Source organism: Coffea arabica, chromosome 2c, assembly GCF_036785885.1.
Source record: "Coffea arabica cultivar ET-39 chromosome 2c, Coffea Arabica ET-39 HiFi, whole genome shotgun sequence".
Taxonomy (NCBI): domain Eukaryota; kingdom Viridiplantae; phylum Streptophyta; class Magnoliopsida; order Gentianales; family Rubiaceae; genus Coffea; species Coffea arabica.
In genome coordinates this window covers 69,062,190-69,134,278 of record NC_092312.1, presented here as the reverse complement: position 1 = coordinate 69,134,278, position 72,089 = coordinate 69,062,190, and the positions used below count along the sequence as shown (strand labels likewise).

Here is a 72,089-nt window from a genome sequence, read left to right as displayed (position 1 = left end):
GTATTATGGAGTAAAAAATTATAAAAGGTCTATTTTGTCCTCAATTTATTTGAAAGGGAACTTGTGAGACCCATGATCTTAAGCCTTTAATAGTAACCAACCAGTGACTTAAGGCCCAAGCATCAAAGGCATCGGAAAGCCAGCCCATTCACAACCCAATTACACTGAAACTATTTCTTGAATCTTGAGTGCATATTTTGATTTTGGAGGTCCGACCAATGTAAACTCTTTCGAAATATTGGACAAGAATCCAATACAATTGTATTTTGTACAGTTTCATCTAGCCATTGTACATGTTCAAAGTTTTGGCGTACAAATACATCATAATAATATATAATAAATATTATATATATATATATCAATTTTATTTCAAATGTAATACTATAATGTAATTGTACATCAAGTAATATAAAAAGTACAACAATCAAACTAAACCGTACGAAACTCTAAGTGCAATGAGTCCTCTCTCCGAAATGCTATACAAAATCTTTATTGAACAACACAAGGAAAGTGGAGTCCGAGAGAAATACAATTTGTTGTATGTTTTTTCGGATTAGGATGACCAAAGAAATCTTGTCATCGATTAGCATCTCGATTTCTTATAACTTGCAAATTTCCTTAATTAATGCAAAACTTTAGCCTAGTCATTACATCCAAATCCTGATTAGACCAGCAGAAAGCAATGTATGAATGTGACCTTAAGACTCGTACCTGCGTTTAACAACTGCAGTATTCGTTCATATCAACATAAATCAGGGGGTTTATCTCAGGTTGCACCTCCTTAATTTTTAAAAAATTGTAAAATAGGCTATAAATTTTAGATTTTTAGTATTTTTCCTCTCTTGCCCCTCTGAATTTTGATAATATTCCTTTTAATCCTGCAACTCCCCCTCGAAGGTGTTAAAACTTTTTACAATTGCTCTTACCATTTCTAATGACAACGTAAAACAAAATATATTACAAAATGCTACTTTTTTTTCATTTTAATGTTTTCTAAATGTCCAATAACACAAATTACAAGCAAAACGAACATTCTTTTGACAGTGCAATTCTATGTATATTATTAGTCTAGTTTATATACTAGATCTTTACATCTTGTAGTCTTATGCACATTTTAAAATTCTATGCAATTTTATAAAATAACATGACATGATAACTGTTGTAAATGGTTAATCACAAGCAGTAAATAACTTTTTTTAAAAAAAATTGTAGTATTAAGTAAATTGATTGGTATACTTATATCAAATTTTTAGTTATACTAAAAATTTCTAAACTAACACATTTTAAGCTAATATTAATGTTGCATCCCCTAAACAAAGGTCCTGACTCCTCTATTGCATAGAGGAAATTACCATTGATCACTTAAAGGTATTGACACCATTTTATGAAACCGTTGTCTTTGAATTCTAATTCAAAGAGAAAAGTAGAAGGCAAAGTGGTATTAGAGCCAAAGTTATGGATTCTTACTAGTTAGTGCAATTAATCATTAGATCAAGAGCCTCACAAGTTTCAATTCAAATAAGTAGAGGCACGGTGTAATAGAATTCGGTAGAGTGTAAATTGATAATACTGTAGTGTAACAAAAAATTAGTAAAAGGACTATTTTATCCTTAACTGCTTTAAAATGGAACTCATGGGGTCGGTGACCCTTAATCCTCTAACGGCACCGAACCCACGACTTGAGGCCCAGTTGTAAATAGCATCGGACCGATCCATTTACACCGCAGGAGGGGCTAATGGGGCTGGCAGGTCCCCCAGGGCAGAGGTATACTCCCCGCCTCATCCCCCCTCCGCCACCCGTTTAAGAAAAATAAAGATATATATATGTACATAATTATATATATAATATTTAATTTAATTAGTTATAAATTTATAATAATGATATTACTAATTATATGTATCATTTAATGTATATTAGTATATGTTAGATAATTGATGTTATCAATTATACTACTAATTATACATGTGTATTAATAAAAATTATTAATTATTTATACTAAATTTATTAACACATTTATATTAAATTCCTAACTACACTTAACACAATAATCCTTTTTTTCTAAAAAAAACACAATAATAATTTAGTGATTGTATTTGTATCAAAAGTGAAAACTTAATTATTTTAGTTATATTTGTTTTATCATATTGAATTGTATTCAAATAGCTTTTGTTTAATTATTTTTATGAGTTTCAATTGTGAAATTACAATGAATAATAACTTGGTGATGTGTTGATATTTTAGTACTTGATTATTTGTTAAAATTTAATTAATAAAATTATATAACAAAATTTTTTTAACCCCACGATGCCCATGCGAGGGAAGCCAGAGGCAAGAGAACGGGCGGGGGTAGGGGGAATTAATAAGCAACGGGGCGGCGGCCCGCCCCATTGCCACCTTAAAGTACACTAAGGGTCTGTTTGATAACATACAGAAGTGCTGAAACTAAATCTTTTCAGACATTCAGATGTTCTGAGTGTTTGATAAATGAAAATCTATCTGCTGAATTTATTAAGCAGTGCTAAACTTGTGTGTATTTTTTTCAGCACAAATCTGATAAGAATCAATAAAATTACTTCAACTACTTTATCTTATCTACCAAATCTATCCTTACTTGTTAATTATGTTCAAAATTCTTATCTAATTAAACAACTTGATATTCTCTATCTAACGGTTTTCTGTTTCTCTTTTCTTCCTTTTTAATGACTTTCACATCTTTTCCCTACTTCTCATATAATATATTTCACCTTTTATATTAATTTGATTTAAAAATAAATATTGTCATTTTCATACCTAATAATTTTAAGTTAATTAAATCATAGGTTCTATTTCTTTTTTGAATGAAAAGATATAAGGGCTAAATTGTCAAATTAAACTTATTAAGCATTCAGTTATAAATATTTATGAAACAGGATAAATAACTTAGTATTAAAATTCAGACATTTATATATTTCTTTTCACTACTTAAAATCCAGCAAATTAATTGTTTCAGTATTCAGATTCAGTTTTATCAAATGGAACCTAAAATTGTTTCCTAATTATCAATTTTACATTTGGAGGTCCAAAAAACGTAAACTCTATCGAATTACTATACAGAATCTTTGTTGAACTACAAGAGGAAGATGGAGTCCTAGAAAAACTGTGTTTGTTGTACACTAAAACTGTTTCCCAAATGATTTGGAGGTCCACCAAACGTAAAGTCCATCGAATTAGTGTACAGAATCTTTCTTTAACTACAAGAGGAAGATGGAGTCCTACAAAAACTGAGTTTGTTGTATGGTTTTTGGATAAGCAAGACGAAAGAATCTTGCGATGGATAGGCATCTGAAATATCCTACTACTTACAACTTTCCTTAATTAATGCAAGATTTAGCCTTGTAATTATATTCCAATCCTAATCAGACGAGAAGAAAGCAAAATATATAAATGTGACCTTAAGACTCATTCTGCCTTTACAATTGCAGCATTCGTTCATATCGACAGAAATCAGAGGGTTTCTTGAAGAGGTATTCTATTCCAATACAGAATTCGCCGCAGTGGAGACAAAAGATTCAACCTTTACGCACTTGTCATCAATGAAGATCGAGGTAGAAAACATCAAGAGCAAAAGGACTTCTCCTGCCTTAACCAAATTTTTTGGGCACGTTAGATCAAGAAAGATGGCATCTTCCGAAACAGTGGAGGATGATGATCGCTGGCACGAGCAGGTAGACCTTTCCAAGTTGCTTCTTGGGCCGAAGCTTGGTGAAGGGACGCATGGAAAAATTTACCGTGGCAATTACAATGATGAGTCTGTTGCTGTAAAAGTAAGCAAAGTTCCAGATGATCCTGATTGCGATGGAAAAAGGGATTTACATGGTACAGTAGAGAAGAAGTTCAATCAAGAATCTGCTCTCTTGCTTCGTCTCCACCACCCGAATGTTTTGAAGTTCGTAGGGGTTTGGAGACAGCCACCTGTTTTTGGGATCATCACTGAATATCTATCAGGGGGTTCCTTGAGGTCGTACCTGAACAAGATTGAGCACCAACATAAATCTGTTCCCTTGCCTACAGTAGTCAGTATGGCCTTGGATATTGCTCGTGGGATGGCGTACATTCACTCGCAAGGCATTGTTCACAGGGATCTCAAGCCAGATAACGTACTAATCAGCGAAGATTTCCATCTGAAAATTGCTGATTTTGGTGATGCTTGTGAGGAAGCTCACTGCCATCTTCTTGCTGATCGCACGGGAACTCTTCGGTGGATGGCCCCTGAGATGATGAAGCAGAAGAAATCCTACAACAGGAAGATTGATGTGTATAGTTTTGGACTAATGTTATGCGAGATGATTGCTGGAACAATTCCATTCGAAGGCATGGCACCAGAAGCAGTCGTTTTTGGCGTGCTAAACAAAGATCTGCGACCTACAGTACCTCAGCGTTGTCCTCCTGCAATGAGAGAACTAATTGTGCAGTGCTGGTCCTCCAATCCTGGGAAGAGGCCAGAATTTTGGCAGATTGTCAAAGTTTTGGAGAAGTTTGAAACTTCACTGGCTTCTGAAGGATCCTTGAATAATTTGGTCCTAAATCTCACTTCTCAGCATGATAAGAAGAGGCTGCTTCTCCATTGGATCCAAAAGCTTGATCCCATTCGTCACTCGGATAAATTGATCAACACTGCCTATAATAGGAGGCCGATAATGGTTTCTTGATAATTGCATATTGTAAATTCAGTTAGATTCTATTGTAAATTAGATTCTTTTTTAAATTGTAGCTTGCTGTCTCTATGTTTTAGGCCGCAGGCAGTGAGATGAATTGTTATGTAACCTTGCTTTTGTCATCAATAATATACGACAGGACTTTTTCAACTGTAAGTCTGTAACTACAAATTTCTCTGCAATTCGGTAATCAAACAATTATCCTACTAATTGGTCATTTTTTGCAAGTGTGTATGTCCAACGTAGATATTTCAAAAGAAAATTTATCAATTAGTGTGTCTAAACTCTGAAGTGTTACGTTATCAAACAAATTGCAGAACCTCCTTGACTCAAAGCAAATCCAATCAATTGTAGTATGTATTTATATCAGACATGAAAAGGTGAGTGGATTTCTCAAAAGATCTTAACGTGTATTCTATACACATATTGCACATGTTAGTTAGACTTGTTCGGTCTTACCGACTACGAAAGTTGAGTTCTGGACTCTAGATGGATGTTGATCAGCAAAGCTGAAAATAGTGCTTCCTCCTGTGAATAAGACTAAGCTCTCAAAGTCATAAATTTGTGCAGCAGTAGTGGGGAACGAATCATCTGTATTTGAAATAACTGTCCTCCCGTCAGTTTCCAACATGTTCACAATTTGATTCATGGTTGGCCTGGCATGTAAGAGAGGATGAACAAAAAGAATCGCTGCCAGAACACGTTTCTCCATTACTTCTGGGGGGTCTATATCAAGCAACTTTTCATCATTAATTCCCAGAGCTCGACCTTCCCTCACAAGTGACTATGCCAATCTGTCAAAAGCAAAGCCTGATGATCTTTGTTAATCGAAATAACTGCTTCCTTGCCACTCAAGAACTGAAGAAGAACAGACCCAACAGTGTGAACGTGACTTTTCTCTGTTAATTGGCCATATGAAGCGTATTCTAGAGATACATAGCTTAATGTACCAGCTACTCTTGTACTAAAATGTGAGAATCCATCTTGGTTGAACTGTGCCACAAATGGAGCCTCTCCAGCTCTAGCTATGCCAGTTATGTAATGGGTCTAATATTCGGCGTAAACATGTACAATTTTGGTGGAATGACTGTACAATTTTGGTCTAATGACTATATATTATATGTCTTTAATTCTTTCTTTATTATTTTTTTTTGTGTTAGTTTAAGTGAGAGGTCTTGAATCCGAGATCTCTCACTTATATTCTTTTTTCCCGTATAATCCAATCCATCCATCCCTTGACTATATGTTATATGTTAATCAAATTAACCATCTTTCGTTTTTATTTAAAAAAATCCAATAGAGCACTAGTTAAGTTTGAAATGAAGTAGGTGGTTTGGAGAATTGTTTGTATTATTTAATACCATTATCAGTGCACACAAACATTAAAATTAAGTACTTTCAAATTATTTAATATCACTATCAATGTACACGAATATTATAATAAGTACTTTGAAACTTTACTATTGGAATGTTAGATTTCAATAGGAAGGGGGAAAACAAGAAAACAAAAAAACAAAAAAAAAGGTGAGTTATTTTGAAATATTTCTAAAAATACTTCATGTTAGTATTTATCTTCACTAGTTTTTACGATCACTATTCATAATTACAGCCATTTAACACATGGGTCTGTTTGATAACATAAAAAAGTGTTGAATTTGAACTTTTTCAAACATTCAGATGTTTTAAGTGTTTGATAAATAAAAATTGAACTTGTTAAGCAGTGCTAAACTTGTGTGTATTTTTTTCAGTACAAAAATCCTAACTGAATGCTTAATTCTGATAAGAATCAATAGAATTACTTCAACTATCTTATTTTGTCTACCAAATCTACCCTTGTTTGATAATTATATTCAAAATTCTTATATAATTAAACAATCTAATATTTTCTATCTAACGGTTTTCGGTTTACCTTTTCTCCCTTTCAACGACTTTCACTTCTTCTCCATACTCATCATAAAATATATTTTACTTTTTATATTAATTTGATTTAAAAATAAATATTGTCATTTTCATATTTAACAATTTTAAGCTAATTAAATCATAGGTTCTATTTCTTTTTTGAATGAAAAAATATATGGGCAAAATTGTCAACTTAAATTTATTAAGCATTCAGTTATAAAATATTTATGAAACAGTATAACTAGACTTAGTATAAAAATTCAGACATTCATATATATCTTTTCAGTGTTTAAAATTCAATAAATTAATTGTTTCAGTATTCAGATTTCAGAATTTAGACTTCAGAATTCAAATTCAGTTTTCAGAATTCAAATTCAGTTTTATCAAACGGAACCTTAGGTTCATAAGTCATGTAAAAATTTGTGTAGAAATATTTAGAATAAAGTTATGCATTAGAATTGGTAGGAATTATCCTTTTCTTCCACTAAGCTTTATCTTATTCATTAGCTGTATATTGTTATCTAGTTGTAATTAATTTAACAAAAAGATGCTTTTTAGGTTAATTGATTATTGATCCTCATATGACGTCATTTTGAGGATTTTTTACCAAGGATTTATAAACATATATATATATATATATATACACACACGCTATATGTTCAAATCAATTCATATTTTGTGTTATTTAAAAACGATTGTTGTCTATTTGAAATCGAAGAGACTGCATTAATATCAACTTTAAATGTTAGGGACCAGAAATGCAAAATCAACCAACACAAATTAACTCAATTAATAGGGACGAGCCATTTTCTTAGAAAAGGTCGTATATTTGAATCTCGCTGCCAATGTGAGAATAAAAGGTCATGTGTTTGAATCCCGATACTGATATAAAAACTGTGTTAGTAGGTAATATGTAAGAACCCCTGCAAGTGACCTGTGGTTCTGGGGGCATGCCCTAACTCATTGTGACGATCAGAGCCGAATCCACCCCAATCTTTTTTTACCAAACAATATAAAATCAAAACTCACTAATTTAATTTTGATCTTTAGTTATTATATTCTGTATCAAATTAGAAACTTTAGGATCACATTCATTTTAATTGAAATATTAGAAACTGGTTTTATATACAATCCGAATATTGTGACCAAAATTACATTTTTCCCTATTTTCTAATATATCCCATCCAAACCTGAATTAACAACACTAGATAACAAGAATTATGAGTCCAATGATGACCTAACCCTGAGCTAATTGATATTCCAAGAATTAGTCATTCCACCTCCATTAGTTCATGATCAAAAGACAAGGAATTATGGCATGTCTAAACTATTTTAAGTTTTTTTGGTAAGAAAATTATTTTATGATGATAACGAATACCACAAATAAATACTATTTTAAGTCTTGAAGATTTTCAATGTTCAAATATTGAGTCAGGCATGGAGCCACATAGGGATGGCTACAAAAGTTCCCCCTATCCCTGCCCCGTTCCCCACCCCCGCCCTACTGCTGCCCCTATAGGTTTACCAGTCCCATCTCACTATCATTATTATTTTTTATTTGATTTAATTTTTTGTATATGTATATATTCTCCATTTGGATTAGCTATTTTTTGGAGTGTTTTTGAAAAATTTTACTGTAACAGTGTATATGAAAAATTTTTACTACAAAATTTTTTTGAAATATTTGATATATTGTATGGATTTGATGTTTTTTGAGTTATTGTGTATTACTGTAACATTGTATTTGAAAAACTTATTTTTGAAAAAATGGCCGATCCAAACGGAGTCGCTTTATTAATCATTCTTTTGAAGTTTCAGCAAAATATTATATCATTTTATCATAACAACATAATATGTTACTTAATTCGTACAAATATATTTATATCATAATAACATAGCATTTATTTCATATCATATATATATATATATAATAAAGCTGTATTCTCATACTTATCTCTTCATATTTTCTCTTTCCTATGTGGCTTATAGTTTCCTACGTGGCTTGCTCCTTTTTTGTTTGGATATATATCAATTCTTATTTCCTATAAAAATTCTTAATATTATATGATTTTTATTTCCTACCCAAAAAAGGAATTGGAAAGTAATGCGATATAAATAAAAGAGATATAAATCTCCTCTATTAGATATATAGGAATAAATGATAATATATTGTTTTATAGTGTCCTATTCTTTTTTTTTTTTAACAGTTTCATCATAGATCCTTTTTATTTTAAAATAATCTACCCATATATAGAACAACATACAAACAATCTAGACATGAAAATTAAAAAAAGTTAGCTCAAGAAAGTTTTTACAAGACTCACAGTCCCTATGCATAATTGATGTACAAAGAGAAATGACACTTCATCTGATTGAAAATTTCTGAAAAAATCCATAAAGAAAATGGAGTGTCATCAACCAAAGAAATAAAATCTCATCATCATAGCTAAAGAAAGATGAGATAAAACATTAGATATTTGTTGAAGTTTTGCACCCCAAAGGCCCCTACCTGACCCTCCGTCCGTAGTGTCCTCCAATCCAAGAGAAAGGCCTCCGTCCGTAGTATCCGTAGTGTCCTCCGCCCGTCTTTTTTTTTAATATATTTCTGCTAATAATTCCTTAATCACAATACATCTCTACCTAGATGGTGGAGAGTATTTCGTGTGTGGACTCACATTATAGGAGTCGATGCACTTAAAGGACTCGATATGGTGGAGGTGGTCTTTTAAAATCGGTAAATCTATCTTGATAACGCATTTGTAAATTTATTACGTACAGATTTATATACGTGCATAGTACAAGTCACATAAGGTCTTATTTGCTATCCAAAGTTATTTGGACGATTATGGTTTTATTTCCTATAAGAATCATATATATATATATATATATAATATTTTCATACTTATTCTTTCATATTTTCTCTTTCCTACGTGGTTTAACAAAACGGCAAGTAGTTTCGTATGTGGCTTGCTCCTTTTTTGTTTGGATATATATCAATTCTTATTTCCTATAAAAATTCTTAATATTATATTATTCTTATTTCCTATCCAAAAAAGGAACTGGAAAGTAATGCGATATAAATAAAAGAGACATAAATCTCCTCTATTAGATATGTAGGAATAAATGATAATATATTTTTTTGTAGTGTCCTATTCTTTTTTTTTAACAGTTTCATCATAGATTTTTTTTTATTTTAAGATAATCTACCCATATATAGAACAACATACAAACAATCTAGACATGGAAATTAAAAAAAGTTAGTTCGAGAAAGTTTTTACAAGATTCACAGTCCCCATGCATAATTGATGTACAAAGAGAAATGGCACTTCATCTGATTGAAAATTTCTGGAAAAGTCCATAAAGAAAATGGAGTGTCATCAATCAAAGAAATAAAATCCCATTATCATAGCTAAAAAAAGATGAGATAAAACATTAGATATTTGTTGAAGTTTTGCACCCCGAAGGTCCCTACTCGACCCTCCGTCCGTAGTGTCCTCTAGTCCAAGAGAAAGGCCTCCACCCGTAGTATCCGTAGTGTCCTCCGCTCGTCTTTTTTTTTAATATATTTATGTTAATAATTCCTTAATCACAATACATCTCTGCCTAGATGGTGGGGAGTATTTCGTGTGTGGACTCACATCATAGGAGTCCATGCACTTAAAGGACTCGATATGGTGGAGGTGGTCTTTTAAGGTCGGTAAAATCTATTTTGATAATGTATTTGTAAATTTATTATGTACAAGTTTATATACGTGCATAGTACGGGTCACATAAGGTCTTATTTGCTACCCAAAGTTATTTGGACAATTATGGTTTTATTTTCTATAAGAATTCTTAATATTATAGGATTCTTATTTCCTACCCAAAGTTACGTACTTTAAGCAACTTAAATTAAGATAAACATACTTTTAATGTTCTTATCAATATCTCTTTGTATCCTTATCAATTCTTATTTCCAATGCCTACACTACATATAGCCTCTAATATATTGATTTCAAGTATCAAATTCATGGTTAGGTATTTCCAGTGCAAGTGATTGACATATTAAAATATCGATTTTGGCTTTTCACTTCTCTTGATTATCAGGTACATCTTCTTTCAATATATATATATATATATATATTAAAAGGCATGTTGAACTTCAATTGTAAGAGATTACTAACATATCTTGAATTTTGTTTTTTTATTTTTATTTTCTATTTGTTTTGTATGAAGACATAGGATTTAAACAAGTACTTTCATCGATATTTTTGTAGGATTTTTTCTATCATGTTTGTTAATTGATTTTTGTGATCATATACTACGATGTTTGTTAATTTGCCTTCAGAAAAAATAACCAAAAACAAAAGGCACTGGAAAGTAATGCGATATAAATATAAGAGACATAAATATCTCTATTAGATATATCTGCAAATTTATTAGTTAATTAAAAGACTCTGGCCGTTTACTTAATTATAATCTTTACGTATTGTTACATACAACCTTGAATGCGATAAATCATTTATTTTTTTTATACTTAGTTATCCTACTTTGCTATTATGCAGTGATAATAGAAAATCAATAAATGCTGATTTGCATGGACAAATTGAGTATATATGAATCTAAATATTTCTGAAGTTGCAGATTATTTGAATTGGTAAATCTATATATCTTTATTAAATGTTTGTTTAATATTTTCATATATATTGTATATAACTAATTAAGATAAGATTGTTATTAGCATTGATAGCACTGCTCCTCAAACTATTGAGGTTTTACATCCTCAAAAAACGCGAGAAGCTATACAATAACTAATGTTCAAGAATCGAAAATTATTATCAAAGATATATCAGATAATAGCCGATGTTTAAACAGAGGTACAATTAAAGTTACAAGTTACAATTATAGCACATTAGTTTTCACAATTAAAAATATTAATTATTTAAATTGACTGCTTAGATCTTTTCATTTCTCTAGGAATTGGTTTACACTTTCAAAGTGACGATTCTGAAGATTGATTTCAATAGTCAACTGTACTACAAAGCATGTCCAAAATGTCAGAGAAAAGTGACATTAGAAGGGTCTAATTTTGTGTGCAATGCTTGCAATCAAAATGTGGAGTATTCTAAATTGAGATATGTCGTAGGTGTTAATCTTTTTATCATTTTAATTGTTACAATATCTACATAAACATAACTTTTAGAATATGTGTATTTATACAAGTGTATGTTAAAAGTCTTGGCAAGTGATGCAACCGGTAGTGCTTGGTTTGTTATATTTGATCAAGAGGCTGAAAGAATAGTAGAACACAAACTTTCTTTTGTTCTTGAAGAATTTAACAAGTTAAACTTATATCTAATTTTTAAAAAGATTTTTAATAATAGTAGACAATCCGACACTTATCTTAGCCGTTGAATATTTTAACAAAAAAAAAATCTATTATGCATTTCATTTTCAGGAAAGATTTAGCAGTGAAATCGTGTCATCAATTATAAATAAGATCACGTGGAAACCTTTTGTGTTTCAAATCAAGTTGAACAATTACAATCTGGAATAAGGTAGTAATAGATTTACAGTGACTAGATGGTTCCACTATAATTTCGGGAGGGAAGCGCATTTCATGCTTTCACAGGTAATGTGCAATAAATTTCTCTTATATTTTACATATTATATCTCACATAATATTTTTGTTTTTAATTTTGATAAATCATTATCAGATTGGTGGAATCGACAACCACTACCAACCTGAAGCATTTTCTTCTCAGATCCCAATTAGTATAACAGATGATTCTAATCAACTATATTTCAGTACACTTCATATGAATTATTCATCAAAGGGTTCAACAAAAATCATCGAGGAAGGGAATCTTCAGAAAAAGATTTTGCATGAGAAGGTAGATTTAATATACTATTTTACTTTTTTAAATTATAATCTTTACGTATTGTTATACATAACCTTGAATGCGATAAATCATTTTTTTTCAGTACTTAGTTATCCTGCTTTGCTATCATGCAGCGATAATGGAAAATCAATAAATGTTGATTTGCACGGATAGATCGAGGAGAATGTTCAAACAGAAGAAAAACAAAAACAAGTTTCTGAAAAATATAATATTATTTGATACTATTTACTGCACTTTTTTATTTATTTTCAAGTTTTTTAATGTTATGGTATTGTTGAATGATATTTTTTCTATTTTTGAATTATTATTTATTATTCACTAAATTAGATGTTCAAATTTATATTATAAGAATACTTTGTATTACAACGCGCATATAGTAAGATACTTAAGACAAATTATAATAGATTATACATTAAAGTTTTATTTTATATCGACATTTTTATAAAATTAACTAAATAGTTTATTATTTTTCGATGATTCCCGTTCAACGAACGGGTACAAAACTAGTTATATATATATATATATATATATATATATATATATATATATATATATATATATATATATATATATATATATATATATAAACGCACATAGATACTATACTATGTTAAAATTTAGGCAGAAGGTAGGATGGGGGTGTGTTGCCCTGTCCTCCACATCATTTGAAGGAAGGGAAGACAAATCCGTCCTACCCCGCCCCAACACCCATCCTGTTCATCTCCCCACAAGGCAGGCGCTCATGGGCACCTACCCTTGTTGCCATTCCTAGAGCCACCTATTGGTAGGTTGGGCAATTTTAGGCAAGGTTATTTTTAGAAAATTTGTTTTTACCCTTTTAATTTGCAAATGTTCCTCCTTTTAAAAAAGGGATAATTTCATATACCTCTCTCCAAGTTTCACATAATATCCGTGAACTCCTGAAATTTTTAAAATTTCACTTAATTATCTCCCTTGAATTGATATTTCTTGTAATATTTTAACCCTTTTGAAGGAAATACAACAAAGATAAAAAACTTTTGTTCCAATACTACCTTTATGTTGTCCTACTTATGAAATTTATAATAACAATAAAAAATTAAAATAAAGTTAAATTTTTATAAGGTGTAAATTTCTCGATGGAAGCTATTTATTTTAGTTGTATCAGAACAAAAGCAAAATTTACACCTTGAAAAATTCACATATATGAAGAGATTATTTTAGTTTTCAGTACAACTTAAACTACACAATGAATTAAAACATATTTTTTCAAAAAAAATCTTGACTTCCTTAATTGTAACTATGCACGAAATTTTCTAAAGTGTTAATTACTCACCAAAATCCTCCTAAGTGGTTGATTTTGATTAGATTTAATTTATTCAGGTATTTTGCTATCCCATCATGACCCCAATTTAAAGAAATATGAACCATTATTATCTAATAATTTGTTTTGTTTAATTTATTTTTTTTTATTTTAAAATTTTATTTTGTTTTAGCTTTTTGGTTAAATAGCTATTAAGAGCAAGGGTAATTTGTCAATTTGTGACCTTTGATAGGAATATTTAGTCTTGTCAAGTTAATAAGGGAGGTAAGGGAGATTTTAAAAACTTTAGGGGAGTGAGTGATATTATAACAAATCTCCGGGGAGGTTTATGCAATTATCTCTTTAAAAAATATTATATGTTGTTAATTATGCCATAATAAATCAAATCATAATAGACAATAAACATTGTTATACAAGACATGGTAGTTGTGTTAATGATCACGAAATAGTTTTAAAAGACAAATATTATGAATATAATAGTTTCATGCTCAACTCACATTGCATAAGTTTTAACTCATTAAATTTACAACTAAATGAGCTGAGATCAGGCTAGTCCAACCCAATTGACGGGCTTACATGGAGCGTTTGTAATTTCTACTACAATTAGAGTCTGTGATGCTTGTATTTTCTTAAATAAGAATAGGGATGGAGGACCGGTACAATCCTATATTAAGAAACAACTTGTATTGATTTTTTTTTACCACTGTCTCAAACTATCAACTATCCAGATCTTTAAAATGGTTTATAGTTTAACTATCAATCTCACTCAATTAATTTCTCTATATTAGAAAAAAGAAGCATATTCTGCCCTAGGAAATATCCGTTTATTTCTAATAACTTTAAATTGATTTTAAAGCGAAATTAATCACTTTCAAAGAAGTTGTACAAAAGTCAATGCATACGATAAACGTTCATCATTCTATGCTGCAATATTTACTCTTATTATTGGAGACAATTCACCTGTGGAGCTTGTCACCCACAAAGGGTGGCTGGCATTAACCCAAACTCGAATATTTTCATGACTTGGCAGCAGGCAGCGGAGGACGTTGCATGGCATGCAGCTGTTGTTCGCGACTCTCCCACCCCGGAGGGCCTTTAATTGAGGACCCTCCTATCTTATACATCTAAACTTTTGTCCTCCAAACAAAAAGAAAACTTTTTGATTTGGTGTGTTGTACTCGATAAGTTTCACCAAAATTCATGCTTAAATGTGATTAAAATCTAAAAAAAAAAGTATGAATAGAAAGAATGGAAGGGCGAGCATATTTGATGCAATATCGATGCATTTTTCGAACTCTAAGCTAACATTAATTCAAGTAAAGCCAACAACAAATTTTCCAATACTACAATCCTTGATCTAATTGAAAAAAAAACTAAGAAGTTTCAAAATTTTCGTTTGTCATAGTAACTGGCATAAGTCCGATATTCATAAATTAGAAAATCGCTTGAATATTATTTTTTTTCAATTAGCATCGCATTTGCTGTGCACCGGGGCCTGGAGTTGCTATGAGGAGGTTGATGCTAAAACAATGAAATGGACAAAACCGGTGTTCAGAAAACCAAAAAGATAAAGAAGAAAAAAAAATGTTTTAGTTGAAAAATTAATTTAAACTTTGAAAAGAAATACATAATTTGCGGTGTGACGCGTAATTTTCATTCATAATTTTCCTCAAACCTCTCAAAGAAATACAGTGAAAGTGATGAAACTTCTCCAAAAATATAATTGCTATGTCATCCATTCTTCACTAATTCTCATTTGACCCAGAAAAAACCATCATACATATATACATGATCAATCAAGAATCCATTCTCTTGTCTCGGCTTCACCACCCGAACGTCTTGCAGATAGTAGGAGTTTGAAGACAGCCACCTGTTTTCGGGATCATCATTGAATATCTATCAGAGGGGGGGTCCTTGAGATCGTATTTGAACAAGATCGAGCTCCAGCATAACTCCGCTGCATTACCAACAGTAATCTGAATGGCCTTGGAGGCATGTATTCACTCGTAAGGCGTTGTCCACGAGGCCCTCAACAAGCCGGATAATGTACTAATCAATGAAAATTTCCACCTGAAAATTGCTGACTTTGGTACTGCTTGTGAAGAAGCTCACTGCCATCTTCTTGCTGATCGCACTGGTAACTCTCGGTGGATGGCCCCTGAAATGATCAAGCAAAAGAGTTCCTGCACCAGGAAGATTGATGTGTATAGTTTTGGACTAATGTTATGCCAGATGATTTCTGGAACAATTCCATTCAAAGGCATGGCTCCAGAAATAGTTGTTTTTGGCGTGCAAAACAAAGATCTGCAACCTACAGTACCTCAGCATTGTTCTCCTGCAATGAGAGATCTAATAGTGTCGTTCTGGTTCTCCAAGCCTAAGAAAAGGCCCGAATTTTGGCAGATTGTCGAAATTTTGGAGCAGTTTGAGGCTTTACTGGCTTCTGAAGGATCCTTGCATAATTTGGTGATAAACCTCACCTCTCAGGATTATGAGAAGAGGCTGCTTCTCCATTGGATCCAAAAGCTTGATCTGATTCATCACTTGGATAAATTGGTCAATAATGCCATAGTATGATTCCAATATAGTTTCTTGATAATTGTGTATCGTAAATTCAGTTAGATTCTACTGTAAATTAGATTCTATTGTGAATTGGAGCATGGTGTCTCCATGTTCAATTTACGCTGTAGCAGAGGGATTAATTGTTCGGTAAACTTGCTTTTCATCATCAATAATGTATGACAAGAATTATTCAACTATAACTACTGAAAACTAAAAGGGTTAGAAAACACTCTTCTTTCATTATTCTTTTAGACCACACAATGTACAAATATATACACAAGTGTAACCTGATTTAGATTCTAAAATCATGCGAATCTAAATCAATCTATAATCTAATCAAATCTTCTAATATCTGATACTATAATCAAAGGAAATCAAATCTAATCTTTCCTAATATCTATAATATCAAATCAAATCATGATCAGATCACATATCTACAACACTCCGCTTCAAGATGGAGCATAGATGTTAACCGTGCCCATCTTGTCACAAATATAATCAATTCTTGAACCACTTAGAGACTTAGTGAAGATGTCAGCTAACTGCTCTCCAGTTCTCACATGACTGGTTGAGATCAAGTTTTGCTGAATTTTTTCACGAACAAAGTGGCAATCAACTTCGATATGCTTTGTTCTCTTATAAAAAACTGGATTTGATGCTATATGAAGGGCAGCTTGATTGTCACACCATAATTTCATTGGAAGTGAATTATTGATTCCCATCTCACATAATAATTAATGTATCCATATAAGCTCACAAGTGGACTGTGCCATAGACCGGCATTCAAACTCTGCACTAGAACGAGATACTACATTTTGTTTCTTACTTTTGCATGATACCAAATTACCTCCAACGAAAATACAGTATCGAGTTGTAGATTTTTGATTAATTTTAGAACCTGCCCAACTGCATCTAGAAAGCATTCAACATGAGAATGACCATGATTACTATATAGCATATCACGTCCTGGAGCTCCTTTAAGGTAACAAAAGATTTGCTCTAAAACTACCCAATGTGGGGTTCTTGGTGAGAACATAAATTGACTTAGAATACTAATTAGATATGTAATGTCCGGACGAGTCACAGTAAGATAATTCAACTCCCCTACTAATCTTCGGTAGATTGCAAGATCTGAGAATAACTCCCCATCATCTGCTGTAAGTTGCATATTGGGGATCATTGATGCACTAGATGGCTTAGCACCTAGCTTTCCTATTGCTTTCAAAAGATCAAGGACATACTTCTTTTGGCATAGAAGATGCCTTGTAACCTCAACGCCTAAAAAATATTTCAACATACCCAAATCCTTTGTCTAGAATCGCGGTTGAAGAAAATTTTTGAGAGCTGCAATACCTATAATGCTACTACCAGTGATAACAATATCATCAACATAAATAATAAATAGGATAAAACCAACTTCAAATTATTGATAAAAAACATAATGATCTAAATTACACTTCTTCATGCCAAACTCTTATACCACCTCACTAAATCTCCCAAACCAAGCACTTTTAAGCGATATAATGGGTCTTTTTGGATTGCAAAATTTGATTTGCCTAATTTAGTCTGTGAAATTTGCTTTCAAAACTTTGTTTGGACAAGTCAGTTTTCTTGCACTTGGTTTGAGAAGCATTTGCCTTTTAAGATAACTACTAACTCTGTCTTGGAGTAAGGGTTCACGTGACTGGTCAGTTTGTTTGTCTAATTTCCACTCAACTGCATAACTTGCCTTGTTTTAGACACATGAAACTTTTTCTTAAAATTTATCCATTGTTATCAAGAGCACTAAAGAAAAGGTGAAAAGTCCAACGGCCAATGAATGCTCGGAGTTCTTTCGCAGCTTGTGCCGCCAACTTCTCCAACCACCGCTGCAATTTATAACCCCTTCGAGCATTCCTCTTTCGACGACAAGCACGGTGCCCGTTACTTGAAACCGCCTAACGTCAAACCATAGCCGCAAAACCGATAGAGGAGGCTCACCTCAATTCTGGATCTGGGCTTCGTTTGATGCGACTACCAAGCTCAATATGTTTGTCTGAACATCATTTCGCAAAGATAACCTATCATTCCTGCTTCCTAAAGAGCAAATTGAATTGCTTTCCCAAATAAGGTTTCCAAATTGAGAACGAGGTTAGTTGTCCCTCTTTGTAAAATACCACTTGACGCACACCCCTTACGAGATACGCGTCAGCCCTAATTCATCATATTGGTTTAGTTGCTGGATTGCTTTTCTTGCTATCTGTTTATTTTGTCGAGAGTAGGGCAATTTAGGCATCATCAAAAGAATTTCTGATTTTCGATAAATTTTTATTTTAACACAGCCCAATTCCTCAAGATTTGTCATTTCCCTCCTCAGCTGGTAATGATGAACGCAAACTGACCAAAGCTTCCTATCCAAAAAATTGGCTCTACTTGTCTCAAGTATAGCCCTTCATGACCTGCATCCGCTTACCACACCTTGACATGGAGTAAATGCCCAACAAGCGCAGGCGATCACTGTCCGGTCCACCAACTCCTGCCCATGCATTCGACGCTTCTTCCGTCCACTCCGTTACAGCCTCGAACGACTACATCGAATCCATGGTTAACTACTTCAGAGTAAGTCCCTGTGACTAATAAAACGTGCATTAACATGTATTGACATCGCATTTTCATGATGGTCTCTTCAAATTTAGACCCTGTAAATATTTTCGAACATCCATTTCAATTCATCCTTTACTCTATTTCTTGAACATGGCTAATCCTGAGTCATTTGTGCTATTGAATATATGTTGAACTTTTTGGAGCTTTTGTATTTACATACACATTGAATTTATACTATTACCTGCCATCTGCTACTGTGATTTCAACTAAGAGGTTTCAAATTACTATTTGGTAGTTTATTTGTTCCCCTCTGGCTATGTGTATCCAAAATTGGTCAAAAGTTTTTAGTATGGTTAGCTAAAAACAAATTCGTTCGGCGATAGTTAAGATATTTATCATGAGTTCAACTTTATGAACACTAAAGCGTGCTCTGTCCTGACTAAGAAGCTCCTCACAACCAATGTACTTCAAGATAATTGCAATAGAAGTAGCACACATGGTCAAACTTATAGGTCATCGAGTTTATTCTTTTACTCACACTTCATAGTCTTGTAGAGCTAGACCTAGTGTAGTTTAAAATAGCATAAAGCAATTCTAAAGATTATACATCTTGATTATTCACAAAAGGATAAGTATTTTCTGAAGAATTTACAATAATTAAAAAACAAATCACGAGAGCGGTTTAAATGTGCTCTGGTGCCTCGATAACTGCTACAGCAAATTGGAGGTCTTAGTCATCTAGGTTTAGCATTCACATCTGGGCTTCGGGCTGATTACATGTAAATTTGGAAAAACTCAGTAAGGTATGGTTTATATGCATGTATGTGCCTATCTGGTTAAGTCTTTGTTTGCATTTAGATGATTACGACTGCATGCAATCATGCAAAATTCATTAATAAGAAGAAATTATGACAATCCTTGATTTTGATATATTAAAGCTGCTTAACTATATAGCTCCATTGATGTTGTGGTTGCAAAAATAGCATGTAATCGAAAAAATTAGCTATGTTGAAATTGTTGGATTGTTTTCAATTTGCTGTGCAATTCTAAGAAGATGTGCAACTCCTTTGGTTTAGTCTGTAGATGCCTCATGACCATACTACTTCAAAGGCTCATTGGGATGAAAATATGGAGATGCACTTCTATATGACATATGTTGATTGGAAAAAAAAAAGTAAGGAATGGAATCCAAACATCGCATCTGAGGCTAATTGGTTGAAACGTGCTGCACACCTCAATTCCGCCTGGGTTGCCTGGGGAAAGCAGTATGGTTGGACTGTCTATCATTCAAAGTACACGAGTTTGAAGAGGATTTGGCATGCCTTTGCCAAGTTAAAAGGTTTACGACTCTTGACCGAAACTAGAATTGGTTAGGACGAGAATAAGAGATGCTTCTTGGCCGATGAATCTCAGTGGACCAATTTGCAAATGGTAAAAACCCATCCAACATCTTTCTTATTGAGAATCGAATTTTTTTTCATTCTTTACTGTTGACACTTATACACTACTAAACTTAATATTAATTGTTAGTTGACTTTGTACTGGCTTAAAATCGAGGTTGTAAGCTCCCATGGTTCTCTTCATGCAATGATACGTATATACTTTTAGGTCCTACTTGTTAGGTTTAATAAATGAGATTATAGTACAGAATTTTGTTAGTTTCTTTTCAATAGGAGAATCAAGATTATAGGAACTTTAGATACCACCAGTGCGTCGACAAATATTTGATACTATCTGAGGTTTTGGAAGGAGAAACTGCCACTGGTAGCCAGGCTCTTTCTTCTGCAGTTCCGCCTTTGCGAGGTCAACAAAATCGACCTACTCATTTAGGAGGGCAGTCAAGTTTGAAGTTTAGTGAGGAAATGTTCACTGGTGGCCCAGATGCCGAATGCTACGATAAAGGTCCTAAAGTAGGAAGCAAGCGAGCTTCAAGTAGTCTAGGGGCTATGATCTCGGTACATGGATCTCACCAGAGCAAGTCAAGTAGAAGTTCCGACAATCCTTTTGTTGAGTGTGCCAACTCGCTCTCCAACCTAGCCTCAGCAAAACTATTGATTAAGGATTGTCGGGAAACCGATTTTCAGAAATTCGATGTTATAATGGCAAATTAGATTGTCGACTCGTTCGAAGGCCTTCACAAAGGGAGGAAACTCACTGCTCTTTTACAACTGCAAGACGACAAGTGGCGTAAGATTTTCCTAACTATGGCACGCGCTTCCGGAGTACTGGATTAACTCTCTGGATATTGCCCCACAAAAGGCCTCAGGGGAAGAGTAGTATCATATGTGGATTCCAGTGTATCAACATGAGGAGAATTTTCACTGAGCTACCAGGATTAATAGCTCCTCCAGCTTTTCTAATCCTTTTTCTCTATTTGTGGTGTAATGTGCTGCTTGTGTTTTTTCTCGATTTGTTTGGTTTCTTCCAAATGTGGTGTAATTTGCAAAAATTTGAATTACACAATGCCAAGTTTAAAAGATGTTTGGCTGTATGGATTACAAAAGTTTTGCACCGTAGGTTGTATATGTATAAGGTGATGCAAAATGGTTGATAGGGTATAAAAAGCTTTAAAAAATCGAGGTTGTATATGCAATAAGTCCTAGATTAATTTTGAAACGCGAAGTGAGGACAAAACGTCAAACCTTTGCGTGAATAGAAATGTTCACTTGTGCGGATGCATACTACCATAGCAATTAGGGACATCCAACTGATCTGATGTCTGGAGGGCCCAAATTTGGTCAACAACCAAATTCATCACTGACTTGGATTCATGTTCCACGAACAGGTTATTCTTCAAATACATAAGTGCCCATTGCCAATTAATGTTTTGGACCTTTGTGCATAATTGCAGATTGAAGTGAGCTGGTTTGACAAATGGTAGATGTTTGCCTTATATTTTATTTATAAATGGGTTGTGTAGATTTTGCCATAGCTTAAAGAAATGTGATCTCACAAAGATTTTTCTTATGGCCTCTCGCAATATGGGTTCACTTGCAACCTTGCCAGGAGTCTTATCTTTTCGATATTGATGACTAAGTGCTGAAACGCTTACAAGGCATTGTGTAGACTGCATATATTCGCTGTTCCTGACACTGACTGACTGACAAGGGTTATGCTATGTGTCAAAATAGTAAGAGGTATTAGATTTTTGCCTTTATAAGGATTGACCGCTTCGTGAACTAATGACTCTATCCCTCAACCACTTTAGCAACCAAACACATAGTTAGTATCTCATAGTAATAGTACATTTTTTTGCCATACCAAAAAATGAACACATTCCACGATGGCTATGCCACCAGCTCGTCCTCAGACGAAGATGATATTCTATTTGCAGTCGGTATGACCCTATTATTTGGGCCAAATGCAGAAGCATTCGGAGGTCCTATCCAGAAGGTACCGTGTAGAACTTCATCATTAATTGGCCAAAAATAGGTTGAAGAACTGATGTCAGGTCACCACACCTGAATTATGGATGCAACAAGGTTAAGTGTAGATTCATTTATGAGATTGTGCAACGTATTGTTCGAATGTGGATTTGTCCTCCAACATCATTAAAAAAGGGTTACGATAAAGGAGGCACTTGTGATGACTTTAGTATGATGAACCACAATATGCGGATGCGAATGATTGTAGACTGATTCAACCACTCGTTGGAGACAGTGCATCGGAATATTCATGAAGTCATCAAGGGTCTATGTACCTTTGCTCAATTCATCATCACTCTAAGACGCCAGGATGAAGTCCATCCAAAAATTCTGAATGACAGTAGATTTTATCCATGGTTTGAGGTATGGTTAGCTAATACGGTTGATTAAGTTTAAACGTTTGGTTCTCAAAGAATCTTTATATATGTTTTTGTTATTGTGTGGGTAGCGGTGGGATTGCTTTTGATAAAAGAAATCTAACAGACGAAATGATAACTACTTTCGACGGCACCACTATAATGACGTGGAGAATGAAGGAACTAGTCTAAATATACAATAATGGCAACTTTGATATTGGTTGTACTATCTGAAGTAATAGATAAAAACATCACAATTGCTTTTGAAAGTTAAGTTCTGGAATTGATAGGTAATGCAAATTTTAAACATAAAAATTAAATGCAACAAGGTAACTTGAAATAGTACTCTACTTTCGGCCAAAGATTTGCCCTTCAAGATTCAACACATAATTCAAAGTCTTGTTCTAATAGTCTATCTTGACAAGTACAACTATTAAACCTTTCTTGGATGAGTGGTATATGGGATTTATTCTACAAGTACTTCGATTCATACTGCATATATATAATCTTAAGATTGTATATCCTATTTTTATTTTACAAACTAAATGTGGAAAATTCACCATAATAAGATGTAAGGAAAAATAAAATGGCTTAGAATGCAAAATAAAAATTTGTGCACTAGGTCCATGATGTCAAACGAACATCAAAGTATTAATATTATTTGATCTATATTGCACTTTTTTGGCAACACCACGAGCAGTCCATCTTGTTCCTTCATTCATGCTAATATTTGAAAAGGTTAGTCAGGAAATTAATCAAATTTTAAATTTTTTATGGAACTTTTGTTTGGTGGTACTTTTTATTTTAATTTTATAAGTGATTGCCTGAATACATCTAATTTTGCAATGACTTCAATTTTTGTTTAAAGGATGCAGTTGGAACCATTGATGGGACACACATACCTGCTTCTGTCCTAAGTGGACAGCAGGTGGTATACACCAATAGACACGGAGTGTAGTCACAAAACGTGTTGCTTGTATGCTATCATGATATGAGATTTGCATACGTGTACGCAAGTTAGGAGGGAAGTGCCCATGATACTGGTGTTTTGGACAAGGCTCTAACGAGCCCAAATCATTTCCCAATGCCCCCTAGGTATACGAGAAAATTCATGTATGTAAATTTAGCATTAATTTCACAAAACTAATTAGGCATTTTGAAATTACATTTATGATAGGCAAATATTACTTGGTTAACTCCGCGTATCGAAACTTGCCAGGTTTCTTACCACCCTATAGAGGACGCCAAGCGGATGTTAGTGGTCGGAGAAGGGAGAAATTTGCTACTGCCAAGAAACTTTTTAATTACAGGTATTCTACTCTATGCAATGTCATAAAGCGAACCATTGGTATCCTTAAGAAGAGCTTTGCTATCTTGCGGGGCGCCGTATCCAACTACATGATGACTACTCAGATAAACGTAGTTTATTGCCTATTGTGCTGTGCACAATTTCAGTAGAGATCAACAGCCGAATGACCTTTACTTTGCAAACCCTGATATGGGAGATTCAGTTATTGACGATGCAATTCCTCTCTATCCGGAGATACAGCCATATTTCCCTCCCAAAGTGATTGACCAATGGATTGGCATGAGAGATGCAATGGCGGCTCATATGTTCAATGCCTATAAAAATACACGCCATCGTTAATGAAGAACCAAAAAAATGTCCATGGACATTCGGACAATATTAGGGTAAAGGCAAGGCCGCTCGACAATTGCTGGTTTATGTTAATTTTGGCAAACGAACACGACTAGTTATAAATATTATGCATATTTAATCTCGACAAGTCTTTTCTTGCATGGTTGCACTCTCTATTTGTGATCGTGATTCGCTGTAACCTCTTGTTATCAGTCAATGTTTGTGGCTACAAAATTCAATTTTAGGGCCGCAAACCTAGGTACTACCCAAATCATGCTAAAACTTTTTTAATTAACCACTCATTTGCAAATGTAGAATGCTCTGGGTCTTGTCAACAACTCTTCAAATTTGTTTGCAGACAACACGTGCAAATCCTTGGGAAGTAACCATTCGTTTGACCAAAAATAGCTGGTGGCTTTTGAATTTAGGTGGGTCCCACCACTTTATTACCAATTTAGCATTGTTCCGGTCTAGCTAACTTTTTGTCAACACAATGATCATAATTGCAAGTCTTTTCATAGATCAATGAGGGACATATGTTCAAAAAATCCAAATCATGGAACTCAATAATTCAAGGAAAATTATGTAAATTTGAGGTATCCAAATAGATTCAATGACTTTCGAAATCTATAAACCTAACTACACTTCTCCTGAGAAACAAATCCAAGTGGTTGTTCCATATAAATCTTCTCTTGCAAATCTCCATAAAGAAATGCATTCTTAACATCTAACTGATACAAAGGCCAATTATTAGTAGGAACAAGGGAAATAAATAATTGAACAGATGTGAGTTTTGCTACAAAAGAAAACATGTCTGAGTAATCTACTCCATATATCTGAGCATACCCTTTGCAACAAGATGAGGTTTGAGACAAACAACAGAACCATCATGATTAACTTTAACAGGAAACACCTATTTACAACCAATAGCTTCCTTACCCGTTGGTAGATAAACCAAATCCCAGGTACTATTATTATCTAGAGCCATTACTTCTTCCTCCATAGCAGCCAGCCAACCCGATTGTTCCAAAACCTCATATAAGTGTTGAGAAAGAAATATTGAATCTAAAGAAGTAGTAAAACAACGCAAGGAGGGAGACAAATGGTCATATAATGCAAATGATGAAATTGGGTAAGTGTATTGTCTTTTATCTTTTCTTAAAGCAATTGGCAAATCAAGACTAGAATCTGTAGATTGAAGAAACAATGGATCAAGATTCGGATCTGTAGACGAAGAAGGTAGTAGAGGATGTGAGTCTATGTATTTAGGACGATGAGAATACACTTGAGTAATTGATAATCTTGTAGGAATAGTTGTTGTAACAATGTAGACTAGAATATCATCTTTCTCCCCCTTATTACTGTAGATATTAGAGTAAAAAAAAATGGATGTGTTTCAAAAAATATAATATCAGTAGAGACTAAATAACGATTTAAAATTGGAGAATAACATCTATACCCTTTTTGAAAATGTGAATAATCTAAAAACATATACTTGAAATATTTGGGATCTAATTTAGACATTTGGGGATGGGTATCATAAACAAAACAAGTACATCCAAATATACGTGGCTCTATGAGGAATAAAGATTGGGTTGGAAACAAAATTGAATAAGAAATTTCACCAACAAGCACAGAAAATGGCATGCGATTAATTAAGAAATAGACTGTTAAACTAGCATCTGCCCAAAATTATTTAGGAACCTTCATGTGGAATAGGAGGGTTCTAGCAACTTCTAATAAGTGTCTATTTTTCTTTAAACAACACCATTTTGTGGTGGCGTGTCAGGACATGAAAATTGGTAAAGAATTTCATTTTCTGACATATATGAATTAAAGGGTTTAGAAAAGTATTATTTTGCATTATCACTTCGCAAAATATGGACAGACACATTGAATTGTGTTTTTATTTCAGCACAAAAGGAACAAAAGATACTAAATAAATCTGAACGACTTCTCATTAAATATAACCAAGTAACACGAGAGTAGTCATCAGTAAAGGTGATAAAATACTTAAAACCAAACTTAGATACTATTGAACAAAGGTCTCATATATCAGAATACACTAATTCAAAGGGGGATGCAACCCATTTATTGACTCTAGGCAGGTAAAACAAACGATAATGCTTAGCAAATTGGCATGACTCACAATCTAAATGGGATAAATTTTGAAAATTTGAAAACAACTTTTTCAAGATGGATAAAGATGGATGACCCAAATGACAATGAACTTCAAGAGCATTCAAGGTGGATGAACATGCAACAAGTTTCGGCACTTTCATTGAAGGGGTTTCAAGTGTATAAAGATTGTCAGACTCAAGTCCTTTATCAATAATCTTCCCCATCATAAGATCCTGAAAAATACAATATTCAGAAAATAATGAGACAAAGCACTTGAGAGTTTTTGTAATTTTACTGATTGAGAGTAGATTAAAAGAAAAATTAGGTAAGCATAAAACTAAAGTTAAGGGGATAGATGACATAGGAATTACTACACCAGAACCCACAACTGAAGCACATGACCCATCAGCCAAAGTAACATTTGGATGATCTTTGTTAGGATTAAAAGAGGAGAGAATACTTTTATCACCGGTTATATGATTTGTTGCACCGGAATCGATGATCCATTTGTTAGAATATGGCATAAGACATGTAATAGGTTTACCTGAATGATCAATAGAAAAATGATTGGTACTATAAGATGGGTTAGCAAATTTTTGTGAGGCCTGAAACTCAATAAAGCGGGCAAACTCATCAGCAAAGATGAACATGAATTTGTCAAAAGGCACATAATTGTTCTCCTGAGCTGCAAAATTTGCAAATAAGGAATGCTGCTGAGGTCTTCCATGAAGGTCCCAATATGTATGCATGGTATGACCTGATTTCTTATAGTGATAACAGACTCGTTGATTTGAGTTGCATTGTCCATGACCAAAAGTAACATTAGAAGTAGACAAAGATCCCTCGATTATAAACACTCGTGTGAAAGTGTCATGGAGGAAAACAATCATTGGGGCTGGAGAAAATTTGTGTTCGAGCAGCATCAAACTCAATTGGTAATCCTACAAGAAAACTCATTACAGTCATTTGCTCCCGTTGAAACAGTTGAACTTTTACATCAGTACTAAAAGGATGGAGAGAATTCAATTCCTCATATATTCATTTAAAATCCATAAAATATTCTGTAAGGGATCTCTACTATTTTTCCGAACGATAAAATTCCTTGCAAATATTATATGTATGATTTTAATTACCCTTACCAGAATACAAGAAAGGCAAATAATCCATAAGATTTTTAACAAATTCACAATGATTGATCTGACTGATTATCTCATCTTCTCTTAGCCAAGCATTCTTTTCTTCACCATCAACGAATGGGTCATCAGTGAGATGATCATTTCTATCGATGCTATGCAGATATATCCGGATAGTTTTGCTTCAATCCCAAAAAAAAAATTTCATTCAATTTGCGTTCAATAATCTTTGATGTTGTACGAATAACATCAGTTTTCATCTCTCTACTACTACCTATCTTATCTGCCATTATAATTCACACAAGAAGGAATTAAAAGTAACTCAATAAGGTCATGTCAAAAAATAAACTGATAATCAAAACCTAAAGTTTTGATACCATAAAAACTAGAAATGAAGAGAAAACACTCTTCTTTCATTATTCTTTTAGACCACACAATGTACAAATATGTACAGAAGTATAGCCTGATTTAAATCCTAAAATCATGTTAATTTAAATCAATTTATAATCTAATCAAATCTTCTAATATCTAATACTATAATCAAAGCGAATCAAATCTAATCTTTCCTAATATCTACCATATCAAATCAAATTATGATCAGATCACATATCTACAACAACTACAAACTTCTATGCAATAGGACAGTCCAACGTAAATATCACAATAGAAACTTATCAATTATTCTGTCTGAACTCTGAAGTGTTACACTATCAAACAAATTTTAGAGCGTCACTGACTCAAAGGAAATTCAATCAATTGTAGTAGGTAATGATATCAGACATGAAAAAATGAATAGATCTGTTAAAAGATCTTTATGTATATTGGGTGCACATATTGCACAAGTTAGTTAGACTTCTTCAATCCTACCGACTCCAAAAGTCGAGTTATGGATTTCAGATGGACGTTGATCAGCAAAGTTGAGCATAGCACTTTGTCCAGTGGAGACTAAGCTCTCAATTTCATCAATTTCTGCAGTAGTGGGAAATGAATGATCTGTATTTGATATAACAGTCCTGATGTCAGTTTCCAACATGTTCACAAGTTGATTCATGGTTGGCCTGGCATGTTGGAGAGGATGAACAGAAAGAATAGCAGCCAGAACATGTTTCTCCATTACTTCTGAGGGGTCTATCTCTGTCAATTTTTCATCAATAATTTCCAGAGCTCGACCTTCCCTCACAAGTGACCAAGCCCAATCTGCCGAAAGTATAGTCTGATGATCTGCGTCAATTGAAATAACTGCTTTCTTGCCACTCAACAGCTCAAGAAGTACAACCCCAAAGCTGTAAACATCACCTACTGTACCAGCAACCCTTGTACTAAAATGTGAGAATCCATCTGGGGTAAACTTTGCCAGGCCAAAATCTGCCAGTTTTGGCTCAAAAGACTCATCGAGTAGTATGTTGCTTGCTTTGATGTCTCTGTGGATGATTGCAGGTTGTAGGTCGTTATGTAAATAAGCCAATCCACGTGCAATCCCTAAGGCAATCTTTTTGCGAATAGGCCAGCTAAGCTCTTTGGCTCTTGGGCTGAAGAGATGATCATGTAGACTTCCATTTTGGATAAATCACACACGATTATTCTCTGGTGACCTAATGGAGGTGATGTCGCTGTACAGTAGCCTCTCAAAGCTACAAGATTTACATGCCTAACACTAGCAATTACCTCTACTTCGTGTCCGAAGTTTGCATCCCCTGCAACTGAACAATTCTTGAACGTTTTCAATGCTACTTCAGAGCCGTCTGCTAAAATTCCTTTGTTGACATTCCCATATCCACCTGTTCCAACTAGATTCTCCCTGGAAAAATTCCATGTAGCTTGTTTCAATTCCTCAATGTTGAACCTGACGAAAGTAATGCTTCCGCTGTGTAACTTGAAAGCAGAAGCTTTATCATCTTTAATCTCTCTTCTCGTGTGATCTTTCTGAATCCAATATTTTCTCTGCTGTCTGCATAGAAGCCAAATAATTGGAATGACCAACAGCAATCCAACGACAGAACCGATTAGCACTACCTGTACCTTAATGATGAGTAATCGAACGAAAACAAACACTTGATGGCGTCTAAATCAGCTGGTCCAAACTGATTAGCAAAAGCAGCAGCATACATGGTTGGAAAACCGGAGCAATCTGATACATTGCTGATTTCATTGCCACGAAAATAAGCCGACTGAATGCTTGACACAGCAGCAAGACAGGGGACACAAGAAGAATCATCATTCAAGGATTGATTACATGATTTAATTAGTCCCTGCAACTGGGCTTCAGGAACCAAGGCCTCAAACTGTGATTGTGTTGATATATTCATGCAAACATTCGAAATCCATGGAGTCTGAATGTCACACAGTCGGATCTTACGTCAAATGATTCTATGTATTCGTTGACAAGAGACTGATACTCATCCCAACAAGGCTCGGACGCATTAACAGGAAAGGTAAAGTATCCTGTTTTACGGAGATACTCTGATCGAATCATGCGAACAGCTTCAAGAAGGGAATGACACTCATTGGGAACATCAGTAAATTGCAGAGCAACAGGATTTCTGGCCACAATTTTCCCGAACTCTTCAAAGTCCAAAGGACAAAAAGAATCATTTTCCAGTTTTCTTTGCGAAAATTTGTCACTACTAGGCAAACTGGAACGACTGGAACACAAAATTCCCTGCATCAATCCATGGAGAATCATTAATAAAAGGATAGACTTTAACTCCATTTCCTCCTTATCTGAGTGAAAAGATATTTTCCTCCTTTTTAAACACTGGGCCTCTTAGCGTTTCTCTGATTCTTGTTGAAAAATTTCACCTCCAATTACGTGGCTGATACAAATATTCTGTTTTCCCTTCTAGATGATCATTTGACTAGGTTTCTTTTATGCTGGTTTTTGCATGGACAGACTTGGCTAGCAAACTTACACAGTAGTAGTAGCGTATTCTATAGGGCAAGGTCATTACGCGCACTTTGGTTGTGTAAGACTTCCACTGAAATAAAGTTTTGACCCATGATGGAGATAATGTTCTTGTTGAAGAAAATTTTGTAGTTTTCAATATTTTACTGCAGGAAATTGATTACTCCATATATCAGTATATCATCGGGTCCGGACTTGGACTGAAGATGTTGAACTAATCTATCTTTAGAAAGGATCAGTTGACTTAGTCATTCAGACATAGCTTGGGTCAATCTACAATGGCCACTGGTGACAAAGAAGTCAACCATGGCTTACTCCTAAATAGTGCTTATAATCTCAGGGGATTAATCACAACTCACAAGAAGTCTCATATGGTTTGGTGTATTTTGTAGTTTACCTCCCCATCCTTTTTTTTTTTCACTTAATCCTTTTGACTATTTAGTAACAGTGCTGACAGTTGATATCAAAAAAATAATGCTATTCCTGCAAAAATAATAAACAAACATAAATGCCCATATGTTCGGATCGAATATAGCACATATTTATCTTTTTTTGCACAAAGTTCTGGATCTATCCATTTGAAGTAATCACATGCATGATGAATCTAGATTAAGAAAAAAGAATTGCGCAATTTAAATTATTTGTCGTAAAAATTAAACCTTGTAATTTGAATATCCAATAAATCTCGTTTCAGAATTTTTTGGTGTCCAACATCTTTTCAAAGGTGATATTTTACCACATCCACAGGTTTCTTAGATTAACTCCTCTATGGGGCGTGATGAACAACATCTAGATGAAAAGGAAGGAAATGAATTCGAAGAAACTTAGGCATTTTTTTCTTTTCTATTTTAGTTGCAAGTTTTGTGGATGAATGAGAGATTTTTTGCTTTTGATGTGATGAATGGTCAAAACATACTCAAAAACTTTTGAGGGTAGCTTCTTTATAGGATATGAAGAGTGCCATTTTTGTCAGAAATTTAAACGATTAAAATGTGGATATTTTTGTCAACTAAAATGTTTTGCTGGTCCATTTGCTAAGGTGGACTAACAGAGGAGATAAAGTGTGAAAAATAAAACGTTAGGAACTAAATTACAAAACACACCAAACCTTAGGGGACTTCTTGTGATTCAAACCTATTTCAGGTTTAAGTTCCAAGTATGGAAATGAGAAATTCTACCCAAAACTTTGAAAAGGTCCACTTCACTTAATTTGGCCAACTGGAAAACAATACTGCTACGCAATCCAACAACGATTAGTAGTAAATTAAGTATACTAAGTAAAACTCCAATTAAATTTAATAACAAAAAAATATAAATTCCCTAGATATCTTCAAATATCCACGACATGCATGTGGGAGATAAAATATTTAACCATATTTCAATCTCAACTTATTTTATTGATATTCATAACTTGAGGAAGGGTACCTTCAACAGTAGCAAGGTGTCTAATTTACTGATTTTTGTGAACAGAAGCTGTATATTTTAGGACTCCTTGATTTCCCCAAAAAAAAATTTGTTTACCTCTCTAAAATTTGTGATAGGAGAAAGCTTCGGCCGTGAAAAGGGAAATACGGTAAATAATGGACGTAAGGGCAAGATTGAAACTTTGGAACTGATTTGGTTTAATAGTATTGGCAAAGTGTTATGATTGTAACACTAGGACCAAACTTTAGTAGACTAAGGACGCATTTGATAAGATTGAAGTGTGAAAACTGAAATTTAAAATCTGAATCCATTAAATTATTGAATTATCAAGTATTAAATTTAATACATTTGAGTGCATATCACATTCAGTGATAAGTGAATAGCTTATCACTTAATTTTGAGAGCAAGTTTTGCCTAGAAAATTCAGCACCACTTAATTAATTTAGATGTTCAATTTTTGGTTATCAAACAGTTTGAATACCTTAAGATTTGAATTCATTAATTTTAAGTGTTAAAGTACATTATCTCTTTTGTTTGTTACTTGCAAAATTCTAGTCCTTTCATTGATTGCTCCATATTTGAATTTAGGCGTTATTGCTTAAATTTCTATTTAACTAGAAAATCCTAGGAGCTATATTAAATTGACAAGTACTAAATAGGAACTATGAAATGAGTTCTTTGATCTGCATTGATACAATAGTTCATCAACTAATCATATAGTCTCAAGCGTTGTTAATTGTAGGTTAACCAATCATCTCATGATCAGTGCATGATTTTCATATCTAAGACTAGAAAGTTATACAATAAATCAAGGTATTGAGAGAAAACCAAGACAAAAACATAGAATTCAATCCAACATGAATAAAAGTACTTGACACAATACTAGTCTTTCATAATCCCAAATCCACCAAGCACAAACATATGGTTTTGGTCTCCAGCATGGTTCACCACCAAAAAACATAGTTGCAAGGCATATGCACTATAATCGTACACTTCATGGCAGAAATTATAAAGTTAAATTATGGATTTGGCAGTTGGCAGCACAACCAGGTGAACAAGCAGGCATTAATTTAAGACTGCGGTTTGAAATTCTTGGTAGGAGAAGCAGGTGGCTGGAGCAATATGCATCCAAGACCTATCTCATTTTCTGGTATGTAATGGTTAATGCGCTCGAAAATCAGTACTTCTTCACCATTGCAGTAGTCTCCAGCAGCAGCCTGTGAATCTTGCAAAGCATAGTAAAGTTGCTGGTGAAGCATTTCAGTAGGAGACATGATATGCTGGTCAAGGATTGATCTCTTCCTCTTAAACACATTGTTGCCATCCCAGAGCGGGAATTCGACTGCTTCTGCAAAATGGGAAAATTGCAGAAAGACTAGACCATTGTAGTAATGGATTTATATATTACCATAATTACTTCCATGAAATTTGATCATGTGTGATGAAAACTGATATGAGATGAGGATTAGATTATCTGATATTTTTGGAACCTGAAAAACATCATGGCCTCTTAAGAAACCCTTTAAGCTATGATGCTGCCGATGACTTGTCTATCAAAGAGGTATTTGAAAACGTAAAATTTCTCCATCCAAAATTGCAATGAATAGTTTCTTAGTTTTTTGTTTATTCTTACCTCAAGTTTGTGTTTGTCCCAAAAAAAAAAACAAATTTCAACACTGGACTCACTTATTACCAAATGAAAACGTTTGATATGTCAAACGAGAAAAGAAAAATAAACCTCACGAATTACTGACAAATATGAGCAAAAAATTTTATGTATTTCAGTAAAACAGTTTCTCGCTTTTTAACTAACTTGGATCTCATTATTCCTCATTAGGTGCATTAATCCGTGCCAAATGACAACTAAACTGGACAGGCTTGCTAAAAAGCAATTGCAAAATGACCACATTCAGAGTCAAAATACATTGTTAATTTTGTAGCATGCAAATGATACCACCAAAATTCAAGAAGACCATGTGTTACAATTCAAAAGAACTTTACCTTCTATAGTTTGCACTCGAGTAAAGTTGTCAGAAAATGTTGCTCCAATAGGTGTACTTTCTCCATTGCCCGTACCATCTCCAAGAACAGGCAAAAGTAGTTCTTGTCCAGCAATATTTGACTCAAGAATTGGAGGTTGTTCATGGCTATGACACGAGGAAGAGCTAATTTGGTTTAGCTTTGAGGGCAATTTACCTGAATGATCGTTCTCAGGGTCTTTAATTGCATGTTTTGGAATATAATCTTCAAGTGTTCCCCTTGTTCTCCACCTTGATCCACAAGCATTGCATAAAACGGGCTTCTCTGGTGGTCCACTTCTCCAAAGAGGGGTCTCTGCAACAATTTGTTATTTTTCTTGTTAAGACGATGATGCTTAAAAGAGAAAATAATAACTTCAGTATCTCCTAAAACAAATAATTCTTCTCAAACCAAAGTTGGCTGAGAGAAAAAGTCTTATAGAAATTAACTGAAAATTTTTTTTAATTAGGATATCAGCTCCCAAGATTTTCTAACAAATACATTATAAACTGTGTTAGAATGTGCTACTCCTAAAGATGCTTACCTCAAAGGTAATAAATTAATTCATACAAGTCATTAAACATCTTTAATATCTGCATCTCAGTTTTCTTGCCTTTTTCAAATGCAAGACTAGTATTTTTGCATTGTTACCTGTAAGTTTTTGTCCACTATTGGTAGATGCAACTGAATTCTAAAGCAATCAATTCGTTTCTTTTCAAATACTAATAGGATGGAGTAATCAATGCAATTTCTAAGAAATAACAATATTCTATATATTGCTTCATATGCCATTTATAATGGCAGATTCGGTGCTTGAAGTGTAAAGTTTTTCATAAAGTAAGACTTTGACTTCTTACTGTTGTAAAACAGAAGGAAAAGGTTGTGAAGTCTATTAACCTTTTTGTTAAAATATCAAGCCATTCAAACAAATTAATTTATTGATTTTCTTAATGTTTCATTAATTGTTAATCTCGTGATTAAGAAAAGTTTGTGTACAATTCTTCTATAAAGATTATTAAAAGACAAATAAGCACAATTTTATTAGTTTCAACCACCTGTATGAAATACAGAGAATTCATCAAAAGATCAAAAAAAAAAAAAAAAAAAACAAGCAGCACATTAGGAAGGGTAAATAAGATGAAGAACACTCACGCTCCACACCACAATGACAGCATGGTCCTTCTCTAACCATGAAACCTTGTCAGAAAAAAGCATAAATTTTTATCAGTTTGAGAAAAGAGGATAATCCCCACCTAAAACTCCAAGCAACAGATGCTATAAAAGTTTAAAAAATTAAAATAAAAGATTGGATTTGCTTTTGACACCTAAAGAAGGATATAGGAAATGATTGAACAGAGAATATAATAGCAAAGAAAATCTATACATACCAATATCATTGATTGCATTTTCACTCATTATGGTTTTACTTAAATTGCTTTGTTGGCAAAATTTTGGGTGCAGGCAATCAAATTAATTGCAGGAGTAAATTTTCCAAGAAGCAACAACTTGAGAAAAGAAAAACACTGAAGTTTTTCACTCATATATTAATTTTTGAGGTTGTGCAAATGGACAAAACATACACATGATGCGTCTTCCTCACAGGCAAGCACTGAAGTTTTTCTGTAACGGAAAGTCCAAATGTCAAAAAAAATAAGAGAGTTGAACTGATGATTTCAAATCACAATAACCATTATTATTTCTTTAAAAATATGGTACCAGATGCAAATAATCAAACTAAGAACGAGAGTAGTTTTTTTTTTCTTTTTTCTTCAAAAAGCCCAAAAGAATTTCAAGAAAAATAGGAAAATGAAAGTGATCACAAGATACATCTTCTTGACAGACAAGCACTGAATTGTTTATGTAACGTATATTTTCCACATGTAAAAAAGAAAAGAATTAAAGCCGTGATACCAATAGAGCAAGAAGCATTTACTACATTTTTTTGTGTCGAAAAGAGAACCAGCAGCCGCCATTCGAACATGCGTACTAGATAAATCCCGCCCCGTATAATAACCTACCAACCATCGGAAGGCTAAGACAGATGCATTTTTTATCGTTCTCACTAGAAATATGGTACCAATAGCATTTACTTGTCGCTCATGTAGGAGGACTGGAGAGCTTTGAAGCTAAGGAAGAAATGTATGCTACTGAATGTATTAAGAGCTATTTGCATGATGAACTGAATTCGACACACTCTACATTAAATAGTTTAACACGTAAACAAGATTATCTGACCAGATTCTAGTTGGTTTCTATTATTTTCATTGTATAACTTTGCACTAATTAAATTAGGAAATTAACTTTCTTTAGCAACTTGCCAAATGTTTAATAATGCAGGCATGCAAATGGATGAAACCTCTAGATTTGTTATTGCCAAGCTAGTAGATCTTTCTTTTGATAATATTAGCATCTTATAAGAAAATCAAGCCAAAAAAATGTTTTAAAAATTTTGATACCCCAGTATAAGCAAATTAGCAAAGTTAACCAAATGCTGCTCTTTTTTTGGAGGATTAAGAGTGATCTCTCATGCCCTCTCGGTGATTCGAAATTGTGATTTTAGAATCCGCAATGATAGTTAATGGTAATATATACATATTTTAAGACTTAGTAGTCTAAAAGTATCATTTAATCTTCTCATAAGGGACTTGTTCAATTGATTATTTTAGCTTATTAGGCAAACAAGAACAAGGCCCTGTATGTAAGCCATTAACCACACTAAGTATAAGCCGTTAAAGAAAAGCATTTTCATCCCTGGAAATACCAACTACAGCTCCATTTGGATTAACTATATTGCCATACATTTTCGGATGTGATTATGTGAATAAAAAGTTAATTCAAAAACATGTTTAGGAAATGTTAACTTTTCTTCGATTGATCAACTTATGTATGACCTTTTTTCTTTTTGGGGGACTTGACTTTGATTTACAAAATAATCAAGTTTGGAGGTTAATGATTTACATGTGAAACAAAAAACTGATTAGAAAAATAAAAAGAACAGTACAAATTCTTATACTATATGAGAATGAGTTGTGATTAAAGAGAGGCTTTGAATTTCAACCGCATGGATAGGGGTATTTTGGAAATGTAGAATAATGTGCAGTTTTTTTAAAGTTTTTAGTACAACTGATGGCAGCAAGTTTTTGGGTATGTTTACCGAAATGTCCTAATGTTTGTACATTTAAAACTTTTATTTATGGAGACATTTGGGTATTTCTGGAATGTGGGATTATTTTACAATCGTTTTTGCATTGAATACAACTCATATAAGTTTATGTGTTGATGTAATTATTGAAATGGTGTTATAGACACATTTAATTGAAGTGTGATTTTTGTTGTGCAATTAATTTCTTATACCATATAAGAATAAGTTTTAGTCAAACTCATCTTTGAATTTCAACCGCATTTTTGTTGTGCAATTAATTTCTTATATCTTATATACTATATAAGAATGAGTTTTAGTCAAACTCATCTTTGAATTTCAACCGCATTAAGGGTTATTTTCGTTTTTAAAGCGGGTATCGATATGTGGTGAAACTTGGAGGACAAATAATGGAAACATGAAATTTTGTTAACTTGACTGTATTATCTTTCTTGTGTTTTGAATGTGGGGTTACGCATGTGACATTTAATTAATTATTACACTATTTATGTGTGAAATTACTTCTTTGCCATTTGATGTGGCAATTAACACTCAACGGTTCTAGAACTTCGTGGATTTTATGTCTTTTTCAAATGGTAATTAAATTTGCAAGTGAAACTAGAATCTCTCTAATTATCATATAATTATCTCTTAATAACATTATGATAATATGCGATGGTTTTTCTTCCTCCGTTATTTCTTTTTGTTATTGCATAACAGCAGTTACCTTTGGGTTTTGATAATCGGGCATTCTTTATTCCAGGTATGACTAAATTGTTTTCTTTTTGGTGAAAAAATCCCCCTCTTTTGAAATGCTTATTGATTTTTGATTTTGAGGAAAGACCCCGCTACATAATCCTGTGATCCTTGGATTTGAGCATAGCATGAATAAGAAAGAATTTGTTCAACATACCATTATTTCAAGTTCCTAATGGACCTATCATTATTGTCTCAAACCCCACTACCTCGGATCTAATCAATAAACTTCAACTAATCAAAATTCTTTCTTTTGGTCTCCCATAACCTACAATCAATTAAATTAATTATTGTCTAAGTAACATCTATTTCTAATTATTCACACATTCTTCCATTTTTTCCCAACATTTACGAATGTAGGATCTTTCTTCTTCCTAACCTTAAATTGCGCTAATTATGTATACCACACTATAAAACTTTTTTTTATTCATACCACTCTATAAAACTAATATCAGTTTCCTGCCTTTTTCAATTTTGTTCTAAAGTCATATATTTCTTGGCGTTTCTTACAAGGGTGAAAAAGTTAATTGGGAAGAAAGATGTAAAAGTAAAATTAATCCAAATTATTATGAAACTTATGTTGGATAATCATTATCACAATCACGGCCAACTTGTTCCAATTCTTCTTCTTTATTTCGATTTAATTGTATCAAAGTTGTGAACCTTATAAATTAGAATTTTGCTAATTTAACTACTCCCTTTAGTTTAGTACGACCTTCCAAAGAGGTATTTTCTGTTCCACTAAATTTTCATTTGCTTGCTTTCACAGAATTCTATGTATGATTGTTTTTCATTAGTATAATTTCATTATTCATATGAAATTTTTGAAACATATAGTGAATGGTTGATCATCATTGCAGGGTTAGTAGTGATAATACCACATCTGCAAACAAATATTGGGAAATATCATTAACCACTTTCTACTCATGGCTTCCAACTCCAACTCATGTGTGCAATTTCTTCTCATTTTGATTTCATGATGGGCTTGTTCTACCAAACAAACTCTTTCACATGAGAGTGTTTTTCTATTGTATTTCACCATTACGACTGAGATGTGCTATCAAAGAAGAAACAAATTTTCACATTTTCCTGTAGTGTGAACTTTTCAAGAGAGTGTGAAGGGCATTCTCTTTAGGGCTAAATTATGACAACGGGTCACTTATTCCTTTCATAAATGCTTTATGAAATAGACACCTTGAGTTCCCAAAGAAGTTTTACTCATGTTTGTTTGTCCAACGCAACAAATTTGGTGTCGACATTATTGATTGCTTTAGGAGAGGCAAAAGTGCAAAAAGTATCCTCAATATGTTCTATGAGCCAGCTCTTAATTTCAATTTATTAGTTCTCAATGGATTTCCATCAATATGAACCTATAAATTTATTTCCTTCTGAAAATCCTGCTTTTGGATCATGTTATGTTTTGTTTTCCTATTAATCAGAACAATTATAAATTCTATGCTCCAATCCACATCATGCTTGATGGATTGCTTGACGAGACCAAAAATATATTAGGCATCAACTTGCTTGGATTTTGGATTCTATGTGCACAAAAACTTAGGGACTTCCTCGATCATAGTTAAGATGGATTGTCTGATACTTTCAAATTATTTGTGTGATACTTTTGAGCTTTCCATAATATATTTACAAGGTTGACTCTTTCTTTTCAACTGTCAAATTTGTCAAAATTGATGTGGATGAGATAAAACTAGTTAAAAACAAAGTTGAGTGTTAAACTTTTTTAATCTTGTAATGAGCTATAGTATAAGGATGGGAATTATCTATTTGGCATTAAAAAAAAGTTTTTGCTCTCATTTGTTATGTACATGTTGAATAATAAAAAATAATATATTATAACTTCAACTTTGGATGTGTTCTTAATATGTTATTCAGTTGGTCTCTTTTGACATTTCCTTGTATGTTCTTGATTAACATATGTAGAAGAAATACTATGTGCATTTAAAAATTAACTTTATTTTATGTAGGGTGTAAAAGGACTTGTTTATGGGTAATCCTACTTCAACTGATATGATACTTACTTTATATACATGTTTTTTTAATAACTTATTTCTGCAATACTTTGAGCTTTCTCAATCTTATTATATTTTTCTTAAAAATTATGTAAAACATTTTAAATACAGGCAACCAACACCCGCACGTTGTTCGGGCTTTCATACCCTAGCATGCTGAGAGAATAATAACTCTCATGTAAGCCAACTGACGTATTCAACTCAGGATTCAACATTGGGCTTGATCTTGCAGGAAAAAATTCGCATTGGATTTGTAATGTCCCAACAAACCCAAAGTGAGTTTCACCCTCCAAAAAAGCACTTGGGTTTAATTTTGTGGGTTCTGTACTTGGGCTTTACCTTTCACCCTCCACAAAAACAAAAAAAAATACTTGGCCTTTACCGCTTTACCATTCATGATAGACAGAATTCATCTGGGGTGCAACAAAACTAAAATGGAGAGATAGTTTGTGTAGTTGTACTTTACCTTACATTTAGTGGGCCATTCATGGATATGTCCTTGGTCGTTTTTTACCATATTGGGCTTGTCCGCCACAGAGAATAAAAATTAGAAACCACGTCAGTCTGGCTCTTATGTAAAAGATCTTGTTTGCAATCTTGAACCTATCAATTTTTTTTTTCTTTTTCTCCTTATATATTTTGGTGTCTCTTTTCAATTGAGATAAAAAAAGAAAAGTGATTTCTCAATCCGTTCATTGTGTCACATAAAAAATATTTAACTATATGATGAAAATTGGACAGCAAGAATTGTTGAATTATTTAAATTTATTTTTGTCCTAAGGTAATATGTTTGGATTTGAATTATCAGAGCTCTAATAAATCTCACATTTCAGTAAATAGTACGTAATATGGGGTATTAGAAAAATTACTGTCTCAATTGAAAAAGACAGAAGAAGTTTGTAACCATCTAATAGGAAATTCTAAAAATGTAGTGGTGGAGAATGTGTCATTGTCAAGTTTTCCCTATCAAAATCAAGGAAGAAGGATGTGTAAAGATCACTGCAGAATGTTGTTTTGTCTTTTGGATAGGTTAAATTGTCGGCATGATGCCACTTTCCAAACAAATTTCTTTTGTGCAATGTTTCGTGACGTGGACGAAGGTTGGCAGTACCCATCATGTGGTCATTTTTGTGTAATATTAACATGTCCTTGGAAGCTTGTCTGATCTTGAAATTGAAGCTAAGATTGGTCAGAAGATTATACTTCAGAGTTGGGTGATAAAAAGATAGAGTTTCATACACATATACATACAAGAAAAAAAAAAGGAGGGTCAGAACAATTAAATCTTTAACTTGCATATATATATATATATATATATATATATATATATAACTCTGAACCCTAAATATGATAGTAGGGAGAAATTTGAGAGTTCTCCTTTAATCACTGGGTCAATCCTAATGGTTGTACACGTTAAGAGGTTAGATGTAAATGACCTTCAGATATCTTTCTATTTTGTAGGTTTTTTTTTTTTTAATAAAAGTCAAAAAAATTGTATGTAGGATTTATGTTTACATCATTTTATATCCAAGCATAAATTATTTTTCCTGCTTAAATTGGGTAACTATCTATACATCCTATACATTTGTAGTACTATTTCCCACTTAAATTTAAAAAGTGGATCATCTATTTCTTTTTTGAGGGATAAAGTGAATTATCTTTAATCTTAAACTGAAAAACAATAAAAGATGAGATATGTGGCAATTCACTATTGCAAATGCCCAGACCAAATGTAAAAAGTGAAAATCCAACCAAGATATTAATCCATGCACAAAATTTTTATGTTTAAATTATGATTTTTTGCAGAAAAATTTTTATATTTTTCGTAAACATATTTTTTAATCATCGTTTTGCCTCACATATATCAGATCGTTATAGTACATTTTTTTTTCATATAAAAGCTCCCAAAAATAGCAATCCAAACGGGTTGCTCAGAAGAAACTTTCTCCAACAGCTTATAAAAAGACTGTAACTATAATACTTTTCGTAAAGCTATCACCAATCACCATATCTAGCGACCATCTCATGTTTAAGTGGAAAGTTTGGTGTAATCACTAAGCACCTTTCACAATACAATAATCGGGTTCCGGCACCATTTTCCAATGCAACAAATTTGAGATTATGCGTCTTTTCACCAGCCTATCTAGAAACTTGTTGCGATGTGTTTGGATTGCATTTTCCATGATTTTCCTGAAAAAATTAGTGTAGCGATTTGATGTATGTGAGGGAAAAAGATAATAGAAAAATGTGATCACGGAAAACGATATAATTTTCCGACGAAAAACCGCAATCCAAACAAGGCAATTTGCCCCACAATTCATATCACGCTAATTACCATAGGTAGCATAGTAACTGAATATCTAATTGAGTCTTGTGCTCAAGTTGTAGTAATATCTTTTGTTCTTTACTCTCTTTTTTTTTCCCCCTCCTTTTTGGAACTAACCAAAAACCTACTTGTGGATGAGGGTACTTTACAGAGGGCAATCTCTTCATGTTCACAAGTTCCCTCCATTGCGAACATTGATGGATTAGATCAAAACCCAATGCAACTGTCTAAGACATGAACTGAAGTGAGTGAGCTATATCACTTATCATATTGATGTTAGGTACTGATTTTTCTTGTCTGTGCTGTAAATATCAGTAGGTATTGGGTCCTACTTAGGTACATAAAATTTGTGAAGCATAACAATTGAAACACTTTCTTCTGTGATATCCCCACAAATAAATGTGCCGACTTAGGAATTAGGATGGTTACCTCAATTTGGTAGAACCCTACAAAGTAGTAATCGAACCCTTGTTGGAGGAAGAGGGCAAGGTACAATAAATAATTCAGCAAGAAACCCTTGTCGTTGCTTGTCCTGATCAATTCACATTGGTAAAAGTACCTCATGAAGAGATTACTTGTGCCTTGCTAGATTTCTCGAATTATTATGCATGCTACTTAGAAATGGGTTAATATTACTTTGCCTCCTGAGTTTCAAAAGTATACATTTTGCCCCTCAAGTGAATTATATATGTACTTTTAAACCCAAATTACCCTCAGTCTTCCTGTTTAGCTTGTTACATTTTCTTATTTCATGCTCATTAAAATTACCCTCAGTTGTCTAATGGTCAACTTTTTAGCTCGTTGCATTTTCTTATTATATATTAATCAAAATACTTTGTTATTGCATGATGTGACGTTTGGATAGCAGTTTAATTAACTCATTACGTAGAGTTATGTATAATTTAGCATCGATTTAAATGGAGCTACATCCCCCCCCCTTATCCCCACGGACCCCACCTTATATGTAATGTGGTATTGGACTAATAATGAATGTATATGTTGTAATTTTAAAAAAAAAGGGTGTGGTATTTTGTTATGATAAAATAGTACACTCTTTCTTGGCATTTCATTATCTTCATGGTAAAAGAATGATTTTGTTATGTTAATTTACTTGACTTTTTATTTGTTAAACGTTGTATATTTTTTGTAAAAAAAAAAAAATCAATGGGCATTAATTTAGATTTCGCATAGTATTAAATGTGAAAAAATGAATTCAAAAAATCAAAGTAATTTTCATCATTTAACACTGATTTTTGGCTACATCAAAAGACTAATAATTACGATTTTTATTGGTGTTATATATTTTTTTTAAAAATTAGGTCAAATAAAAAATAGTAATGGTCAACACAAGAGCACCCATAGGATAGTGGGATAGGGTACGAACAAGGCCATGGTAGGGGGAGTTTTTTTTTAATTTAATTTATACTGTAATCCAACATCATAACATACAACAACAGAATATTATGATGAACACATAAGAAGAAACTGCAACAATATAAAAGTTGACCATTGAGAAACTAGGAAAATTGGGAGTAATCTGGGAAGAAAAATATGCACATGGGTTGTTCAAAAAAGATTTATTGATTTCACTTTCCAAAACTGTTAATCACAAGATTCAATGGGTTTAATAATAACCAAAACGAATTGAATTATGCATTATTAGCTGCCTGAAATGGTCCAGCTTTAGTAAAAGTGGTAAAAGAGTGAGCTGATAATGATAATGATGAAGCAATTAGTTCCCTAATTTGTCGCATGCCAGCAATTAACAACAACAAATTTTAAGGGATACATAGGAACTAGGTTGTGGTGGATGTTAGCTATACTTTTGAATCTTGATTGCAGTGCGAATACTAAATGTTCTTTGTTTGTCTGGGAACTTTGACAGGCTCACTTAAATTGTGGAGAATGGTCGAGTCAAAGGGTCCAGAAATTATACACCCTAATAGTCAAACGTTCAATCTTTTCTCCTTATGCCAAATAAGGTTATTATAATGATTTAATTGTATACAAATAAATCCTACCTACACTAACAGTGCATACACCATCGCAGTTGAATATATGATACACGAGCAAAATTTAGATTTTAATCTTAAATTCAGATGAGTTGTCATGTATCCAATGGTGATGGTATATACATTGTCAGTGTGTAAAAAATTAATCTATTTTATATACACTGATAATATATATACTATCACGATTGGATACTTGACAACTATACAAAATTTTAATTTTAATTTAAAATTCAAATTAGTTGTTAAACATCCGACGGTAATAGTGTATACACGGTCAGTGTATATAAAATTAATTCTATTATGATTAGGCAAAAATCAAGTTCACATGTAAAATTAATAAGGTAACAATAACAAAGGGGAAAAAAAAACCCCCCAATTCTGTTCAAGTTTATCTGGAGATTCAACAATTTGGATCCCCATAGACTTTACTGTTTTTTGTTCCGATTCTTGTACACATTATGCTGTCGTGTTTACATACTGCATACTGGCATCAAAGTGACTTCTTTTAGCTTTGAATTTTAGATTGCCTACAATATTTTTCTTCTACCAAAAAAAATATATTCCCAATTTGGTCAGTTACACTGTGATAGTAATAAATTGAAAAACCCTACAAGAATTAAAGAAACAATTGGTGAACACATACGACATTTCCCTTCTACGAAGCCCCAAAACGTGGATGTCCATTCTTGTGCATTTTCCTTTCTTGTCCATGCTACATTTCTAAACCTAAACCCCGTGGCAAAAGGAAGGTTTGTACTTATTCTTTTTGGACAATTATTATGAATAGCAACAAATATTCAAGATGTCAAATTTAGCATGAATGGAGATTTTTACTTCTAGAAAACTAATTACATTGTTGATAACATACTCAAGACTCCTAAAACTGAGACTCGGAATGTAGAAATTCCTGTATTCCTTCTCTACTTTTTAAATCTCATCCTTTACCTATTAGAAGGAAAAAAAATAAAAAAAATGCAATTACATAAATGAAAATTCATTTGTTGAACTTGTTAAATAGTGCTGAACTTGTGTGTATTTTTTTTAGCACAAGAATCCTAATTGAATGCTTAATTCTGATAAGAATCAATAGAATTACTTCAAATACCTTATCTTATTTACCAAATTTACCCTTGTTTATTAATTATATTCAAAATTCTTATATAATTAAACAACCTAATATTCTCTATCTAATGATTTTCTATTTTTCTTTTCGCCCTTTTGAATGACTTTCACATTTCTCCATACTTCTCATATAATATAATTCATCTTTTATATTACTTTGATTTAAAAATAAATATTGTCATTTTCATACCTAACATATTTAGCTAATTAAATCATAAGTTTTATTTCTTTTTTGGATGAAAAGATATAAGGACAAATTTGTCAAATTTAACTTATTAAGCATTCAGTTATAAATGTTTATCAAACAGTATAAATAGGTTTAACATTAAAATTCAGACATTCATATATTTCTTTTCAGTGCTTAAAATTCAACAAATTAATTATTTCAGTATTCAGACAGTATTCAGATTTCAGAATTCAGACTTCAGAATTCAGATTCAGTTTTATCAAACGGAACCTGAAGTGCATCAACTCAAGTATAAGTTTTACATGGTCTAATTTAGACCACTACAAACACAAAATTAATCTGAAGTATAAATTCTCTTGTGTTATTTCAACTGCAACTGGTGACCATTCTTTTTGATTCATGATACTTTTCCGGTAAGTAATTACTAATTGACAATGCTCCCTTTTTCTTTTTCTTTTTTTATTGCCTGACATGGAGTACTAGTAGGAAACTAAATCCATGTGTGTTTGGATTGTAAGTTATTTGAGATATTTTTACTGTAGTACTTTTTGTGATGTGATGTATGTGAGATAAAAAGGTAATTGGAAAGATAAAAAGGTGTATTGAAAATTGTAATGGTGATATAAGCAACAAATTTTTTTAATTATCTTTTTACCTTATATATATATATATATTCTAAAAAGGAGCTACACTATCAATGCTGTGCATATACCAAAGTTACCATGGTATTAAACTCTAATAGGATATAATTAGTATTTGATTTTATATAATTTAAGCGCAACTTAGACCCAGACTCCATATATACATACATGTACACTAATTAGTAATCGATAAATCTAGTGAACTATCTGCAAATGGTGATTGAATTAGATTTACATTATATTTGAGTTTTCATTTATTTTTCATGTTTTTAATCTATAATCACTTAAATTTCAAATTTATAGTTTCTAATTACAAAATTTAGAAATAGACATTGCCCGTATGAATTTGGTTTTGGTTTTGGTTTTTTAGAGGAAAAAAAAAAGCTTTAGAAAAAGACAAAAAAGACAAGCAAACATGGAACTTTGACTCGTGTCCTTCCACATAAACGCTGGGAGACTAACTTTCACTTCAGTGTCTTCCCAGTTCCCATTTTCTCCGGAGTATGCAAGAATTTTTTAAAACAATGCAGCAGTTTATTTTTGCTGTAAGGTGAAGAGTACAAATCGGACTTCTCAGCAAATTTTTAGCAAAAAGTTTATCCACTTTATCCTACAATAAAATGCCTTGAAAATTCTCTCTCTTTTTTCCTCTGTTTCCATCGCTCTCCCTTCCCAACGGACCCCATTTTTGTACACTACCGCCAACCAAGTGTTTCAATTCAACAGGGTCATTTTCTCCTTCTTCGTTTCTTGTGTGTGCTTGTGCGTGAGAGATGAGGAAAAATGGAAAAGAAGGGATCTGCAAGAAAGTGACTTGAATGAGAAATGCAAAAGAATCTTGAAAGTATAAGATGTATGCAATGCTGGGATGGTACTGCTGTTACATGAGAAGAAGAAGAAGAAGAGAGAATCGTTTTGGATTCTGTTTTTTCAAGTTAAAAACACATAATAAATGACCCCTTTTTGTATCTCACTGTAAATTATATGTTTCACACTTATGTTTATCAATAGCACATTTTTCAGTCGCCTGTGGATTCATGATTAATTATATTCTAGCCCCTGGACTGCTGCCTCCTCGTCCACAATTGTAAGTAGCCCTTTAATTCCATCTTTCTGGGATTTTGTTAATTTCTTGGGGGGTTTTTTTTGGTATTCTAGGACATTGGCTATTGTTACCTAGTTTGCTGCAAGGTATATTAGTGCAATTTGTATTCTGTGTTGGAATGGTATGGATATATTTAGTGCAATTTGTATGTTTGTGTTGGAATGGTTTGGATACATTTACTGCAATTTGTATTGTGTGTTGGAATGGTTTGGATATATATAATCCGGTGCATTTTCAGTTAGGCCTTTGTTTTTGCACATTTTAGTATTATCTTATTTGCTTCGGTTTCTTGGGAAATTTTTTGCTGCATTAATGAGAATTTGTCCTATGTCTGTAATGTCTTTGTGAGTGTACCACCCACACAAGCATAAATGCAGAAGAGTTTTCGAGTTGGTAAGGAGTCGGGTTTTATGAATTTGTTGACTCTCAGAAACATTGGAGTGAGTTTTTCAAGATCTTCTGTGATGTTATCTCTGTGTGTGTGTGTGTGTGTGTGTTTTGTGTTTGTCACTTTTAAGAACTTTGCAGCTGGACAAGATTTATGAGTTTTTTCTTTTTATTTTGGTTTAGAATGTCTATGAAGTCATTTGGGATCTTTATCAGTGTTTAATACTAACTTCAATTATGAATTCAGTAATTTTTTACTCATTTATGATTCTCTGTTAACATGAATGGTTCTGGATTTCTTTCCAAAGGAGAAGAACAAGAACTTTGGAGGTCCTGACAAATTCATTTTGGAACCTCTGTTTAAGCCGATGTGCCTTTCAAATTTTTTTCTTATGGTATCAGCAATTCCTTTTAGACAGTCTGTGACTTTGACGAAGCCAAAATTGGAAGTCAGTGCATTTCTTTTCTCAGGTTCTGAGTGGGAATAGGATTTTCTATTATTTGAAACCTATTATTTCTTTCCCAATAGACATGGTAATTTTCCATTATTTGAAACCTATTATGTCATCTTTCACCTCTACTATAGACATGGTTTCATGGAATATTTCCTTTTGATTTACTTTTCTTTCTGAAATGTGAAGCTACTAGTCCCATTACAGAAGCAAAATTACATGTGTCATGCTCTTAGAAAACTGGAAATCTATACTTTTTATCTTAGGTAATTTATTTCTTGGCGGCGCTTATGCAGGAAAAGTGGTGAGGATCCTAGCACCACACTGGAGAGTGCCTTAGAGCGCAAAGGTTCCATGGCAGGAAAATTCACATGTCTCTTTCCTTCAGCTTCTGCTCAAGGTAGCATGGTTATGTCTACTCCTTGTTGTACAATCAAATCAAGTTAATCATTCTTCGTCTTAGTGTGTCCATCTAGCATTTGTTAATTGCTGGTCATTGGTCTTTTCTGTAGACTTGAGACGTTTTGAGATGGATGGGGAAAAACATGATGAGAGTTCTCCAAGAGGAGTTTTAGAAGCATGTGTTACAGATTTGGACAATGAATCAGGTTCTCCCAGGACTAGGTGCACAGCTTCTAAATCAAATTCAAGCATGAGTTCTCGCTGGCACAAATTCTTTAAACTCTGGAAAAAGAGTTCAATAAAGAGATTGCCTTCTTTCCCTCCTTTAGCTTCGCGAAGAAGGAGCAGAACTTTAAGAGACCATGTAGATAATGATTGCTGCCCTGTCAAGTCTGAATGGAAAAACTTCAATCTGGCAGACCTCCAGAAGGCAACTAATAACTTTAGCCAAGGTCTCCACTTTTTTTTTTTTTTTTTTTCTAATATACATGCGGAGTTGTTTTTTTACTTTAACACAAAAGTTCTCTTTCTGCTTTACTAATTACTTTTCATTGTAATATGTCACTAAAATAATTATTACAAATTGTAAGTCTAATGGTCTTTAAGTAAAATAATGTTTCTATGTAGAGAATCTGATTGGAAAGGGTGGATATGCTGAAGTTTACAAGGGATGTTTGCCAGATGGGCAGCTAGTAGCAATCAAACAGCTTAACAAGGGTACACCAGAGGAGCAGATAATAAGTTTCCTGTCTGAGGTTGGCATCATAGCACATGTCAATCATCCTAATACTGCTAAGATGATTGGGTATGGAGTTGAAGGAGGTACTTACCTTGTTCTTCAGCTATCTTCTCAAGGGAGTTTAGGATCGCTGCTTCATGGTTCGTTAATTTTCTTTACTTACTTTTTAGTTCCCATTTGCTCCTAAGGTTTCTCATCCATTTATTTATTTTTTTTCCAGGCTCAAAGGAAAAGTTAAATTGGGGTATTAGGCATAAGATCATTCTGGGCACAGCTGATGGCTTACTTTATCTTCATGAAAACTGTCAAAGAAGAATTATCCACAGAGATATCAAAGCTGATAATATCCTGCTTACAGAGGATTTTGAGCCTCAGGTACATTTCTACTTCTGAACTTGCAGATAGACTGAGATAACTTCAGAGTACTATAGGGTTGTCTTCTTTTATTTAGTTCTAATGTACGAAATAAGTCCAACTAATCTGGCTTATTACACAAATACGTGAGTTAAGCGTCACCCTTCAGGAGCCAAGCAATGGGCTGAGGAAGCAAGCACAATTGATTAGCATATCTGTTGTGATCTTGAGGAATTCTGATTAACTTACCATGTTTGATGCCAGTTGATAATCTTCATTTATACTACCTTGCTCTGGATGTTTCTGATTGATTATCACGGTCAACACAGCTTTCCATAACAGATGATCAAAGAGTTGGAAGTTTAGGAAACTTCAACCGATGCTTTCACTAGCACACTAAGTGTGGCTAACATGAGATATGAATATATCTGTAGCAGTGAACTTCAAAATTACATTGATATACGCTAGCAACCTGCTAAATATCAGAAGCACTGATATGATTTTAGTTGCTAGTATTGAAATCCAACCAGTCGCATAAGTGATGTTAGAATAGGCAAGTTTGCTTGATGTTATGCAAGCATATATGAAGCTTTTATTTTCACCTAATTTGCTTAGTTGTGGTCAATTCTATAGCCTGAGGATATCTGGCAATAAATGTAGTCAAACAAATATTAATAGTAAAGTTTAGATCATCATCTTGTGAAGCAATAGAAGAATAAAAATTCAAATTACCAAATGATCAAGTCATCAATTTCTCTTTCTGTCATCTACTGTTTACGATCATCATTATCACAAACATCTGCTTCTCCTCATTATCTTACCTGGTTCAGTGCTTCATACCTGTGGAACGAACATGGTTTGAACACTTCTAAAGAGGATTCCTCTTGTAGCTCAGAAAACATGGTTTCAAGGTTTATTTGGATCTCCATTTGATTAGGGTGTTCAATATGATACTTTAATCCAATATCATGGACTTCATGCTTTAAATTGTTTTTTCTATTGGCAGATTCTAAGATGGCATGTGTCTTAATTCTTGATTTGGTTTTCCCTGTTTGCGGATCTTATGTGCTAAGAACTATCATATTCACCAATGTCTTAATTACTTTTGTTTTTTTCTTGATATTTGTCATGTACAATCCTTTAGGATTGTAAAATAGTACCTACCTTCGGCTGCTGACTTTCATGCATTGTGTAGACAGTCAGGGTTTGCTCCGTGCATTGTTGAATAATGTATGTAAAGGTCTGAAGATACTGCTTCTTTTAATTTGTCCAGTGGAGTTCATTCTTGCAACCACGTATCAAATTTGTGTTTCTTTATTTCATCAAATAGTGCATGGTCGAAGGGTTGTTACTCGTCTAATCTTGGCATACTCCTCTGCACTCTTTGGACTGGAAGACCTTAGGAGCTGTTGCTGTATTGGGGATTGACAGCTTAAAGAAAGGTTTTAGAATCACTTCGAAAATATCCTTATCTCCGTGCAATACCTTGCTTTCATGTCAACTAGTATAAGTTTTTGGAGTATCTAAAGATAAAGTTTCTCTTACAAACAGTAGAATTGTGTATCCTACGATGAATCTCCCTCCTTCATGGGATAATTAGAGAAACCATTTGGGTGAATGGAGATACACTTAGAAAATCATATGCGTTTAGTAATTTTAGTTTCAGGAGTTCTTGCACCAAAATAGTTCACCACATCAAGTGAATTGCTTTTTTATTGGAATCTTACCATTTTTCAGCTTTTCTCATTTCTAAGCATCTCCCTTCCACAGGAAACCCTCAACTTTCCTACATTTTTGGCACCATGCAAGCTACTTTGATTTGCTAAATGGCATGATGTAAAAGTCCAAGTAGCCATTGTTTCAAGAAAGGAGTACCTTTTAGGCCACTCTATCTGCGCAGCTATACTTGGAACATATGAAACTAGTGTGATAAGAAAGTCTTTCCTTGTATAAAGTCAATTTTCAGAGCACTACCATTTTATGCCTCATAGGCCTTTCCATTTGGATTATGCTTTTATGAGCCTATTTAATTTTCACTGCCCAATTTTTAAAATTCTCCTTATAAGTCCATTACTTAACAATCATAAAAGTCTAAAGAGTCTGTTAAAAACCTCCCTGAAATCACCTGGAGCTTTTTGGACTTTGATTCCTTTATGCTAAGTAATCACCTAGTTCCTAAGTTCTGGGGTTGGCATAGTTTCGTTGTCTGTACAACTATGTCTAAATTCAAAAACAAGTAGAAATTGCCTACCTATGCCTCGCTCCAGCATATCCCAGTCATATTCTTTCTCCTTTAAATCTGGAAGTGCTTTTTAGTTTGACCCACTTTTAGATATTAAATCTGATATGGCTCCATTTTTCAGAGTTTTGGTTTTAATTCTTATCACCATTGTGTTTAACCATGACTAAAATGCAATTAACAACCGTTCTGCTCTCTTCATTGTATATATATGCAACCCGTTTGAAAACCCTTCTTTACTTGTCACCGTATCATCTGATTTTAAAAAATTAGAATAAGACTAGTTTGTTTCCATAGCCTGCTTCCAAACTCACTAATCATTTACTATATTTGTCTTTTCTTTATTTAGAACTCAATATTTAAATGACTAACTCAGCCATTTTCACTCTAGATTTGTGATTTTGGGCTAGCAAAATGGCTTCCAAATCAGTGGACTCATTGCAATGTATCAAAGTTCGAAGGAACATTTGGGTCTGTAAGCTCTGAAGTCTAAAATTAAGGGCTTTTTGAACAGTTAATCACATCTTGAGTATGAAAGGGCACAGTAACTTATGCTCTTATTTATTGTTGGCAGTTATTTTGCTCCAGAGTACTATATGAATGGCATTGTGGATGAGAAAACTGACGTATTTGCTTTCGGAGTGCTGCTTTTGGAGCTCATAACAGGACGCAAAGCCCTGGATGAATCACAGAATAGCCTTGTGCTTTGGGTATTATCATGTAAATTTGTTATGGTAGAGGACGTTTGTTCATGTTAATCTTTTGCATTTATTATGTTTTTCTAAATGCAGGCAAAGCCATTGCTTGAAAACAACAATCTTAGTGAGCTTGTCGATCCTTCTCTTGGTAATGAGTACAATCCAGAAGAGATGGATCGTGTCATTCTGACAGCAACTTCATGCATAGAACAGGATCCCATTGAGCGGCCTCAAATGAGGAAGGCAAGTAGTCTTTCGTCAAACTAATATTGTGTTCCTCCACTGAAACATTTGAAAATGCAGTTTTGCTTGTAAAATTACTTGCTCAAATCTGCCATGATAGAAAGTAATGAATGTTTGGTATGTCTTAACCTTGGGCATCTTTGTTGATCTGTTATTGAAACATGTCACCATAACATCACTCTTTTGGTGCTCTCTGTAAGCTTATTGTGTAGAAATAAACGTCACATTACAAACGATAACTTGCAAAATGTGGGTCTGCAGATGAAAATTTTCTATGTATAAGCAAAGTCCATGGTAAAATTACAGGTTTTTGACTAATATATTTGCAGTATAGCTAAGAAAAAGAAGATTACATATCAGTCAATCCAACAAAGCTATATGAGATTCATATATTATATGTCTTTCATCAGAAGAGGTTTATGCCTGCCCTAAGTTCAAGTAGTAGAGCTTCTTTTATCAGTTTCTTCTTTTCAGCAAAAAGATGTGCAAGTTATGCATATGGCTTTTTCTCATCAATAAACAAGTAGAGACTTGGAAAAGGAAAATGGTTCTGAATGACCAAAATGGGAAGAAATATCTGAGGGCATTCATGTATGGCAACTTCTTATTGGATCCAGATTGCAAATTGGAATTATGAATTATGATGTATTTCATGTGGACAAGGTAAAGCATAATGCTAAAATGCCAATGTGCGTTATCAGATGTATGAATGGTAAACGTCAAGGAATTGCGTTCTTGTCTTTATGAAATGAATCATAATCACGATAATTTCATCTTCTTTGCTTGTGTATATGATCAATGTTTCCAATTCTTCTTTGTTGAGCTGTATTTTGGGAAGGGTGGAAGCTAGCACCTGTGAATTTGTCAACACGCTTTAATTTCTTTTACTAGTTTGATCATGTGAAGAAATTAACATCAGCAACATGGCATCCTTGCTATGTAGTTCTTCATATTAGTTTATAGCAAACTTTCATGGCATGCTACTGAATAGGTTTTCTTTCCTTATATCTCTTTTCTTTTAGAACACGTCAGTCTATATCCTCAGACCACTTTGAAATGCACTAAATACGTCCAAAGCAGTACCAAGTAAATTTTAAGAAAGATCAATCTGGCCACTGCCCGAGTAATATATATTTCAAATTTTGCAGGTGGTAACACTGCTGAGAGGTAATGTTAACTCCTTAGCATCTCTGATGGAAAAACATGATCGATGTCTGCGGAGGACTTACTCAGAAGAACTATTGGACGCAGATGAATACAACTCAACCAAGTGTTTAAGTGATGTGAATCAACTTACGCAAACTGCTCTGAATTCTTGAGACTTGAGACAAATATATGGCCCATACCATTTTGTTGTATATAGCCTTTGCTGCAGTTTGGAAATTTTCTGGTGGGTGTTTATACTTAGTAAACCTGCAGAATTGGAGTTTTTGTTATGTGGCATTTGAAAGCACCAAGGTTTTGGAGCAAATATTACTCAAATGCCATGTAAACTTTGTTATTCAAACTGCACTAAGAAACATTCCTGTTCATATAAAATTTGATGATCCGTAAATACGCTATTTTTGACATGCATGTCTGATGTAGCTGTTTTCCTGCTTAGAACCCCTGAAACAGCAACTTCAATAGTCAGGTTGAAGTCTTCTTCTTGAATCTTTAGTGTCAGTCATTTTCTGCCTCTAGAGCCAATTCTAAAATTTGTGAAAATGGTAGGCTTTTTTCTAAATGGTTTGTAGCCTTGCACATAAATAAAACAGTCTGTCCAAGTTGATAACATTATCTAGGCCCTGATCGAGTACCTGATTAGTGGCTGCATTGCACTGAGCAAATCAGATGCAGTAAGCAGGGATGATCCAAGCATCTTCTGGCAGGGCTGATCTAAGTATCTTCTGGCAACAACTAGGGATTTGTATCTGAGCTACTGGATCCCTTTCGCCATCCAAAACTCATATGGCTATACTTGTTCCAAGTTTGCTCAACAAGTGGAATTTTAGTGAACTCTAGGCAAAGTCTCATGCGAGAATCTAGTACTTCATGATGCCTAGTTCTGAAACTGGTCCTTCACGATCCTTGTTAACTTGTTTAACCAGTAGGCAAAAGTTTCAACATGTTTCAGCTGATTTTTTTTATTTGGGCGACAGGATAGATTTTACACCTACTTCTACTCCTACTATACACTAAGCGAAAGAGGTGAATTCAAGGAGATTAATAAGAAACTTTGAGGGATTGAATCATCATTGGTGAATTTTTTCAGGAAATCCTGGAGAAGAATCCCTTAACCTACATCCAATGAGAACCTTAAACCTCTCTCTGATGGTTAGCTACTCTAGAGTTAGTTGGTTAACATGTTTCAGCTGATTGAGGAAGGTGTATGGAAAGGCATCTTCCAGTTGTAAACTTTTTCCGGGATTGGCAAGTAGAGGAAATGAGAATTCATTAACTAAGAATTACAATAGGCTTTTTTTTTTTTTTTTTAACCCACAACTACAAGGATAGCCCTCAATCTCTTTTTCATGTAAAAGTTGTTCAATGATTAGATTCAACTTTTTCTGGGTGCACAAATATTTTGGATTATGAAGCTTAATTGTTAATATATATATATATATATATGTATGTATGTATATGCGTGTGTGTGTTTAAAAGGACTTGTTTAAGTGATATTATTTGGCTAATTATGTGCGTAAATTTTGGATGGCTCACACTTAACCCCTATCTTATACTTATAAGCTACTTTCACTTTGTGGCATTAAACTTTTTCTGTTGGCACTTAATCCCCTTTATGCCTGAGTCATTGATAAAAATATTTGTCTTTTCCAAATTTGTTTTGTTTATCAATATTAATCAATTTTAAAAGGTGGATTAAATTTTAGAACAGAATTTTGAAAGGGTGCAACATAAAAATTAGCCTATAAACTTTAAAGTCCACAAATACTTGTTAGTAATTACTTGGTCTATATTAAATTTTTTTTTCCACAAAAAAAATGTGGTTTTCTAATTTTGACATTTGACAAGCAACTTCACTACTCGCAGTCAAACTTCTAACAAGATCTCAGCACTTTATTGTGCCCAAGATTTAGGCCCTCTTGAAGATCGTTTTTTCTTGTTTTCATACCATTAAAACGAAAGGAGGGAGAAAGCTTTTAGCAATGCCAAATCAAAAGGTACTAAGAGGCCAAGACCAAAGCCAATCAAATAGTTCAGTCTTCACCATCAAAAGCTTTTTTTTAACCCTTCTATCCCTTCTCATATCCTTCTCACGTCTAACTATCAGATCCAAAATTAGAAATGTTAATTTTAAAATAGTACAGTGGCGACCATTTTTTATTCTAAATCCTTTTAATCTTCTTCACTACGTCTAGAAATATTCTCAAGAAGAATAGGGGCTAATTTTCTATAGCCACTTTGTACTAACTTGGTACCAAACTAGCACCAATAAAACTATCACAAATCATCCAATCTTCCTCCATGATATTCGACTATGAATAGATTATGACTTTCTGTTCTTGCTTTAATATGCTCAAGTCTTTAGATGCATTGATTCTTGCTTTAAGATTAGGCAATGAATTCAGCTAATTTTGGTAGCCCTATTACGAAAAAGATAGGAACCAAATCAATGGCCGAACTTCAAGATGACCACATGATTTCAGACTTTAATTTGTTTTTGCTTTGAAACCATGACAACTTCTTTAGTAGTTTCATATTGGCTGCTATAGCTTCATTCTTGGAGCTGGTGGAGTTCCACTTGTACATGAGTCCTATATATTTTCAACGCCAAATTTCCTTTGCTTGATTTGTTAATACATCTAATATTCCAAATCCTATACATTTTTCTCATTCCATTGTTTAGTTTCAGTTCTTAAGTGTGCTAAGGGTTTTTTAATTACTCTGCAACTGCGGTAAAAAGATTATTTGTCTTATTCTTTGGTCATCTTCATGCATCATATTCATGTCTATGGTGAAAAAATCACTTGGGGATGCCAAGCTGCCTTTTTATTTTTTTTTTACTTTTCATTCTCTTTGATAAAAAGAGAATTTTCATTACTAAAATTGCTGGAAATCGTCCAACAGTAAATGATTGACAAAAGCAGGGGGAGAATTCGAGAGGGATTCAACAAAATCAGAAGATTTGGCATAAAAGAATATGATCAATAAAACAACTTATGATATTTTCACATTTCCTCTGATGTTTCATATATATGCAATTCCCTTCTTAAGTTAAAAAATTATTATCACAACTTTCAAATTGAATTATCTTAAATTCATTAGTCCCCACGCATTGCCTAAAATTGTATGTCAGTTAGCATTACAAATTTATCCTGATTCTACATATTTAGAAATAAGTCAAGAAGGGAACAGGAAATAGGAAACCCTATTTAAGTGTAAGCCTCCAATTTGAAGACCTTTTACTGTCTACGTTTTGACAAATCTATTGAATGATGCGAATTGGCGTAAAGTAAGAAACCATTGGGCTCTCAAAAACATATTCTGGGAGAACGATTGATTTGGGTACAATATTCATAAAATTGAACCATCAAAAAAGGAAAAAAAAAATGCATGCAATTGCAACTTTTTTCTTCTTTCTTTTTTCACATGCAGATTAACAGAGTCTTCAGAAAATTGTGGAACTGCTGTAATTGGAAAACAAAAAATTGAACAAAATCTGTTGAAATATTTGATTGCCTCATGTATAGATTCACGTATTCCTACATAAAAGCACATATACATATCGAAAAATGATGGATTTATATCATTGTTGATTATATTACTAGGGTTTTATCACCTAAATTTTGAAGAAAAAAAATGGTAGAAGAACAAGTGTTTTGGCTTTATTTCTGAGAAAACCAACCGTGGATCTCTTGAAGCTTGACACTATTAAAGAATTTCCCACTGTTCATAACTTGTTGATCCTGTCTTTTCTTTGATGAGAAGTGGATGAATATGCGTTTGCCTTTTTATGCAATGAATTGGTCTGCATAGGTTCAACATCAATTTGCAATTTCAGTCCAAACCAAAAAGCCACAGGAGGAAACAAAATAGCTGTGATATCAAAGATTGTTTGTTTCTTCCTGTCGATCATGTTCTAAGCCCACTAGCTGTCTCTTTCTGAAGGATCATTCGATAAGGATATCCACATACTAACTCCATCTCCCACACGCTGGAAGCCTGCAGATCCATGACAGAATCATTAATTGTTAGTTTATTGTTGTTGAATTCTTGGAATTTTATATGGATTAATATTTTATACGCCGACAGACAGACAGACAATATATAAACACCATCATCATCATTGAATACATCACAACTTATCAGAATTTAAATTTGAATTCCAAACTTTGCTCATATATCAGTGTATATATACTGTCAGTATATATAAGATTTACTTATTTTATATTCTTATATTATAATGCCTTTTTTTTAAAAAAATAACTAGTTCATCAAAAGCCAATTTATGAATTTCACTGATTGCTATCTCTAATCCAGATGACGGCAGTCAATTGTTTCAACTTGATGGCTTGTCCAATAATGCCACAGTATTTTAGGTTGGCAATTTGTCCGACGAATTAAAAAAGGAGTGATTTTTGCTCAGATTCCTTTGCATTTGGTCGAATGTCACTCACATTAGCCTCTATTTAGATGGCACCGCTCGTTTCCCGAGGGTTTTGCAATTGCGGTGACAATTACACCATACAAATACAATATATACTAATGCAAAGTATGTACTCCATATACGGTATACACTAATAACAACAACATGAAAACTATAAGCATTAACGTGTAAAAATGTTAACAATACTTTATGCTACGATAGTGTGACGACCGTGAAAAATCGACATAATCGATTTGCGCCTCTAACCAAACTGTGGTTGATGTAATATTTCGTCGCTTGATATGACTGCAGCAAAAAATTACGTGTCTAATCAATCTATTACTCCTCGCAATGTCAATAATGCATCTCGATTTCTCGAAATCCATACTCATTCCTTGGGCTATAGATACAACCATTTTCACCCTCAGAGGTAACACACAATTATCCACCTTTTAGCTCTTTTAATTCCCGAACTCCAACCTTTCCTCGGCCTCTAACTTAGGCAATGGAGTTACCCTGGGGGATGGGCCTTAACTCTTTTGCCGCTTTCATCGCTTTGTGTTCGCAGGTAAGAAGTTCGGCTCAAACAGTTCGACCTCGAGAGTTTCTTACTCGTACATAAACATTAATACAATTTTTGTGTATTAATATATTCGTGTTTATATTTATTATGTTATTCTTATATTATTTAATAATGTAATTGTCACTAACAATAGAAGAGGATCCCAAACCATAACATCTTATATGGAGATCAAGGAGTGGATAATGGATAATTAGCAATGATGGTTATTTTTGACTAAGCAAATGATAGATTGTTATTCACCCCTTGGCCATGTTTCCCAAACAATCTTTTGCAACTTGGTAGATTCACATTTTTATTTTGAACCCATACTAAAACGTCAACTTACTTCTATAGGGCGAATTCATAGCTGATCTACCATAGCAATATCATGGTGCTGTCGGAGCTGAAACAGCAAATGCTAAAGCGGGTTAGTGAATCTATTACATTGGCAATCAATTTGATGATACCATTTTCCTTTGAAGGCTTTGTTTAATTCAACTTTTGCTTAACAAAACTTGCAAGTTCATTTCAATTGACCACCCATTCATGTAACTGAAAAGAAAAAGAAAAAAAATGGCCCATTCATGGGATTTCCAACCAAAAATGGGGGAAGTATTTAGAGACGTCACATTTCTAAAGATGTAGCTGCTAAAAGTCATACCACCACTTAAGGCTTTAGAGGCTCTTATGGAAAATTATCCATCTGCAACCGCCAAAAAAAAAAAAATGAAAATGGAAAAGAAAGAGAAGCTTTTTTGCCTTGCTAAATTTATAGTTTTATACCCATTTTTGGCTTTTGAATAAACTTCTTCATTTTACGATAACCACAAAATGAAAAGCCCCTGCCAACAACTTTGGGATTACAAAAAGGGTTTGTTTGGATTGCTTCATATTTTCCCAATTTTATTTGCTTACATCATCTTTACAATTTCCAATACACCTTTTTATCTTTTCAATATCTTTTTATCTCACATACATCACATCACAAAAAGTGTTACAGTAAAAATATCTCAAATAATCCCAAATAACTTACAATCCAAACAGATATATTACTGAATAATATCTACTGAACATTGAGAGATAATTGAGAATTAAATTGAAAACCAAATGAAAATCTTATGACAATTCCTATATGTTCCCAAGAAAAAAAAAACCCATTATGTTTCTTAACCCAAAAATGACATTAATTGGAAATTTAAAAAAGTAAAATAAAATGAACTCTAGAAGATAGGATCAATCTTTCCTATATTATTAGGAACTTTTTTTTTTTTTTTTTGAAAGTCAATGGACCCGTTAAGAAAAGAAAATGATTAGAGTAATCATTTGTTTATGTAGCTTGAGTGTCTTGCGGGATTGGGGAATGGACCCGTTAAGGTAGCATTTACTACGTAAATAAATTATGTCAAAGTATGGCAACATCTGTACATAGTACATTGTATTGTATACTTAGAAAAATTATTTGCCTTTTCTTTTCCATTTTGGGGGGGTTTTTTTTTTTTTTTTAATGCTTTCAAATTTCTATCAATTATCCATCAAATGATCCGTATAACGTAAGCATAGGAAGTCCCGTAAATCCCATGTTTGCTTCCGCATCTAAATTAAGATATTCTCAGCCCGTGCCGTGACGTAACCCAACTTTCTCACGCTTTCAATTTCTGACCCCAAATATTTATCTCCCATATTCAAACCTCCCCAACATTTGGTGTGATATGACTAACGTCTCTGGTTTTGACAATTTGAAGTCTAGGCCAAGGTAATGGCATATTCTTTTCTTGACTGAAAATCCATTAGTTGTCAAAGCTTGAATTTTCCTTAATAAATTAAGAAAATTGACCCATTAATACCGGATGGTTTTGTTTGACTCGTAACGTACAAGCAATTCATGAAAATTATCATTTCTTCACTATACAAAATTAATAATGATTTAGAGATTAATAGCAAAATTTTCATGCGACAGAATTTATTCGACTTCAAATAAAGATTCATATACAGTACTATTAAATGGTCGAGTGTACTAAACTACTATAACTTTTTTTTTTAAATTACCGAACAACTTCATATCATCAAAATAATCAAGTTGTTAGGTTTTTTTTTTTACTAATTTTAAATAATGTTTAAAAGAAATAAGGGTTGATTGTTGAGTAGTAAAAGTATCCATAGATTGAATAACCAGAAGATTTAAAAATGTAAAACCACATATGTTACATTTATTCACAATTATAAAGGAAAAAAAGTTGATATTGTATGTTACGTATGTTTGGCATTAAAAAATTCTCAAAATGCCATTTATGACCCAAAAAATGATAACATGCTTCTTTAATAGTGCGTTGTAATTGATAGTGGAAGACATGTAGTGTAGAAATAATACCCGAAACCTAAAATGAAATTTAGTTTGCTTTTAAGCATTTGAGTTTTTTTGGTAAGAAATATTCTATTATACATAGGCCGTTATATGCTAATTGAAATATTTGTAATTAAATAAGAGATGTAAAAGCTTCATTGTATAACAATCATTAGCTTGGATCTTTTTGTTTCCTTTCTAGAATATAGGGGTATGTTCGAATATTCATTGACGGTAGTCATTTTTATCAATCGTGTGAGTTAAATAACTTATCACCCCAATTAAAAAAGAAAACTTGAATGATTAATGTACCTTAATTATCCATTTGAGTTTTCACCTTAGGTGAAACCTTAATTATCATTTTTGGCGAAACCTAAAATGAAATTTAGTTTGCTTTTAAGCATTTGAGTTTTTTTTTGTAAGAAATATTCTATTATACATAGGGCGTTAAACAGCGTTTTATGCTAATTGAATTATTTGTCATTAAATAATAGATGTAAAACCTTCATTGTATTACAATCATTAGCTTGGATCTTTTTGTTTCCTTCCTAGAATATAGGGGTATGTTTGAATATTCATTGACGGTAGTCATTTTTATCAATCATGTGAGTTAAATAACTTATCACCTCAATTAAAAAAAAAAACTTGAATGATTAATGTTCCTTAATCATCCATTTGAGTTTTCACCTTAGGTGAAACCTTAATTATCATTTTTGGCGAAACCTAAAATGAAATTTAGTTTGCTTTTAAGCATTTGAGTTTTTTTTTTGTAAGAAATATTCTATTATACATAGGGCGTTAAACGGCGTTTTATGCTAATTGAATTATTTGTCATTAAATAATAGATGTGAAACCTTCATTGCATAACAATCATTAGCTCAAATCTTTTTGTTTCCTTCCTAGAATATAGGGGTATGTTCGAATATTCATTGACGGTAGTCATTTTTATCAACGTGTGAGTCAAATAACTTACCACCCCAATCAAAAAAAAAAAAAGAAAAACTTGAATGATTAATGTTCCTTAATTATTCATTTGAGTTTTCGCCTTAGGCGAAACCTAAGGCAAAACCTTAATTATCATTTTAGGTGAAACCTAAAATGATATTTAGTTTGCTTTTAAGCATTTGAGTTTTTTTTTTGTAAGAAATATTCTATTATACATAGGCCGTTATATGCTAATTGAATTATTTGTAATTAAATAATAGATGTAAAAGCTTCATTGTATAACAATCATTAGCTCGGATTTTTTTTTTGTTTCCTTCCTAGAATATAGGGGTATGTTCGAATATTCATTGACGGTAGTCATTTTTATCAATGTGTGAGTCAAATAATTTACCACCTCAATCAAAAAAAAAAAAAAACTTGAATGATTAATGTTCCTTAATTATCCAGCTAAATAATAGATATATTCTAACACACTTTCGTCTAGTAATAACATATTATATATTGCAAACACCACTATATCCATTTTGAATTTGAATTTCTTAAAAAAAATAAAACTAATAATTTACCATAGTTATAATTATAACACATTACAGACTCACTCCTCAACATAGAAAAGAGAAGATGAGAGAGATAAAATACAATAGAGTAAAGCACTAACATTGGGCAGTAGTAGGAATACAAAGACTTGATAGGCCATTTCACAAGAAAAGCTAAAAGTTAAAAACCAAAAAAAAAATTGGCAACCGTCTCTCACGTCCTTTCTTCTTAAAGCCTCAGGTCAAAACCACCACCCACCACCACCACCACCAACAACTAAAACAAAAACAAGAAAAACATCCGCAAAAACTCTTCGCCGCGGTTTTCTCTCTCTGTTCTGAACACCGATTTTTCTTCAAATTAATGCTTTTTAATAATCTGATCGTAATAAATTCTCGTCAGCGGACAGCGGCGGAGTCTACGGCGGAGGCGGAATCGGACGGCGGAGGCGGCGGCCTCAAGGGCCTGAAGAAAGAAGTAGGAGGAGGAGAAGTAAGCTTGTTGGTGTTTTTAGTGTTATTTTTCAGTTCCGGTGAAGTGCCGGTGACCGGTAAGATTTTGCTGCGGTGATTATATTATGAAGAAAGCCTCGAATAGCATCAATAATCAGAATAATATCAAAGCTATTAATCATCATCATGGCAAGAATGGGACTTCGCCTCGGACCAATGGATTTGTACCGAATTCGCTCAAGTTTATTTCGTCTTGTATCAAGACGGTGTCGTCTAATGTGAAGTCTGCTGGTGTATCCGTCGCTGGTTCTATCGCCGGTGATTCGTCAGACGATCTCCACAAAGACCAGGTATGGTATTTTTTCTGCTCATCTGTCAAAAAAATTCTTTTTTTTTTTTTTGGGGGAGAAACTTAAATATTTATTTATTCTTGGTATGCAGTATTTGTTTGTGTACACTAGGTATTTGGATTGTGATCGCCTTTTTGGTAAAAGCTCTTGACTTTTTTTGAAGTTGAGCCATATTTCTAGGTTTTTTAAGTAGTTAGGAGGATATTTTTAGGTGGGAGAACTTGGGGAAAATTGGCAAGTAGGTAAAACAGCGATTGAAGTGAAAACGATGTAGTTAAGAGGAAGATTGTACGAATAGGATTTCATAGTTAAATGTAAAAACTTTGTTAAGAAAAGAAAACAGAAATATTGCAAGTGAGTTGTTTAGAAAACTAGAGTTAACTACATCCTCAAAAGATTGTATTGGTTCCGATAGTGACAATGGTGACATTTTGATTTGAGTGGTTGGATAGTTGTGTATTCGCGCCGGTCTTAGTGCATTGCAATGAGGTGATTAATTGTTTAGTGGTTCCTTGTTTTGTTAGGCTAGACAAGAATAATGATTTTCAAATACCAGAGGCCAAAGGGTTGATGGCGATACCATATGCCTAAAGTAGATTTTTGGAGATTGTTACAATTTTCCCTTTTGATCCACAGTTACCTTGGTTGAGATTCCTAATTTTTGAAATTTGGATAATTTTGAACCTGTTGAATGTTCTTCGTATATGTCCTGATGCTGCTTGTCCAATTGGAGCAATTGTGCAGCTTAGAAATGAGCGTCCTATTCCCATGAAGGAGTGTAAATCATCTGATCCTTTATTCTTTGTTGTTTCAGTGAATGGATAACACGTGTTCCAAATGTTGTTTAACTCTGTTGGATGTCTTGCCAGGCTTCTGCCCTTTCTTTTTTTGACAAGCAAGTATTCCTGATCTGCATTGAAAACCTGTCAGATTTGATTGTCTAATCGTGTCCCTCCTCACATCATCTACTTGCCATCTCAAATATTTGTGGTCCTCCTCTTGTATTGCCTTTGACATAAACTTCGCTGACGATATCCTCTTTTAAGACTAGGAGAGAAAACGTTATATTAGAGGCTATAATAGAAATGACATACAACTTGGACTACCTTAAGACTAGAAGAGAAAACATGATAATAGAGGTGTAATTGAAATGGGTGACAACTTGAACGACTGCATATGCCTAAGTCCTACCATATCAAATCTCAATCTAGCTTTGAAATCTCAATGATTACTTGATCACGATGTAGTCAGCCTGCCTCAGATTGCGAGGATTTCTGCATTCAAGTTTTGCTAATTGAACTTCTCTAACCGATGATGCTTGGATATGAAGTAATCTGTATTCAACTTTTGCTAATTTAGAGGATCATGGATGCGTATGCGTGTGCTGTTCTGCTGTGTGTGATCTTACGTTAATTGTATCATTTGTTAGGTTTGGAAAAGTTATGTAGGTGGTAGCTGTAAATCCTTCTAATTATCATTTTAATTGTATGATTAAAAGTGTAGGTGGTTTAATTTTTTACCTATTCTTTGTTTATGTTGTTCAAATTATCATATGATACATTAGTATTTTATGTTTGGGGATAGACTGCCATAGTAAACACAGATAATATTGGATATTTGCACATCTCGCTCCATCAGCAAGCTTGCTACTGTTGCACCTGGGAGCTTGGCTTCCTGTTGGAGAAAGATAGATTGAAGAAATAGTCGAAACTAGTGTATGTGATTCCCAGACCTCACTGTTCATAAGTGCTGAGTAGACGAGCTTTCTTCTAAGAGAAGAGGGCCAACTCCCATGCATCAGAATGTTGTTCTGTCGAAGTACATCAACTTTGCCATTGCTGCAGAATCCTTGGAATTGAAAAAACTCTTCTGGCAAAGTTTTAGATGTTTGTAACTGCATTTATTTCTGTTTAATATTGAATATTGAACTTTTGATATCCCTTCTCATTTAGACACTCTTACAGTCTATAATGCTTCTTTTTTCTCTTTAAATGATGCCTGTTTATGATCTTATAAGTGACATTTTTGGTTGATATTCTGTCATTCTTTCTGACCAGAACTTCTTTGCTTTCTTTCCAGGTTTTATGGGCTTCCTTTGACGGAATAGAACTTGGTTCTTCTTTAAGACGTGTTCTTCTCATTGGTTATTCCAATGGTTTTCAAGTTCTTGATGTCAATGATGCATCTCGTGTCACTGAATTGGTCTCAAGGCGCGATGATCCAGTCACATTTTTGCAGATTCAACCTATGCCTGCAAAGTCTGTTGAGCGTGAAGGATACAGGGCCTCACATCCGATGCTGTTGGTTGTGGCAAGTGATGAAGCAAGTTATACAGGTCCAGTTCAGAATGGCAGAGATGGATTTGTTGATCATCAGTCAGCAAACATTTTGGCGTCTCCTACAACTGTTCGGTTTTACTCCTTAAGGTCTCACAACTATGTCCAAGTTTTAAGATTTCGGTCAACTGTATATATGGTTAGGTGCAGTCCGCAGATAGTAGCTGTGGGTCTTGCAGCACAGGTGAGCATCTAGTTGTGTTATATACGTGTTTTCTGCTCTGGATTGGTTTTTAGTTTTGAGATGACCATGTAGCAAATGTTTGTCATAGTTGTAGAGAGTGACAGTTATGGCGTCCATGGATGCTATAATCAGTCCCTCACAATTATACATTGAAAGGCTCTACTAGATAAGGTTATTCTTTTGCCTTATAGATACGATGCTATCATTCGTCGTTGCTGAAGATAGTTTGAACTAAAATATCTAATTATCGTAACTTTCTCCCATGATGTTGCAAGTTTCTTTGATTATGGTGCCAAAGGAATGAGATAGGCTTTCAGAAAATTGGTTAGAAGATCTCAAAGGCGAAGTTTTTCATTTTGGTACATTGAACCCAATTTAATGGTAGTATGAGCCCATGTAGTCTTGTTTATTAAACGTAAATAGCTTTTAAGAATTTGTTACTTCATTCATTATACAGTCACAATTGTTTGACTTACATTTTACTGTTCCTGGCAGATATATTGCTTTGATGCACTTACTCTAGAGAACAAGTTCAGCGTGCTAACATATCCAGTACCTCAATTGGGAGGGCAGGGTACTAATGGGGTAAACATTGGCTACGGTCCAATGGCTGTGGGCCCCAGGTGGTTAGCCTATGCTTCTAATAATCCCTTGCTGTCAAATACAGGACGCTTAAGTCCTCAAAGTCTAAGTCCTTCTCCTGGTGTGAGCCCTTCTACCTCACCTGGTAGTGGAAACCTGGTTGCTCGTTATGCAATGGAGTCAAGTAAACAGTTAGCAGTTGGATTAATCAATTTGGGTGACATGGGCTACAAAACTTTATCAAAATACTGTCATGAGCTCCTTCCTGATGGTTCGAGTTCGCCGGTGTCATCTAATTCTAACTGGAAAGGTGGAAGGGCTACAGCGCATTCATCTGAGACAGATGCTGCTGGGATGGTGAGTGTTTTAAAGAGCATACTGGAATAGTTGAAATTACTGAATTTTTAATGATTGTAATTACTTTGTTATCTCATAAATTTCTGGATAGTATTTTGCCATTACCTGATTAGTAGGATTGTTTTCCTAAATTGGTATCTTATTATGTTAAGTAGCGGATAGGTGACATAATGAAGAGCAGTTTGTACTCTTTTATATTAATTAACTTGTTGAATAATATTTCTCTCTTGAATCTTCAAATGCAGGTTGTTATAAAAGATTTTGCTTCAAAAACAGTCATATCACAGTTCAGGGCACATACAAGTCCATTATCTGCTCTCTGTTTTGATCCAAGTGGAACTCTTCTTGTTACAGCCTCTATACATGGGAACAACATAAACATATTCCGCATTCTGCCTTCTAAAACACAGAATGGGTTAGGCGCTGATAACTATGATTGGAGTTCTTCTCACGTGCATCTCTACAAACTTCATCGTGGCATGACTTCAGCTGTATGGATCTTGTTTTTCTATTTTTGTTTGTGCATATTGATAAGAATTCTGCAACATGTTCTCCTTGTAGATTATTTACCACTAGTTATTGTTCTATTTATTTATCTTCTCCTGTGTTCGATTTTATGTAACAGGTAATACAAGACATTTGTTTTAGTCACTATAGTCAGTGGGTTGCTGTTGTATCATCACGGGGCACTTGCCATATTTTTGTTCTCTCACCATTTGGTGGTGAGACTGGTCTTCGATTACAAAGTTCTCATATTGATGGTCCCACACTTTCTCCAGTTCTATCGATGCCTTGGTGGTCTACTTCATCATTCCTGATAAACCAGCAGGCTTCCTCACCACCACCAGTACCTCTCACTCTCTCTGTAGTTTGCAGGATAAAAAGCGGGAATTGGCTGAATACAGTAAGCAATGCTGCATCTTCTGCTGCCGGGAAGGTTTCTCCAACCTCTGGGGTTATTGCTGCTGTGTTTCACAGTTTGCTACACCAAAATAGCCAATCTGTTTCCCCAAATGGGAAGGCTCTAGAGCACCTGTTAGTTTACTCACCTTCTGGTCATCTAGTTCAATATGAACTGATGCCCTCTCTTGGGGGAGAACAGAGCGAGTCCACTCTGAAAAATGGGACAAGTTCAATGGTGCAGATGCAGGAGGATGATTTGGGAGTGAAAGTTGAACCTGTCCAGCGATGGGATGTTTGTCGAAGAGCAAATTGGCCTGAAAAAGAGGAATATATTCAGGGTATTACACTTGGGGGACGGGAAGCTCCTGAGGCATTCATGGACAGTGCTCAGCCAGAAGATAACGAGATTGGAGAAAAGGATGCTGTGAAACCACATGACCGATCTCATTGGTATCTCTCCAATGCTGAGGTGCAGTTGAGGTCTGGAAGGATGCCAATATGGCAAAAGTCGAAGGTATTCATTATCATCATGCAAGTATATTACTATTATAATTTGTGCTGATGCTTACTTCACTTTTTAGATATACTTCTATACAATGAGTCATGGTGGATATGAAGAGCAGAACTTGGTGGATGTAAATACTGGTGGAGAAATTGAGATTGAGAAGATTCCTGCTACTGAGGTTGAAATAAGGCGCCGAGAGTTGCTGCCTGTATTTGACCATTTCCGCAGAATCCAATCTGATTGGAGAGATGACAGGTAATGAAATGGCTACTTAGTTACTTTCTCTGGCCTCTGAGTAGCAAAATTAGCATGTTGAAACTGTTAATCTTTAGTTCAATTAAATGAATGCCTGCAAGATTATCTTAAGAACGAGATTGTTATTTTTTGTATAAATCTTCAATGCTAAGGAGATATAGAATAAAGGTTTTGGTGAAACTGGATAATTTACTTTTTCATCTGGAAAGGTACAAGGTACTTACAAAAAGACAGGGATAACTTCAAATACTTGATCAATCAAGGATTTAAAGGTCTTTGAATGTTGCCAATTGGTTGCATCTTCATAGAATTTGTTCTTGTAGGTTGTTGAGGTGTATGTGGTGTGGAAATCTGTAGAAAGATGTGTTTGGGGCTGAGGAAAGAATTTTATTTATAAAAATTTTTGTTACTCAGATAGAGTTGCTGATATGGTTTAGAATAATTGGAGAAAACTAGTGATAATGGCACATTTGATGTGTGTGAGATTTATTGACATTCTCATTTTCTTAAAGTATTAACAAATGACAAATTAGTTTTTCATTTCAGGTGCATTTGAATTTTCATTTGTTTTATGCTAAACTAGTAGTAGGCGGTTTCCACATGTAGTGGTTGTTGAAGCATTAAATTTTAGAGTGTTCTATTTTTTAGAAAAGAGAAAAGAAAAGTGAGAATTTGCTTGTCTTATAGAACTTTCATAAGTAGGATTTTTTGTGTTCATTTGGCTGCAAACCATCCCTAAACACCTTGCTTTCCTTTGGGATACATCTAGTATATTCACATATTGTATCATTTTTTCTTCATAAATTTCAAAGTTACATAGAACAAGTATGGTCTTTGGAAAGTTTTGGATATTGTATCATTTCTTCTTCATAAATTCCAAAGTTACATAGAACAAGTATGGTATTTGGAAGGTTTTGGCTTTTGCACTTTGAATGATTGGAAACACAATAAACCAATACCTGTAGTGAAAAGCAAGACTTTGTTTCCAAAAATGCTGCGTGATAGGTGCAGTGTCTTTTTATAAATTATGATCAAGTACCTTGCAAAGTGATTTCTTATTGATAATGTGAATAAGAAGCATATTTTAGCCTTTGTTCTTTACTCCTTTTTTTTTTTTTTTTTTTTTTTAAGGTGGTGGAAAAATAAAATCTTCTTCACAAGAATTTGTAACTTAAACTACCCCAGTATTGTACTTGAGATTGGATCAGTGAGATTTAATTTGTTCATCGAAACTGGCATAGCATGTTCTTTTAAACAAGAGTGAACTTTTTGATGATAGATTGGCTTTAGGCTTTGATTTCCCTTTGTTATGTTGCATTCTACCTTTACTATTGACGTCCATCCTAGTGAAAATTATGTAATAGTTGATCCTTGAGGTTGACCTGTGATATTTCCTGAACAATTAAGGATCTAGGAGGCAAGTTCCTCTTGGTTGATTATTAATCAAATCTATGAGAATCTTTTTTTAAGCTGTGGAACAAGTGGCTGTACCATTCTTCTTTTAGAACATAACATTTGATCTTAATCCACGTAGGATTATTGACAACAGAGATTTCTCTTTTGTTTGCTTCTCTAGCTCTTTGAGCACACTAAACAATGAAAGAAGGATATGTGCACATGCTTTTTATGTTGCTCAACATATTGCATTGGCCACTGGTCTTGTTAATATATACCATTGTATTCTTTTGCTTCTTTTTTCTTTTCTGCTCATGAACAAGGATATGGTGTTGTCTTGGTAAGTTGGGAAATTTTCATCTTTGTATGACTCCATTCCCTCCAAACGTGAAGCTATTGAATTATTGACATTTTAATGGCTCAAGCTACTGAATTGGATTTTGCCTGTTGCAGGTTTCGATCATCATCGTTTGGTTCCCATACTGGTAAAGATAAACTAGAAGATAGTGTAGTCTCTAATTCTAAACAGATCTCGCCTGCATCAACCAGAAAGATACCTGCAGGTATCATTTTTCTCACTGACGTGATTTGATTGTGATGATGGTTTGCCTGACTTCCTAGTTACTGATAGATGTTGGTCAAAATTTGTCAGGTTTTGCTAAAGCATCAGCATTTCTTCATGGCTTGGATCACATGGGTGCATCAGATTCTGGTTCTGATGGCTCAACTGTGGATGAGAATGATGGTGTAAGGAGATCAGGTTCTGTTTCTTTGAACCGTAGGTCTTCAAGTTCCCCTGAATCATCTGCTAAAACCATGAATTCTCTTGAAGAAAGTTACATTGTAAATAGACCATCATCTCCCAAGAACGGGCCTCATTCTACTGAAGGAAGCACTATAAGGGGGTTTGTTCAGTCTCCAAACAGCACCATCACTGGTGAGCTTTCAAACACAAGCTCTAATCGGTCAGATGCGAGTATGAAGATTATTGATGAGGGGCCAGTGCATGAAGATATGCATGACCCTGTAGATTTTGGACAGTACTTCCAGGAGGGTTACTGTAAAGCATCAGCCACTAATGTTTCACACGAGTTGAGTGAAGGAGTTACTGATATTGATAGCAGTAATAGTCCTTGTGACAGAGAGAAAACTGAGGAAGATGTGGAAAGTGATGGTGTGCTTGGAGGTGTATTTGCCTTTTCTGAAGAAGGTGTGCAATCTGAAAAGCTGTTTTGTCTGTTTTGTCAATTTTATCAAATTTTAAGTTGTTTCACTGCTAGTATAGTGATAGGACCAGCCACAGCTGGTAATCTGAAAACTTTTTGGTGCTTCACAGATGAAGCTTCTTTGCATGCTGTCTCTACTCTTATTATGTTTCTGATGAAGCCAACATGCTCGCCAATTTTTTCGTAGGTTGATGCATGACCTGATGATGCCAGCCTTGTGCCACCGCCCAATGTTGAGCAGAAGGTTGGCAGACGAAAGAATGATGTTCTTCCAGTACAGCTCCCCAGAAATGCTTACTAACATATTGATGTGAATGTATGACTTATTCTTGGCGTCCCCTTGTGTTGGCAGAGTGAAAGTGCCTGGTTGGGAGTTCTTGTGTATATATGTTGTATATTAAGTTCATGATGCAAATGATGTCTGAACATTCTCTTTTTCTTCCCCCGGTGTAACAATATTTGTTCTTTCAAAGAAAAGAAAATAAGAGAAGTATCCACAAAAAGAAAAACCAAAGACAGAAAAGGTACTCTTCTACAGTACATTGCATTTCCCCATTTGAAAATTGCTCGTAATTTATTTTTTTTTCGGTTGCGCTCTTTCATTTTAGGGATAATTTCAGAAACCTCCCCTGAGGTTTCTGACACTTTCACTGACATCCCCTGAGGTTCTCAAAATTTCACTTACCTCCCTTGATAAAAAATTGGGCCCCTTTTCTGACGTCATCAGGGCCAAAATTACAGATATATCCCAAGTAGTTGGGGTTAATTACTACCGTTTAGTTACATAATGGCATCTGAT

The 72,089-nt window shown here is 33.8% G+C and overlaps 4 protein-coding genes and 1 pseudogene across 6 annotated transcripts; 3 read left to right on the top strand and 2 right to left on the bottom strand.

Moving 5' to 3' along the window:
* Positions 1-3,487: 3,487 nt before the first annotated feature.
* On the top strand, positions 3,488-4,690 carry LOC140036033 (serine/threonine/tyrosine-protein kinase HT1-like). The gene has a single exon (XM_072077306.1). The coding sequence runs from the start codon at positions 3,574-3,576 to the stop codon at positions 4,687-4,689; it is 1,116 nt and encodes a 371-aa protein (XP_071933407.1). The 5' UTR covers positions 3,488-3,573; the 3' UTR covers position 4,690.
* A 23,755-nt stretch (positions 4,691-28,445) lies between these two features.
* LOC113724576 (probable LRR receptor-like serine/threonine-protein kinase RKF3) lies at positions 28,446-30,308 on the bottom strand (annotated as a pseudogene).
* A 2,687-nt stretch (positions 30,309-32,995) lies between these two features.
* Positions 32,996-35,360, bottom strand: LOC113724575 (GATA transcription factor 26-like). Its single transcript, XM_027247463.1, has 3 exons — positions 35,333-35,360; positions 33,927-34,259; positions 32,996-33,273 (listed from the first exon to the last, which is right to left on the bottom strand). Exons 1-3 carry the CDS (start codon positions 35,358-35,360, stop codon positions 32,996-32,998), a joined length of 639 nt encoding a protein of 212 aa, XP_027103264.1.
* Positions 35,361-46,663: 11,303 nt separating this feature from the next.
* On the top strand, positions 46,664-54,342 carry LOC113727563 (receptor-like cytosolic serine/threonine-protein kinase RBK2). 3 transcript variants are annotated; one of them, XM_027251794.2, is made up of 10 exons: positions 46,668-47,241; positions 48,395-48,498; positions 48,611-48,706; positions 48,830-48,952; positions 49,128-49,379; positions 49,460-49,614; positions 52,224-52,303; positions 52,407-52,542; positions 52,624-52,773; positions 53,922-54,342. In XM_027251794.2, the coding sequence occupies exons 1-10, from the start codon at positions 47,192-47,194 to the stop codon at positions 54,090-54,092; spliced, it is 1,317 nt and encodes a 438-aa protein (XP_027107595.2). In that variant the 5' UTR covers positions 46,668-47,191; the 3' UTR covers positions 54,093-54,342. The 3 variants fall into 3 exon arrangements, with proteins under 3 accessions (XP_071932334.1, XP_027107595.2, XP_027107594.2); XM_072076233.1 differs by having other exon boundaries at positions 46,664-47,241; positions 48,611-48,952; positions 49,128-49,322; XM_027251793.2 differs by having other exon boundaries at positions 48,611-48,952.
* Positions 54,343-62,955: 8,613 nt separating this feature from the next.
* LOC113727562 (autophagy-related protein 18h) lies at positions 62,956-71,732 on the top strand. The gene is made up of 9 exons (XM_027251792.2): positions 62,956-63,547; positions 65,627-66,067; positions 66,563-67,006; positions 67,252-67,497; positions 67,632-68,423; positions 68,491-68,669; positions 70,518-70,627; positions 70,717-71,274; positions 71,478-71,732. Exons 1-9 carry the CDS (start codon positions 63,323-63,325, stop codon positions 71,480-71,482), a joined length of 3,000 nt encoding a protein of 999 aa, XP_027107593.1. The 5' UTR covers positions 62,956-63,322; the 3' UTR covers positions 71,483-71,732.
* Positions 71,733-72,089: the final 357 nt, after the last annotated feature.

Coding starts and splice junctions, on each gene's coding strand:
- LOC113727562 (XM_027251792.2), top strand. CDS start 63,323: ATGAAGAAAGCCTCGAATAGCATCAATAATCAGAATAATATCAAAGCT. Junction 67,007..67,251: donor AGACAGATGCTGCTGGGATG/GTGAGTGTTTTA, acceptor CTTCAAATGCAG/GTTGTTATAAAAGATTTTGC. Junction 68,424..68,490: donor CAATATGGCAAAAGTCGAAG/GTATTCATTATC, acceptor TTCACTTTTTAG/ATATACTTCTATACAATGAG.
- LOC140036033 (XM_072077306.1), top strand. CDS start 3,574: ATGAAGATCGAGGTAGAAAACATCAAGAGCAAAAGGACTTCTCCTGCC.
- LOC113724575 (XM_027247463.1), bottom strand. CDS start 35,360: ATGAGTGAAAATGCAATCAATGATATTG. Junction 34,260..35,332: donor AAATGCAATCAATGATATTG/GTATGTATAGAT, acceptor AAATTGTTGCAG/AGACCCCTCTTTGGAGAAGT. Junction 33,274..33,926: donor TCGAGTGCAAACTATAGAAG/GTAAAGTTCTTT, acceptor CCCATTTTGCAG/AAGCAGTCGAATTCCCGCTC.
- LOC113727563 (XM_027251793.2), top strand. CDS start 47,192: ATGATTAATTATATTCTAGCCCCTGGACTGCTGCCTCCTCGTCCACAA. Junction 48,953..49,127: donor AACTAATAACTTTAGCCAAG/GTCTCCACTTTT, acceptor GTTTCTATGTAG/AGAATCTGATTGGAAAGGGT. Junction 52,774..53,921: donor AGCGGCCTCAAATGAGGAAG/GCAAGTAGTCTT, acceptor CAAATTTTGCAG/GTGGTAACACTGCTGAGAGG.